The sequence below is a fragment of the Marmota flaviventris genome, chromosome 3, assembly GCF_047511675.1.
Source record: "Marmota flaviventris isolate mMarFla1 chromosome 3, mMarFla1.hap1, whole genome shotgun sequence".
Classification (NCBI taxonomy): Eukaryota; Metazoa; Chordata; class Mammalia; order Rodentia; family Sciuridae; genus Marmota; species Marmota flaviventris.
Genome location: NC_092500.1, coordinates 60,334,443 through 60,406,531, shown reverse-complemented (window position 1 = coordinate 60,406,531; position 72,089 = coordinate 60,334,443). Strand labels below are relative to the sequence as shown.

General features: G+C 37.3%; 3 protein-coding genes and 2 pseudogenes across 3 annotated transcripts; all 5 read left to right on the top strand.

Annotated features, from left to right (window-relative positions):
• The first annotated feature begins 15,956 nt into the window (after nt 1-15,956).
• On the top strand, nt 15,957-16,895 carry LOC139704998 (olfactory receptor 6C2-like). Its single transcript, XM_071609166.1, has one exon. It carries the CDS (start codon nt 15,957-15,959, stop codon nt 16,893-16,895), a length of 939 nt encoding a protein of 312 aa, XP_071465267.1.
• Nucleotides 16,896-34,090: 17,195 nt separating this feature from the next.
• On the top strand, nt 34,091-35,029 carry LOC139704997 (olfactory receptor 6C2-like). Its single transcript, XM_071609165.1, has one exon. The coding sequence runs from the start codon at nt 34,091-34,093 to the stop codon at nt 35,027-35,029; it is 939 nt and encodes a 312-aa protein (XP_071465266.1).
• Nucleotides 35,030-47,323: 12,294 nt separating this feature from the next.
• Nucleotides 47,324-48,260, top strand: LOC139704996 (olfactory receptor 6C2-like; annotated as a pseudogene).
• Nucleotides 48,261-59,211: 10,951 nt separating this feature from the next.
• On the top strand, nt 59,212-60,150 carry LOC114087471 (olfactory receptor 6C2-like). Its single transcript, XM_027928971.2, has one exon. It carries the CDS (start codon nt 59,212-59,214, stop codon nt 60,148-60,150), a length of 939 nt encoding a protein of 312 aa, XP_027784772.2.
• Nucleotides 60,151-64,081: 3,931 nt separating this feature from the next.
• LOC114086296 (transmembrane protein 203-like) lies at nt 64,082-64,597 on the top strand (annotated as a pseudogene).
• Nucleotides 64,598-72,089: the final 7,492 nt, after the last annotated feature.

The following is a 72,089-nucleotide window of genomic DNA, read 5'->3' as shown; positions in this document are numbered from 1 at the left end:
TCAATTTTTCTCCATTGAGAATGATGCTAGCCTGAGGCTTAGCATAGATAGCTTTTACTATGTCGAGGTAAGTTCCTGTTATCCCTAGTTTTTCTAATGTTTTGAGCATAAAGGGATGCTGTACTTTGTCGAATGCTTTTTCTGCGTCTATTGAGATGATCATATGGTTCTTATTTTTAAGTCTATTGATGTGGTGAATAACATTTATTGATTTCTGTATATTGAACCATCCTTGCATCCCAGGGATGAATCCTACTTGATCATGGTGCACAATTTTTTTGATGTGCCTTTGTATCCGATTCGCCAGAATTTTATTGAGGATTTTTGCATCTAGGTTCATCAGAGGTATTGGTCTGTAGTTTTCTTTCTTTGAGGTGTCTTTGTCTGGTTTCGGAATCAGGGTGATGTTGGCCTCATAGAATGAATTTGGCAGAGCTCCTTCTTTTTCTATTTCCTGAAATAACTTGAAAAGTATTGGTATTAATTCTTCCTTAAAGGTTTTGTAAAACTCCGCTGTATACCCATCCGGTCCTGGGCTTTTCTTGGTAGGAAGTCTTTTGATTGCTTCTTCTATTTCATCTATTGTTATTGGTCTGTTTAAGTTGTGAGTATCCTCCTGACTCAGTCTGGGCAAATCATATGACTTAAGGAATTTATCGATGTCTTCACTATCTTCTATTTTATTGGAATATAGGTTTTCAAAATAATTTCTAATTGTCTTCTGTATTTCTGTAGCGTCTGTTGTGATATTGCCTTTTTCATCCCGTATGTTAGTAATTTGAGTTCTCTCTCTTCTTCTCTTCGTTAGCATGGCTAAGGGTCTGTCGATCTTATTTATTTTTTCAAAGAACCAATTTTTAGTTTTGTTCATTTTTTCAATAGTTTCTTTTGTTTCAATTTCGTTGATTTCCGCTCTGATTTTAATTATTTCTTGCCTTCTGCTACATTTGCTGTTGTTTTGCTCTTCCTTTTCTAAGGCTTTGAGATGAAGTGTGAGCTCATTTATTTGTTGGTTTTTCCTTTTTTTGAGGAATGACCTCCAAGCGATGAATTTCCCTCTTAAAACTGCTTTGATTGTGTCCCATAGATTCCGATATGTTGTGTCTGTATTTTCATTTATCTCTAAGAATTTTTTGATTTCCTCCTTTATGTCTTCTGTAACCCATTGATCATTCAGTAACATATTGTTCATTTTCCATGTGAAGTAGGATTTTTCCTTCCTTCTTTTATCATTGATTTCCAGTTTGATTCCATTATGATCAGATAAAATGCATGGTATTTTCTCCACCCCTGTATATTTACTGAGGGTTGCCCTATGGCATAATATATGGTCTATTTTTGAGAAGGATCCATGTGCTGCTGAGAAAAAAGTATATCCACTTGATGATGGTTGATATATTCTATATATGTCAGTTAAGTCTAGGTTGTTGATTGTGATATTGAGTTCTATAGTTTCTTTATTCAGCTTTTGTTTGGAGGATCTGTCCAATTGTGAGAGAGGTGTGTTGAAGTCACCCATAATTATTGTGTTGTAGTCTATTTGATTCTTGAACTTGAGGAGAATTTGTTTTATTAACGTCACAGCACCATTATTTGGTGCATAAATATTGATAATTGTTATGTCTTGTTGGTGAATGGTTCCTTTTAACAGTATATAATGTCCTTCCTTATCCCTTTTGATTAATTTAGTCTTGAAGTCAATTTTATTCGATATGAGGATGGCCACCCCCGCTTGCTTACGAGGACCGTGTGCGTGGTATATTTTTTCCCAACCTTTCACCTTCAGCCTTTGTATGTCTTTTCCAATCAGATGTGTCTCCTGGAGGCAGCATATTGTTGGATTTGTTTTTTTAATCCATGTTACCAGCCTATGTCGCTTTATTGGAGAGTTTAAGCCATTAACGTTTAGAGTTACTATTGATATATGGCTTGTACTTCCAGCCATGTTTGATTATTTATCTTCTTCTTTTTTTTTTTTAATTTAGTTTGTTTCTCCATGGTTAGCTTTTGCCCCGCCCTCTGTCTTTATAGAGGCACTTCCCACTGATGGTTTTGGTTAGTGTTTTTCATTTCTTCCTCGTGTAGTGTTTTGCTCAAGATGCTTTGCAATGCTGGTTTTCTGGCTGCAAATTCTTTTAGCTTTTTTTTATCATGAAAGATTTTTATTTCGTTGTCGTACCTGAAGCTTAATTTTGCTGGATACAGAATTCTTGGTTGGCATCCATTGTCTTTCAGTGTTTGAAATACGTTGTTCCAGGATCTTCTCGCTTTCAGCGTCTGTGATGAAAAATCCGTTGTTAACCTTATTGGTTTACCCCTGAATGTAATCTGCCTCCTTTCTCTTGTAGCTTTTAATATTTTCTCTTTGTTCTGTATATTGGATATCTTCATAACAATGTGTCTTGGCGTTGGTCTACTGTGATTTTGTGTGCTCAGTGTCCTGTATGCATCTACAATTTGTATATCCGTTTCCTTTTTTATTTCTGGAAAGTTTTCTGTAATTATTTCATTCAGCAGGCTACTCATTCCCTTGGTTTGAATCTCTGTACCTTCTTCTATCCCGATGACTCATAGGTTTGGTTTTTTTATGTTATCCCATATCTCTAGGATGTTTTTCTAGTGGTTTTTAACCAGCCTTTCTGAGTTGGCTAGGCTCTTTTCAAGATGATATATTTTGTCTTCATTATCTGATGTTCTGGCTTCTACTTGCTCCATTCTGTTGGTGATACTCTCAATTGAGTTTTTCCTTTGGTTTATCGTTTCCTTCATTTCTAGAATTATTGTTTGGTTTTTTTTTATAATCTCTATCTCCTGATAAAGATGCTTAACTTCTTCTTTTATCTGTTTATGTAATTCATTTTCAAAGTGTTCTTTCACTGTTTGGATTTGCTGTCTCATATCTTCTTTAAGGTTCCATTCCATTTGTCTAAGGTATTCCTTGAGTTCTTTATATGACCATTTTTCTGCTGACTCTAGGTCCTCCTGAATATTTAGGCTGTCCTTCATTGTTTGTACTCCTTTTCTTCCTTGCTTTTTTATGCTGCTCATGTTACTTCTTGTTCTGTTTGACTGCTGAGTTTCTGTTTACTCTCATAGATTTATTTGATGCTTGGGAGGAAAGATATTAGAAGGGAAGGGAAGAAGTCACTAAAGAGAGTGAGAGTAGGCAGGTAGAATTCAAGGAAGGGGGAATAAGAAAATTGAAAAGAAATGAAAAGACAAAAGGAACAAAAATAACAAAGATTAGATAATAAAGAAAGAAAGAAAAGATGAGAAAAAAATTTAACAAAAATAATAATGATAATAAAAAATGAAAATTAAAATTTAAAATAATAATAATAATAATAAAATAAAAAAATTTTAAAAAAAGAAACATTGAAAAAAAGTAAAAGAACATCAACAAATAAAAATTGAAAATGAAAGAAAAAGAAGGAAAAAAAATGATAATAATAATAATAATAATAATAATAAATGCAATCCTAGAGTTCTATTAACTTCTCTTCCAGTAGGTGGAGCTGTGCCCACTGGGCCAAGCTTCTCCTCTCAGTAGGTGGGAACCATTCACTGTGCAGCAGCTCTTTCTCCTAGACTGGGCTGGTCTCCAATCCTGAGTGTCTAGGGCCCTGTCTTGTGTTTCCTCAAGCCAGGCCGTGCTCACCTGTGGCGCTCACCACAATACTGTCTACACACCAGGTCTGCTGCTCCTGGGAGCGCTGTTTTCATGAACACCTGGGCTCACTCTCCCTGTTTGCCTCCCTCAGACCCTAAGTTTGTAGAGCTTGGGGCTGAGATCCCCCAGCGAATTTGCTTGCCCTCCTGTAGCCATGCCCCCGGTAGCTGGTGCAAGAGGGCTCAGTTGTCAGCACTGGTGGGAGTGGTAGCCGGGAGTTCCGCGCCGCGAGTCCCGCGCCACTCCTGATTCCCTCGGTCTGGTTATTGCGTTCACAGGAGAGCTGGGAGTGGCCCTTAAGCTTTCCCCGCTGTGTGGAGAGAGATGACTAGGGGATTACACACCTGTCGCGCTGGTTTCAATGCAGTTATCTCCTCCGCCCGTGACGCCATTTCTCTGCCATGGTGGTTTCCCATGCAAATGGTGACCGTTCGCTCCCTTTGCCGGGTGACCAATGCAACGGGTGGGTCCTGACTGTCTCTCCCAATCCCTGTTTCAGTCCTGTGGCCACTGCCTATGAAGGCTCGGTTGGCTTTTACCTCTGTAAGTTCCTAAGGGCCGACCAATTATTTCAGTGGGATCGTTAGTGCTGAGTCACACGAAGCAGGCGAACCGGAGCTTAATTGCCTCCGATTCGGGCTCTGTGTGTGTGCTCTAAGGGGCCCAGCCTGCACACCCCAGATCCACGTCAGCTCAGCATTGCCTAGTGATCCTGAGCAAACAGCATTTAGACAGTTTACGGCTCCCTATGCCCGCGCAGTTGAAGATGTCAGAGACTTGATCTCTCTGCGCCTGCCACCATGTTAGATCTCCTCAGTAATATTCATGTTGCCCTTACAGCTTCCTTGCATAAGCAAGTTCTTGGGATTATACAAACTGCTGCTTCTGTTTCCAGTCCAGATTTCTAGGAATGAAACCCTGCCGCAGTCGCCGCCGTCTCTGGGCCGCGCTCACGGGCGCTGCACTCGTGAGCGACCGTAGCAGAGCCGCCCTGGCCTCCGCAGCTCTTCAGCCCAGTGCCGGGCCCCTGGGGCCCAAGCGGCTGCCGCTGTGGCTCTCCGTCCCCCTCCTCCGGAGCACGGGTCCCCTGGCAGGGGGGTGCAGAACGACCCCAGAGCAGGCTCTGCCCGAAGGTGCAGCGGTGAACAGGCCACCGAGGAGCTCGAGGCTGGAGTCCAGCCTTCGGAGGACAGGGCTTGGCACGCAGCCCAGCTTCAACCTCTAGGTGCGGCTGCCGGACAATGTATACGGAGCCATCAAGACAGCAAGCAGAAAGCAAATGGCGGCTCCCGCGGAGTGGATTTTTGGTACAGAAACCACAGCCCCGCCAACAATCCCAATCCACAAACTGTCCCTGTATAAAAAATATTCAAAAAAAAAAAAAGAAAGAAAAAAAGGTGGGGCGCACTGAGCTTTCTTTGCCTCGGGTACTTACAATCCACTGCTGATTACACACTCAGCTTCTCTGCCCGGAGCGAAGCGAAAGAGGAAGCAGGCAAAACACTGCTTATTAAGGAGAAGTGGTGAAGAATCTGGGATGATGAAGAAGGCCAGAGCATAAATTATGTAATTGCAAACTGTGGGGTTAGTTGAGTGTTATGAGCAGAGGAGTGTTAAGAAATGCCTTATGAGCCTGTTGCAGTGGCACACACCTGTAATCCCAGCAGCTCAGGAGGCAGAGACAGGACTGCGAGTTCAAAGCCAGCCTCAGCAAAAGACAAGCACTAAGCAATTCAATGACACCCTGTCTCTAATAAAATACAAAATAGGGCTGGTGATGTGGCTCAGTGGTTGAGTGCCCCTGAGTTCAATCCTCAGTAACCAATGCCTCCCCCCCACACACAAAAAAAAAAAAGAAAAGAAAAAAGAAACTCCCTGTGGCCATCAGCATTGTGAGGCACTGACCTTGTTCCTCAGTCCCAGACACTGTGCTTCCATTAAAGTGTAATTTCATTTCTCTCCTTTATCATTTAGGTTTCAGTTATACCCATTGCAATATCAATCCTTTTGTAAGAGGAAAATGAAAGGAAAGAGTATACATTTAGTCCACTTCATTCAAATTAGAAAAAAAAACTCTCTAGATTTTGTCACCTTACATACCCAATTTCTAGAGGTTAGGGTTAAAAGAGGCTCCTAGAGGAAGGTTGGAGGCCTATCTGTTGGTGCCTCTCCTTGACAGAATGTATTGTTTATTTTCTTAGATGACATATTTTTAAGTTAATAGCAAGAGATTTTCTCTCTCTTTGATAGTTTCTGGTGATGGTTTTATTTATATCCATTCATTATAAACATTAATGGGGTTCAGTGTCATATTTCAACTACATGCAAACACTGTACACGGATCTATTCCTTTATCCTATTATGGTTTTATTTTCATCCTTTTGTTTATATTGATTAGATACTAGAAAGCACAAATTTTGTGGTCTGCTCTATTCCATTAACTTCTTCAAATATACTGCTTTTGTTGCTAACATAAGCCACCCCAGATATCTATTCTGTGAAGTGAAAATAATATAAGGTATGGATTTAGTTTTATATCTAGAATATTCCAAATTATAAGCCAAAGAAAATAGCAGGAATAAACTACCATACAAAAAAAAAAAACTCAGCAAATTGATTCAGAGTAACAACTTAAATTTTAACAGGTACTGGTAGGACCTTGATTTCAATGGAAGGACATTTGTTTTTTTTTTTTTTTTAATCTGAGCATGTCTATGTAGTTTAATGATATCTAACACGTTGTGGGATGTTGTTTACTGTTTTAAGTACAAATGCAATATAAACCAGTATATTGATATACTTTATATGTGCTAACATGAGCATGGTGCTTCTCAAGCATTTAAGGTAAAAGCTGGATAATACTGATTATGAATACAAATTGTCAGACTCACAAAAATTATTGGAGCATGTATAGTATTTCTGAATAAAAGGTCTTATATGGATAGCCTCTGCAATTTTGAATGTCTAGTATTTAATTTGATTTTCAATTTATTCCAGATTCATTGATGTACCTTTTAACTGATACAGAATATACTTAAACAGTCACACCTACATTATTAAGTTCCTCCACATCCAAATTTCTTCCAAAACCTGTGTAGTAAAGTAGAAGCAATGCCACACAGTGATTTAAAACACAGGCTTTAGTTCAAGTCTCAGACTCTCAACAATCTATCAGAATTACCTAGGGGTATTTTCTTGAAATTAATGAAGCTTATCTTTCTCAACTCTAAAATATGGACATTAACAGTGTCTGTTTTATAGGGTACTGGGAAGAATAGATATTAAATTGATTTCTTTAATATAACTAGGACTATAAAATGTTGGCCATTCTACTTGAAATGCTTCTGCAACAAGACACATATATTCTACTCCTCCTGTGTCTAATTCCATGCTTAGATCGCCAAATCAGTGAAATTCTTGCCTATATTCCAGATAAAGACATCAGAATAGTCAGCAATGAATCGTCTGAATTTGGTTAACATTAGCCAAATGAACACAGAATATCTGTGGGAGAGAGGAAATGTATGAATATGCTGGGAGAGAGTGGTAAGCACACCATGTAAGTCAATGCTTAAAATCACAAGGCAGGACATCACTATCTTCATAAAAATGTTCAAGGTCTACTAGTTAATATATACGTTCATTTTAACTCATTTCTGTAACTGGAGAGAGTCAGGAGTATACTTTACTGGAGAGAGTCAGGAGTCTACTTTCAGTCTACTGCATGTTGATATCCAATTCTCCCAGCACCTTTTAGGGAAAAACTCTCTTAATTTGTCAAAAATCAGTTGGCTTAGAAGTATATATTTCTGTTTTCTTCTAGGCTATTTTGCTCCACTGGTCAATGTACCTGTTTCTATGCCAACACTATGCCATTTTGATTACTACAGTTTTACACTGTGTGTTCAACTTAGGTAACAGGATGACTCCTGCTTCATTATTTTTTGAAAGGTTATTTGTGGTTGATTGATTTGGCTATTTGGGGTTTTCTTTGGTTCCATAAAAATTTCAGAATTATGCTTTCAGTTTTGGTGAAAAAGCCATTAGCATTTTGATAGAGATTTCATTAAACATGTAGATGGTGTGGGATATTATAGACATGCTAACAATATTGATTCTTCTAACCCAAAAACATAGGATATCTTTCCATTTTTGTATGTGTGTCCTCTTCAATTTCTTTCATCTAAATTTTATAGTTTTTATTATATAGAGAGATCTTGCACCTCTTTGCTTAAATTTATTCATAAGCATCGATTTTTTAACTATTATAAATGAAATTTCTTTCTCGATTTCTGTTTCAAATAATTTCCTATTGGTGTATTCAAATGCTATTTATTCTGTATGTTCATTTTGTGTGCAACTTGAATGAATTTGTTAGTTCTAGTTAGTTTTTGTTGGAGTTTGGAGGTCTTTCTTTATGTATAAGGTCATGTCTTCTTCAAAAGTGACAGTCTGACATCATCAGGGTGTGTGCCCCACTGCAATACACCAGAGGCAGAACCCAGTCCATGTAGTACTCCCCCCAGCCTAGGCTGCACCATTTGAGACCCAATCCAACTGTGTTCTTCCCCCAGTGCAGTGAATGAGTTGCTCTTCTGAGCTGCTGCTATGCCCCCCACCCACTGTGCTTCCCACGGAGACTGAAAGGTACAGGTTGCACAGAGTATGATGCATTACCTAGGTACATTAGAGTGACCCCAACCCACACACAGGCCCTAGAGACTGGCAGGGGCATGACACATACCACAGGCAACCTTACCAAGCTGCCAAGTGAGCTGCATTACACCTGTCTGGTGCAAGTAGAAGAGCCCCACCCTTGGGCAACCTGTGGATACTGACAGGTGACCTCCTGCTGCTATGTTTGCATACAATAGATGATTAATAGAAAAGTAAGAAATAGTTGATAGAAGGATGACAGACCAATGATAGATACATAATAGATAGAACCAAATAATATTTTCCCCTAAGATGGCATCAAATTAAAAAGCTTCTGCACAGCAAAGAATTAGGAATGTGAAGAGAGAACCTACAGAATCAAAGAAAATCTTTGCTCACTACTCTGTGACAGAGAATTAATGTCTAGAATAAATAAAAAACTAAAAAATACTTAACACCAAAAAATCAAATAACCCAATTAATAAATGAGCAAATGAATTAAACTCTTCTCAGATAAAAAATAGAAATGGTCAACAAATAGATGAAAAAATGTTCAACATCATTAGCAATTAGGGAATGTAAATCAAAACTACACTGAAGCCGCCTCTTCTCTCAGCTTTCCTCCAAGGCTTCGGTCTGGCTCTCCCATGTTCTGAGCCCAAAGCCTAGCCGCTAGTAACCAAACCATGTGAGAGATGAGTGCTGGATTTGGACAATTTACTGAATAAACTGCAGTTTCCCTTGTTTTCAATACTTGGTATTATAACTGATATGGCTGAGGTACCAGGTTTATAATTCTACTTGACTAATTCTAGCAAGGATCCAACATGGTGGCGGGCACGGAGAGATCAAGTCTCTGACCTCTTCAGCTGCGCGGGCATAGGGAGTCGTAAACTGTCTAAATGCTGTTTGCTCAGAATCACTAGGCAATGCTGAGCTGACGTGGATCTGGGGTGAACAATCTGGGCCCCTCAAAACACACACCGATCCCGGATGGGCTGCATTCAAGCTCCGGTTCGCCTCCTTCTCGTGACTCAGCACTAACGATCCCACTGAAATAACTGGTCGGCCCTTCTGAACTTACAGAGGTAAAAGCCAACCGAGCCTTCATGGAACCTTAATGGAAAAAGACAACCGAGCCTTAATGGAACTACTATATAACCCAACTGTACCAGATCCTGATATTTATTCTGAAGAATTAAAGTCATCATTCTATAGTGATCCATGCATACCATGGATATAGAAGCAAAATTCACAATAGCCAAACTAGGGAACCAGTCTAGATATTCATCAATAGAAGGATGGATAAAGAAATTATGATACTGGGCTGGGGATGTGGCTCAAGTGGTAGCGCATTCGACTGGATGCGTGTGGCCCGGGTTCGATCCTCAGCATCACATACAAAGTGTCCGACGAAAACTAAAAAATAAATATTAAAAAACTCTCTCTCTCTCTCTCTCTCTCTCTCTCTCTCTTTTAAAAAAAAGAAATTATGATACTGATGTCCATATGCACACACACACACACACAGAGTTTTATCCCATCACTAAGAAAAATAAAATTATGTCGCTTGCAGGAAAATGATAGAATTTGAGGTCATTATGTTAAGTGAAATAAGCCAAACTCAGAAGATCAAAGATTACATGTTTGCCCTCATATTTGGAAGCTAAAGAGATAAAAGGAAAAGAAGCAGGGGAAAGGATTTCAAAAAAATTAAAAGGAGATCATTAGAAGAAAGGGAGGAGGAACAATTTGGGAAGGAACAAGGAAGTGCTGGGGAGTGATATTTGCCACATTACATTGTTCTATTGTGTGTAGGCAGGAGTGTGTAACAACACCATGTATGTAACAACATGGAGGGACATAACAGTATGTCCAACTGTAATGCACCAGTGAAAAAATGTGGAAGGAATGAAAAAAGAATCCCCCTAAAAAAGATGAACATCCTGATATATTTACAATATGTATGACCCTAGAGAACACTACTCTAAATTAAATAACTCAGACACTACAAAAACATCATTATTTAATCTCTTGTATGAGAAATGTATAATAGATAAAAAGCAGAAGAGAAGCAGAGAATAGAACAGTGACTGTGGGTGGGAGAAGAAGGGAGATGTTGGTCATGGGTACAAAGTTTGCTAAGCAAGACAAGTAGGTTCTGGAGATCTAAGGCACAAAAATATGACTATACTTAGCAATGCCATGGCATACATTTTTAATGTGTTAAGAGAGTGAATTTTAAGTGTCGTCACCGTGGAAAGACAAAAAAAACTATGAGGCAAGAGGAAGAAAACATAGGCGGCAGCAATGGCAACTCTGCCGCCTAAAAGAAAGTAAATTTTAATATAAGACAGAAATTGAACAACAGTTTTTCAGAAGGAAATACATGAAATAGCACTATCCAAAAAGTTAGATGATAGCCTATAACAAATAATAATGCATTGCATTATCCACATTTTTTAAAATTTGGAGTGACCATATTCACAAGAACAATGTAAATTAGACCAAAGAATTTTAGTAGAGAAAACAAATTTGGGGATGATAAAAAGCGCTATTCTTTAAGAAACCATAATTGCTCTAAGTATTTGTGTATAGAATAATGCTTCAAAATACAGAAAGCATAAACTGATTAAACTACAAGGAGAAAAAGACAAATACACTATTATGGTTAGAAACATTGAAACACTTGTGTCAATGATTAATTGAACTAATACAGAAATTCAGTAAGTATATAGGAGATTTAAGCAAAACCCTCTATGACTATGGCCTTACTGACTTTATTTACACAACACTCCACCCAAAGAAGAGCAGAAATGTTCTAAAGTTCACAGAAAATATTTACTAACATGGACAGTATTCAGGGCAGGTCTAGATGCATTTCAAAGGATTCAAATTATACAAAACTTAATATCTGGGTCAAAGAGAATTAAGATAGAAATCATTCACAAGAGAAACTTAACTGAAAATACAATTAAAACAGAATTCACAGGCAAATTGATGGTTCTATAGCAGTAATAGCAATTAAAATGTGGAAAGTCTATCATCAGCCATATCTTAGCCATGAAGCTACATCGGCTCTCAGGGAGGCTGGGTAGTATTTTATCTGGGAACTTTGTCACCCTCAATAAAACTAGCATTAAGTAACTATGGATAAAAAGAAGCAAAACAAGGAGAGAAATGACCAGTGTTAGCTACAGCTCATCAGCTATTTCTCAAAACTTTGCTCAAAAGACAGTAGAATAAATTGTACATAACTTTCCTCTGTTCATATATGAATATATGACCAGCGGAACTCCACATCATGTACAACCACAAGAACAGGAAGTTATGCTCCACGTATGTACGATATGTCAAAATACTTTCTAATGTCAGGAATATCTAAAAAGAACATATTTTAAAAAACTTTAATCAATAAAGACATATGTCCTTTATCTACAGCCTATCCCCTTTGTCAGGGATGACAGACACTGTCTCACAGTGCCTCTACTGAATGTGAGATAACTCAGTGGAATAGTGCTGAGAGGGACAGCCAAGACACATGCTGCAGTGAACACCTCCATCATATGACAAAAGAATCAACAGGAACAGCAGGAGCTGGAGTCCAGAAATGATGGCAGAAAGAGTCAAAGAAAAAGCCTTAGTCACTTCCATAAAGTAGTGAGAAGTCAAAGTAAAAAATATAGAGAGAGAATATATCCTAGGACCAAGGACTTTTCATTCAGTGCTTAGATGCAAAACTCTGTTGCTTTAAACATCACAGGTAGGTCCACCGCTTTTCTGAAAAGATACAAGTAGGAAGGGGGCTTTGACAATGCAGGCCAGGCACACTAGGAAAAAAATCACATCTGAAATGCCCTGAGCCTCTTAATTATTGGAGGAAGGAACTCATGTTGTGTTCCACAGAAGCAGATATTGGAGTGTAAGATAAACTTTTGTTCAAAACCTGCACCACCCCTGGAAGCACACTAACTCGCACTCCTCTGATCCTCAGTGTTCCGATCTACAAAACAGGACTTCTTAAATTTTCTTTGAGTATAGTATTTTTATTTTACACAGGATTTAGGTCACAAATACATAATGTATAATACGTATGAAGTACCAGGCAGGATCTAATCCTGGGGAAATAAGGAGATTCAACAAAGTAATCAAAAGAGAATTCAAACATTAAACTCTCCAGGTCTCTGAGGACACTCTCCCTATTGCTACATAAATTTTTACATTGTTCATTAGACTGCCAACAATTTGTGAATAACTTCTCAAACTGAGTCACCAGGGACTGAGTTGTTTGCTCTGTTGTTCCCTGTGCACTGGTAGCAATATAAAACAAAGGCTGCTATTACAGAAATTTCAGGGAAGCCTGCCTCCCTGGCCAAGACCACATGAGCTCTCCAATGGACTAGAATTTTCTTTTTTGCTCTACAGCACTATTTTTTTTCCTTCAACTAACAGAATCAATGGGTAATCAGGTATGAGATGCCATTTTAGATGTGTAGAATAAACAGAGGATAGAGACTGGTTTCATATAACAAGAGTGATGAAAATCTAGACAGGAACTGTCAATTGCCACACCTGCCTGAGTGTGAATGGGTGTGTGCATGCGTGTGTCCGCCCATACATGTGCTCATGTGGACGCTGAGTGTGGGGACTGTGATAGGTGAAAATGAGTGGTAACAGAATACACACAAAGCTCCTCAACAGCTAATTTTCCTACACTGTGGTTATGTCAAAGCCCTCTAATGAAGGCGGGTCCAAAAAGTAAGTATATAATTAGTATATAATTTTTGTGACATATTTTCCATATGCTGACAATCAGTTTTAAAATCTTATTTCGGTTCATTAAAGGGGGTTGATAATTAATTCTATTAACGTGTTATTCTGAAGAAAAATAGAATTTTCTTCTGATGGCCAGTTTCTCCTTTATCCTGGCCATGAGTATCAGTTGAGGAGACTGTTTTCACTCTCTAGAAACAGAAGACTACAGAAAAGACACCTCTACTCAGAAATATCTACTAGTGACAAATAATATCCATACTAGATATGATCTTAGAAGAAACATCCCCTTTTTATCTCAGGTATTTAAGTCCTTTTGCCACGGATTTGGCAGATGCAGAATTCAAACTCTTCTTGAACCTAAACTGTCCAAACTGTGATAAGTCTTGGTCCCAAATGAAGACTAAAAGAGGTTTGTTTCAAACATAATATACAAGTGTCTAAAATATATTTTAAAATTAACTAGACAGTTCATTAAAAAATAAAAACAAAATCACCAAATAGACTAAGAAAACATGGGAGAGAACAGAGGGAGGGAAACAGGGATAATTCAGTGTGAATAAATAAACCTGGTCTATCACCTTGTATTTCCCAGGGGTCCTAATGGTACAATACCATCTCTCAGGTGAATTATTTCTCCCATGCAGTTTTCCTTGTTCTAAATTCATATCTGTTTACACTGAGCCATGTGTTCTGCTTTTGGTGACACCTTGGTCTGCCAAATTTTGTACAGAACCTGTTGGATGTGGATTTATATAGGAAAATATGAATAGATACTAGTAAAACTGAGAATAATTGTCAAGGAAGAAGCATGAAATAGATACTATTTCAAATCCAAAATTATATTTCTGCTGTTACCTTGTGTTACCATGTCAATGAAAATGTGTTAATATGAAATATTATCTTCTACTGGTGACCTCAAATCTTCTTTAGGGAGCAACTTTTTCGTAGGTGAATCTATAGATAAGTATCTGACATAATGCTCTATACATAATAATAAGTAATTATTGAATATTTATTTGAATGAAAGAATGTTGATTGTTTTCTTGGACAGTAACAAATAAGAGAAACATACAGTGTCTTTGATTCTCAAATGGACCACAAATGTTGGTGCAAATGAAGCAATTGTATAAACAATTAAAAACTTAGTTTCTTCCTCTTTTATACAAAAATTTGTAGGGTTTTTTTCAATAAATTGTGAGCTATATCTAAAATTGAACATTTAACAATCCGCCTACTAAGACATATTTTATAATGTCTAATTTTATAACATTATATAATTTTTAAATTATTAAATATGTATACACAGCTGGTAATGAATTTATAAGATATTCTTTTACAAGTTGCATATCTGAAAATACCTGCTTAAAATATGGAACTGCAATGAGGGTTTAAGTTTGGATACAAAGTGAAGCAGAATTCCCTGAGCCCATATCTAATGTGGTTCCTGAAAACATATCAATTTGAATACAAGGAGGTTTGAAACTTCTGGGAAGTGCTGAAATGGACAGAGATAAAGGCCAAAGAGAAAGGTAGGGAACTTCATTATTTGTTTACAAAGATGAGTTTGTAAGAGTCCATCTGTTCCTAGATGTTGCCTGAGCTAGTTACATTACCAAAAACCCAGAGAACATAAACAAGATTAGGAAGACAGTTGGTAAATTAGCAGGGAGAATGATTGGAATGAAACAGCAGGAATCATTCAAAAAAGAAGTCAGAGACAATCTCAGGTGACTGAGTGGCACTAAGAAGACTGGATGGACCAGGCTGCCAAGAAAGTAATACCAAAGATATCTCCTTCTGGGCTCTGTCCTTGACCAACACCACAGCAGGACTCAATCAGGTTCATGCTCAGATTCCAGAAAATGGTTCTTTATGCCACTTCAAAGGTTCAAAAAAACACAATGCCTAAGAGTCTCAAAACTGGCTAGAAATTCTTTTCACTATAGAAGAGAGATAGTAGAGTAGAGGAAAGGGATCAAGAAAGAGGGAAGGAAAGGGGGAAGAAGGGTGAAATGAATCTGACACACTTTCTTATGTACATCTATGAATATGCCCCAACCAATCGCACCTTCATGTATATCCAGAAGGCATAAATATAAATATTATAAATAAATAGAAGAGAAAGGGGAAGTAGTGAGGACTGAATCAGAGAAAATGGCATTCCATGCTTATATAATTATATTAAAATGAAGCCCAATATAATGTTTCAGTAATACTGTGTATACTAAAATGAACTCATAAAAAGAAATAATTTTCATTCATAAAGTGTAAGAACCAAAAAGCTAAGGTGCACCTTTATGTTCTAAATTTTTCAACTTATTCAGAGACAATTGAACAAAAAGAAAAAAAAATTCTAAAATGAATGTGCTGCTGTTAAAATTCATTACAACAACTTTAAATGATCAACATTAAATTCTAATTAACAGATCCTCCTTGATTTGCAAAATAGAACATTACAGTATGTCAGCGGAAGGCAAAGAAAGGTGAAGATGGGAGAAGAGAAGTCTAAAATTGTCATAGTTCTTCCAGAATAAGAACACATAGAGTATCACCTGCAGGCAATATTGTTAATATACTGCATTCTGCACATATGATTTATGTTTTGTTTGGTTTTTATTTGACATTATTACTGATGCAGTACAAGCATAAGATCTATATTCAAAATTTTCTGTAGAAACTTTCTTGTAAGAAGTCAATGCTATGAGTGTGTTCAATACGATAATTGATTATCAGGTAAAGAAATATTAAGTGCACTGAGCTGTCTGGCTGGGATGTCACCAGTCAGGCTCCAATGCTGGCTTCTTTTGACACCTCTCTTCAGGTCCACTCGCTTGTGACTTGGCACAAGGCAGGGATGAGAAATCATACAGCAATAACAACATTCATCCTGCTGGGATTGACGGATGATCCAAAACTACAAGTTCTAATTTTCATATTTTTGTTTCTCACTTACATGTTGAGTGTAGCAGGGAACCTCACCATTATCACACTCACACTTTTGGATTCTCATCTTAAAACTCCCATGTATTTTTTCCTCCGAAATTTCTCTTTCCTGGAAGTCTCATTCACCACTGTTTGTATTCCCAGATTCCTGTACACCATGACAACTGGTGACAACACTGTTACTTACAATGCTTGTTTCACCCAGTTATTTTTTATTGTCCTCTTGGGAGCAACAGAATTTTATCTCCTGGCTGCCATGTCCTATGACCGCTATGTGGCCATCTGTAAGCCCCTGCACTACACAACCATCATGAGCAACAGAGTCTGTGCTATACTTGTCCTCTGCTGTTGGTTTGCTGGCCTACTGATCATCCTCCCACCCTTTGGCTTAGGCCTCCAGTTGGAATTCTGTGACTCAAATGAGATTGATCACTTTGGCTGTGATGCGTCTCCCCTTCTACAGATAACCTGCTCAGACACAGTGTTTTTAGAGAAAATAATCTTAAGTTTTGCCATACTGACACTAATTATTACCTTGGTGTGTGTCACTCTCTCCTACACATACATCATCAAGACCATTCTAAAATTTCCTTCTGCCCAACAAAGGAAAAAGGCCTTTTCCACCTGCTCCTCCCACATGATTGTGGTTTCCATCACCTATGGCAGCTGCATCTTCATCTATGTCAAGCCTTCAGCAAAGGAAGGAGTGGCCATTAACAAGGTGGTGTCCATCCTCACTACTTCAGTTGCCCCTTTGCTTAACCCTTTCATCTATACACTTCGAAACAAACAAGTAAAAGCAGCTTTCAAAGACACAGTAAAACGGATTGTATTTCTCTCAAAGAACTGAGAGCCTATTGATGTTTGCTGAGGCTTACTTACATTTAAATCTGAATAATTGTGAGCACTGTTCATGAAAATGACAAACATGGCTTCTTCCAATTTGGTAGACTGTGGGAAGCCATTCTTGCACGTGATTGGGCACCTCCCGGATTGGGTGTGAGGCGCTCTGGCTAAACTGTGTCAGAGCGTTACCCACCCTCTCCTGGTGTGAGAGCCTGTCCGTGTGGGGGTGTGACTGACCACTGACCCTGAGGCCAATCACTGACCCTGACCTTGGAATGCTGCCCCCCTCGACCTTCATTGGATGGAATTTTCCCCTGAATTTCTTGTTCCCCAATAAAAGGCCACTCCCTGGTGTGCTCTCCCTCTCTCTCCTGCTAGCCCTGAATAAGCCTTGCTGCCCTACCGGGTGGTTTGAGGTGTGAGTCAGAGAGGTGAGAGCCATCTCATACCTTGTCATAGAAAAAGGTAATTGAGTCTGTGTGTTTATTTTGATCTCACTAGTTAACTTTTATGCCAAGAACCTCTTTAATGAAACCCGTGTGCTGGTCGCATGGTGGAATTTGGCACCTAATGAGGGGGCATTCTAGATTAGCTAGATTGAGTGGGAGCGCACTATAAAGATAAAGGAATTGGTGACTATTTTGGGTCACAAAAGTACCTGGAGATATTGAAGGAATGAGACATTAAATTAATTAAAATGGGAAATTCAACTTCTACGGATAAGGAGATGTATCTGACTATTTTAGACACCATATTTAATCAGAAAGGAAAACAGATAAAGAAAACTCAGTTATTACAATTCTTAAAGATTGTAGGTGAGTTTTGCCCTTGGTTTTGTGAACAAGAATCCCCAAATTTACTTACTTGGGAGAAACTAGGGAGGAAATTACAAAAAGTTTGTCTTTCTAATGAATTACCTGGAGGCATAGAAAATATTCAGAAAACTTGGACGCTCTGGAAATTTGTCTTTTTGAATATATGGGCCAGAGTTCATGGCCCCCTGAAGATCTATTGAAAGGCATTCAGAGAGCTATTAGGTCTATTCAAATGGAAAATCCGCCTGAGGCTAAGTTAATTCCCTTTCCCTTGAGCCGTTTAAAAACAAAGGCTCTAGGGGCTAAACCGAAAGTTAGGAATCTGACTTTGAACTTGCTTGATCAGGCTAGCCCACAGGGAGATTATAGAGAAGAAGGTCATAGAAGAGAAACCTCCGCAGTCCTAGAAAATCCTCCGGAGGAAAATCTGGAAGAGATTCTTAGAGAGGCACAGAGTTCTTCTCCACCACGTGGCTTAGAAGCCCAATTTCAAAATGGTGACAGCGGAGATTCTACCCATGAGTCGCAGTCTGAGGGAGAAGAATCAGACGTTGAAATTCAGGACTTACAGAGAAATTTTAACAGGCTGCGTTTAACACCGCCTGCCCAGGCTATTAGAATTTGGCCATTACCTGCTAAAAGGACAAAATTTAACAGGTACTCTGAATTAACAATGACCTTTCTTACCCCGTTCCAGCGAGGTATTAAGAAGGCACAGGAAGCCAGGGAAGACATTAGCGGTTTTCAACTATTCCCAATTTTTGAACAGATTAATGAGCAAGGCCAGAGAGTTAGAGTTCATGCTGTAATCCCATTTAAAACCATTAAGGAATTGAAAAGTTCATGCGAGACATATGGTCTGAGTAAGCCTTTTGTATAGAACCTAATCGATAATATCTCCTCGCAGCCTCTCCCACCTAGTGATTGGATTTCTTTAGCCAGATCTTGTTTGAGTGGAGGGGATTTCTTACTTTGGCGTTCTTATTGGACTGATTTTTGTACTGAACAGGCAGAAAAAAATAGAAGACAGAATTTACAGACCCCAGTAGAAATGTTTTTAGGAACGGGTGAATTTGCTGATTTGGAAAGACAGTTAAATTATGAATTTGTAGTATATGATCAAATAACTAATTGTGCTAAACGTGCCTGGAAGCAAATAGTCTCCAAAGACCAGTCTAATTTAGTTCTTACCAGAGTCAGGCAGGGTGTGAATGAGCCGTACTCAGATTTTGTAGCCCGATTGTATCAGACAGCAAATAGGTCTATCTGGGACCCTGGGGCATGCGACTTTATTGTTAAGCAATTGGCATTTGAAAATGCGAATAAATATTGTCAGGACATTCTTAGACCGCACCGTAAAAAAGGGACCGTTTCTGAGTTTATCCGCTTGTGTTCTGAGATAGACTCTACCCATTTGCAGACAGTAACCCTAGCCACGGCACTAAAAGAAACTCTAAAGCCGCAGGAATTAGTATGAAAGCCCCGCGGGAGATGCTATCTTTGCGGGAGAAATAATCATTATGCGCGTGAATGTCGCATGCATAATTTTAAGTTCAGGGCTCCATCTACTGTTTATAATAGATATTGCAGGACTCAAACCCACGTGGCGGATCAAGATGGCGCAGATGAGCCCGCCTTCTTGTCATCATTTCCGCCTGGCCAGAACACAAACTTCCAGTAGGCACTCCCCCGGCCGAGAATAAGGAAGTAGATGATGGTCACGCAATTTGATGTCATCACGACGACCATGGGGGCCGCCATCTTTATTTTACCTGAGCGGAACAAACAGTCTCTGCACAAACCCCTAATGATTTTCAAAAGCTATTAGGAGATATTAATTGGCTGAGGCCATCCTTAAAACTAACTACTTCTGAGTTAAGTCCTTTATTTCAGATATTACAAGGAAATCTTTCTCCAACCTCTCCACATCAGCTGACCTTAGAGGCTAAAACAGCTTTAAAAAGGGTTGAAAATGCAATTAAAAATGCACAGCTTACTAGAGTTGATCCTAAAGAAATAGTGTATTTATTAATATTTCCAACTGAGCATACCCCAACAGGAGCCATATGGCAAAGATTAGGAGTTATTGAGTGGATTTATTTATCCCACTCCCCTCAAAAAAACATTAATTCCTTTTCATGACTCTATAGCTCAATTAGTAATTAAAGGTAGAACTAGGATTTTACAATTAATTGGATCTGAGCCTGATATCATAATTATTCCATTTTCTGTTCAACAGACTACTTGGCTTTTTCAAACTTCTAGCTTATGGCAGATATCTTTTGCTGGTTTTCCTGGCCAGATAGATAGCCATTACCCTCGTGATAAGATTATCCAATTTGCATCATTAACGTCACTTATTTTTCCAAAGATTGTACGTGCACATCCTATAGATGAAGCTTTATCAGTGTTCCCTGATGGTTCAAGCTCAGGTAAAGCAGGTTTTTATAGTCGTGTTCACACAGAGGTAAAGCAAACTTCATATACTTCTGCCCAAAGAGCAGAGCTTCAAGCTCTGATTTGTGCCTTAAATTACTTTTTCAAATGAGCCTATTAATATTTATTCCAACAGCTTATATGCAGTCGGAGTTACCAAAAATATTGAAACTTCAGTTATTGGGTATACTTCATCACAAGAGTTATTTGAATTATTTCATAATTTACATAAGGCAGTGCTAATGCGAAAATACCCATGTTTCATAGGACACATACGAGCTCATACTAATCTTCCAGGACCTTTGTTTCAGGTAATGACAATATTGATAAATTAGTAGCTTTTTATCAACAGATGTCTTCATATGACTGTGCACAACCTTCCCATTCCTTGCATCATCAAAATGCTTCTAGCTTATGTAAAAAATGTAATATTACCAGAGAACAAGCTAGTCAAATTGTAAGCCAATGCCCTAAGTGTGTTATTCACACATCATCTCCACCATCAGGGGTAAATCCCTGTGGATTAAAACCAAATCAAATATGGCAAATGGATGTAACTCATATTCCTCAATTTGGTAAGCAATGTTATGTGCATGTCATAGTGGACACATATTCCAGATTTATTTTTGCCACAGCACGTACTCAGGAAAATACTCAACATGTAATTTCTCATTGCCTAGCAGCTTTTTCTGTGTTAGGGTGCCCTATGCAGATTAAAACAGATAATGCACCAGCTTATGTAAGCTCTTCAACAATTTTGCCAAGAGTTTCAAATTAATCATAAAACAGAAATTCCTTATAACCCCCAAGGTCAAGCCATTGTGGAACGAGCTCATTTATCTATTAAGCTTCAATTACAAAAATTAAAAGGGGGGAATAGGGTTATGACTCCCCAAAATAGCCTCAATCATGCTTTGTTAGTTTTAAATTTTTTAAACTGTGACGCAGAAGGTCACACTGCCACTGAGAGGCAAATGTCTCCCTCAGTAACAGGCCCTTTAGGCAGAGTTTTGTGGAAAGATTTACAGACTGGTCAATGGAAAGGCCCAGACCCAGTGATTATGTGGGGCAGAGGTCATGCTTGTATTTTTTCCAGAAGGTGTTTTTGTCCTATCTGGGTGCCTGAACGTGCAATTAGACATGGAAGAGATAGAACCGAGATTCAAGTGACTGAAGATTGACCCGGAGGAGCCCCCATCCAAAAGGAAGAGATATCGGAAAAAGATGAAGAAAAACCAGATTGACCCAGCTGAAAAGCTGATTTCATGGGAAGACGTGAAGAAGCTAACAACACAGGCTTCCCGAATACTTCGACTCCTAGGAAAAAACAGGACCCCAGTCTTGATGGTAGCAACAATAATTGCCCTGCTGAGCTGTCAGGTAAAGGGGAATCAGATAGACACTTACTGGACATATTTCCCAGATCCGCCCCTGGTACACCCAGCTGTGTGGACTGGAGAATCTATTCCAGTATTTACTAATGACTAATTCATGATGAGAGGATTTACAGATACTCATATTACTCCCAATCATGTGACTAGGTTTAATTATTCTGGCTACAGTGCCCAATTACCTTTGTGTTGGTCCCACGATAAACATGCTGGCTGTCCGAAAGTATCATTCGAGGAAAAGACAGCAATTGGTAGACCTAAACTGACAAATAATTCTATTTATGGAGACTTAAAACCTTATAGTAGATCAGTAATTAAGATGGGACTTTCCCATAACAAGGCAGTCATTTCTGCAAAACCTCCACGGATACCCCACTGTCCAAATAGTTCTACAATTGAGATTGGCACCTTTCCTAGATGGATGGATTGTGTAAATAATTTTCCTGTACAACATAAGGTGTCTAAAGAAAGTGGGTATATTTTAGACTGGTCTCCAAAAATTGATAAGAGACAGTTACGAAAAAATTCTGCTATAACACCTGCAGGATTTGTTAGTAATATTTTGACTTACAGTGAGGGTGGTATTCAAAAGGATGTTTGGCGCCTAATTGCTGCCTCAGAATTCTTACATTTTACAGACAAGCCTTTACCAAAATTTGTTGGCAAGAACTGTAAGGAGGGATCTTGCTATGGCTTACGAGCCTGTGTCCAATCTCCTTATGTTTTAATTATTGGAACTGTAAAAGTTACATGGATAGATGACAGATATATTGTTACATGTAACAAATGTAACCTAACCAATTTTATTACTAGGTATAATGTAGGAAAAGGAGTGCTGATATTTCATCAGCCCTCTTTTGTTTTATTACCTGCTAATATTTCAGAGCCATGGTATGCTGATACTGGTTTACAAGTCTTGCAGCAAATTCATGCCCAGCCAGCAAGACCTAAACGTGCTATTAGAATTATAATTATTGGTGTTTTGGCTTTGGTCTCTTTTATTGCCTCCACTGTCTCTGCATCTCTGACATTATCTCAAAATATTCAGCATGCAAAATTTCTTAATAATTTAGCTCAAAATACTTCCAAGGCTCTATGTAATCAAGTAAATATTGATGAAAGGATTGAGACTAAATTAAACGCCTTAGAGGTGACTGTTATAGACATAGGTAATGAACTTTCAGCCTTAAAATTTAAAGAAAGGCTTAAATGCCATGCAAATTATAAATATGTGTGTGTTACAGCTGCCAAGTACAATGCTTCTCTCTGGGATTGGGAGAAGGTTAAAAATCATTTCTTAGGTATTTGGCAAAATAGTAATAATAGCTTGGATATTCTGGAACTTCATCACCATATCCAAGACATTCAAAATAATAGAGCTGATTTTTCGGATCCTTCTCCTTTGGCTAACCAAATATTGAAGGAGTTAAATGGATTTAACCCTGGAAATATTCTTAAACACTCTGCCTGGTACATTATTGGATTGTTCTCTTTGCTGTTAATTCTCTTTTGTGTTGTAATTATAGGATGGCGAGTCTTCAGAACAAGAATGCAGAAACTCGAAAGAGTGAACCACCACCTCATTTTTAAGAGAAAAAATGAGGGATATGTGGGAAGCCATTCTCCCACGATTTGGGCACCTCCCTGATTGGGTGTGAGGTGCTCTGGCTAAACGGTGTCAGAGCTATACCCACCCTCTCCTGGTGCGAGAGCCATCCGTGTGGGGGTGTGACTGACCACTGACCCTGAGGCCAATCACTGACCCTGACCTTGGAGTGCTTCCCCCCTCGACCTTCATTGGATGGAATTTTCCCCTGAATTTCTTGTTCCCCAATAAAAGGCCACTCCCTGGTGTGCTCTCCCTCTCTCTCCTGCTAGCCCTGAGTAAGCCTTGCTGCCCTACCAAGTGGTTTGAGGTGTGAGCCAGAGAGGTGAGAGCCATCTAGTACCTGGTCATAGAAAAAGGTAACTGAGTCTGTGTGTTTATTTTGATCTCATTAGTTAACTTTTATGCCAAGAACCTCTTTAATGAAACCAGTGCACTGGTCACAAGGTGAAAGTAGACTCATCAAGCTAATGTTCTCCCAGGAACATTTTTCTCTCATAATAAAAAAACAAAAATCAAACAATTTATTTTGCCTTCTTTTAAGTTTTCTTTATTCAGAATGGTTTCTTCAATAATTGCATGAACCAGAGATTAGTCAAAGACCCAATGTCATAAAAAGGAAATGCAAAGCAGAAGTTGCATCTCTGGCCATATGCCCTTCTTATAATGTGGAATGGAAATATCCAGAGACCACTTCTCACTTCTATGAGACATAAACTCACAGAGAACAAGCTCTGAATTTAGAAGCATTATGACTAAATTTTGGTTCGGTAAGTTCTGTAACTATTCAGACTTTTAGCACCTCTTGATTCAAGAATGTTAGAGTTTAGGAATATCAATCAATTTATCAAAACAAGTTCATTATTTGGAAAGGATATTCTAAGATGTCAAAGATAAAATTAGAGTATGAAAAACATGAATGGATCTATAGAAGGTGGACAGAGAAGGAAAAATAAATATTAGTCATGCATATAATTAGAACTCTATTGACTGATAAACACTCTTTTGTTGTTTTGTGCTTCATAATTATAAAAATAAACTTTTGTGCTTTTATAGTACATATGTAACAATTGCTTTTGTTTATCAAACATCAAATTATTCAACTACACTTTATATTTAGATCAGACATATAAATTGTTCATATTATGGCCATAGTATGGGAATAATCTTCCTTTATACTTCAAAATTATTGAAACAAAATCAGACTATTGCCAAAGGGCATTCTTCTTTTTGCCTTTCTAAGACACCAACAAACACAACTGTGTGTCCTCTAGTTTCTCTTCTGATCATTAATTTAAGCATATATGTGTGTGTTTGTGTGTGTGTGTGTGTGTGTGTGTGTGTGTGTGTGTATATATATATATATATATATATATATATATATATATATAGAGAGAGAGAGAGAGAGAGAGAGAGAGAGAGAGAGTTAATAACTTCACCCACATTGTGAGTTTTTAGCAAGCAGAATTTATGTGCAGAATAATGGGCCCCTCCTGGAGCTGGCCTTCTCAGACACAAGCCTCTTGGAAAGGATAATTATGCTTGTGGCTGTGGTGACTCCAGTGATTACTTTGGTTCTGGTGACAGTTTCTTACACATACATCATCAGGACCACTCTGAGAATCCTCTCTGCCCAGCAAAGGACAAAGGCCTTTTCCACTTGCTCTTCCCACATGATTGTCATCTACCTGTCTTATGGCAGCTGCATGTTTATGTACATTAATCCCTCTATAAAAGAAGGAGGTGCTTTCAACAAAGGAATAGCTGTGCTCATTACTTCAGTCACCCCCATGTTGAATCCCTTCATTTATACACTAAGAAGTCAACAAGTAAAGCAAATCTTCAAAGACACTGTCAGAAAGATTGTGAAGTTTTCAGAAAAAAAAAAAGAACACCCTTCAATGAAAAATGTATTTGCACTTCATAAATATGTATTGAGAGTTTACTAAATTTCAAGGGTTGAACTGGCTCTTGAAGATAAAAATACAGAAATCATATGTTCTAATGTTCAAGGAATCTACAAATTTAGAATAGAGGTAAGATATATAGTCTCAACCTTTTTGGATAAATTAACAAAAACTAAATGAAATTACATATTAGTGGTACTAGAGACAGTTGAATGATCCAGCAAAGAAAAGAAAGACTTAGCTCTTCTTTACAAAATTGACTTCAAATTTAAGAAGCAAAACACTACTTGTTAAGGAGAAGTGGTGAAGAATCTGGGGTGATGAAGAAGGCCAGATCATAAAGTATGTAATTGCAAACTGTGGGGTTAGTTGAGTGTCCTGAGTCAGAGGAGTGTTAAGAAATGCCTTATAAGCCTGGTGCAGTGGTGCATACCTGTAATCCCAGTGGCTCAGGAGGCAGAGACAGGACTGCGAGTTCAAAGCCAGCCTCAGAAAAAGCCAGGCGCTAAGCAATACAATGAGAGCCTGTCTCTAATAAAATATAAAATAGGGCTGGGGATGTGGCTCAGTGGTTGAGTGCCCCTGAGTTCAATCCCCAGTAACCACCATATCCCCCCCCAAAAAAAAGGAAAAGAAAAAAGAAACTCCCTGTGGCCATCAGCATTGTGAGGCACTGACCTTGTTCCTCAGTCCCAGACACTGTGCTTCCATTAAAGTGTAATTTCATTTCTCTCCTTTATCATTTAGGTTTCAGTTATACCCATTGCAATATCAATCCTTTTGTAAGAGGAAAATGAAAGGAAAGAGTATACATTTAGTCCACTTCATTCAAATTAGAAAAAAACTCTCTAGATTTTGTCACCTTACATACCCACTTTCTAGAGGTTAGGGTTAAAAGAGGCTCCTAGAGGAAGGTTGGAGGCCTCTCTGTTGGTGCCTCTCCTTGACAGAATGTATTGTTTATTTTCTTAGATGACATATTTTTAAGTTAATAGCAAGAGATTTTCTCTCTCTTTGATAGTTTCTGGTGATGGTTTTATTTATATCCATTCATTATAAACATTAATGGGGTTCAGTGTCATATTTCAACTACATGCAAACACTGTACACGGATCTATTCCTTTATCCTATTATGGTTTTATTTTCATCCTTTTGTTTATATTTATTAGATACTAGAAAGCACAAATTTTGTGGTCTGCTCTATTCCATTAACTTCTTCAAATATACTGCTTTTGTTGCTAACATAAGCCACCCAGGATATCCATTCTGTGAAGTGAAAATAATATAAGGTATGGATTTAGTTTTATATCTAGATATTCCAATTTATGAGCCTTAGAAAATAGCAGGAATAAACTACCATACAAAAAAAACTCATCAAATGGATTCAGGGTAACAACTTAAATTTTAACAGGTACTGGTAGGACCTTGATTTCAATGGAAGGACATTTGTTTTTTAATCTGAGCATGTTTATGTAGTTTAATGATATCCTAACATGTTGTGGGATGTTGTTTACTGTTTTGAGTACAAATGCAACATAACCCAGTATATTCATATACTTTATATATGCTAACATGAGCACAGTACTTCTCAAGCACTTAAGGTAAAAGCTGGATTGTACTGATCATGAATACAAATTGTCAGACCCACAGAAAGTATTGGAGCAGGTATAGTATTTCTGAATAAAGGGCTTGTATGGAAAGCCTCTGCAATTTTGAATGTCTAGTATTTAATTTGATTTTCAATTTATTCCAGATTCATTGAGGTACCATTTAACTGATACAGAATGTCCTTAAACAATCACACCTACATTATTAAGTTCCTCCACATCCAAATTTCTCTCAAAATCTGTATGGTAAAATAGAAGCAATGCCACACAGTGATTTAAAACATAGGCTTTAGTTCAAGTCTCAGACTCTCAATGATCTATCAGAATTACCTAGGGTTATTTTCTTGAACTTAATGAAGCTTATCTTTCTCAACTCTAAAATATGGATATTAACAGTGTCTGTTTTATAGGGTACTGGGAAGAATAGATATTAAATTGATTTCTTTAATATAATAGGACTATAAAATGTTGGCCATTCCACTTGAAATCCTTCTGCAACAAGAGGTATATATTCTACTCCTCCTGTATCTAATTCCATGCTTAGATCAGAGATCAGTGAAATTCTTGCCTATGTTCCAGATAAAGACATCAGAATACTCAGCAATGAATCGTCTGAATTTGGTTAACATTAGCCGAATGTACACAGAATATCTGTGGGAGAGAGGAAATGTATGAATATGCTGGGAGATAGTGGTAAGCACACCATGTAAGTCAAAGCTTAAAACCACAAGGCAGGACATCACTATCTTCATAAAAATGTTTAAGATCTAATAGTTAATATATACGTTCACTTTAACTCATTTCTGTAACTGGAGAGAGTCAGGAGTCTACTTTCAGTATTCTGCATGTTGATATGCAATTCTCCCAGCACCTTTTTGGGAAAAACTCTCTTATTTTGTCAAAAATCAGTTGGCTTAGATGTATATATTTCTGTTTTCTTCTAGGCTATTTTGCTCCACTGGTCTATGTCCCTGATTCTATGCCAAAACTATGCCATTTTGATTACTACAGTTTTACAATGTGTTTTCAACTTAGGTAGTAACAGGATGACTCCTGCTTCATATTTTTTGAATGGTTATTTGTGGTTGATTGATTTGGCTATTTGGGGTTTTCTGTGGTTCCATACAAATTTCAGAATTATGCTTTCAGGTTTGGTGAAAAAGCCATTGGCATTTTGATAGAGATTTCATTAAACATGTAGATGGTTTGGGATGTTATAGACATGCTAACAATATTGATTCTTCTAACCCAAAAACATAGGATATCTTTCCATTTTTGTATGTGTATCCTCTTCAATTTCTTTCATCTAAATTTTATAGTTTTTATTATATAGAGAGATCTTGCACCTCTTTGCTTAAATTTATTCATAAGCATCGATTTTTTAACTATTATAAATGAAATTTCTTTCTCGATTTCGGATTCAAGTCATTTCCTATTGGTGTATTCAAATGCTATTTATTCTGTATGTTCATTTTGTGTGCAACTTGAATGAATTCGTTAGTTCTAGTTAGTTTTTGTTGGAGTTTGGAGGTCTTTCTTTATATATAAGGTCATGTCATCTTCAAAAGTGACAGTGTGACATCATCAGGGTGTGTGCCCCACTGCAATACACCAGAGGCAAAAGCAGTTCATGTAGTACTCCCCCCAACCCAGGATGCTCCATTTGAGACCCAATCCAACTGTGTTCTTCCCCCAGTGCAGTGAATGAGTTGCTCTGTGGAGCTGCTGCTATACCCCACCCCCCCCCAAACTGTGCTTCCCATGGTGATTGAAAGGTACAGGTTGCACAGAGTATGATGCATTACCTAGGTACATTAGAGTGACCCCAACCCACACACAGGCCCTAGAGACTGGCAGGGGCATGACACATACCACAGGCAACCTTTCCAAGCTGCCAAGTGACTGCATTTCACCTGTCTGGTGCAAATACAATAGCCCCACCCTTGAGCAACCTGTGGATACTGACAGGTGACCTCCTGCTGCTATGTTTGCATACAATAGATGATTAATAGAAAAGTGAGAAATAGTTGATAGAATGATGACAGATCAATGATAGATACATAATAGATACAACCAAATAATATTTCCCCTAAGATGGAATCAAATTAAAAACCTTCTGCACAGCAAAGAATTAGGAAGGTGAAGAAAGAACCTACAGAATCATAGAAAATCTTTGCTCACTACTCTGTGACAGAGGATTAATATCTAGAATAAATAAAAAACTAAAAAATACTTAACACCAAAAAATCAAATAACCCAATTAATAAATGAGCAAATGGATTAAACTCTTCTCAAGATAAAAAATAGAAATGGTCAACAAATAGATGAAAAATGTTCAACATCATTAGCAATTAGGAAATGTAAATCAAAACTACACTGAAAGCTGGGCACAGAGGCTCACACCTGTAATCCCAGAAGCTCAGTTTAGAAAGCTAAAGCAGAAGGATTGTGAGTTCAAAGCCAGCCTCAGCAAGGGTGAGGTTCTAAGCAACTCAATGAGATCATGTCTCTAAATAAAATACAAAACAGTGCTGGTGATGTGGCTCAGTGGTTGAGTGTCCCTGAGTTCAATCCCTGGTACCAAAAAATAAATAAATAAATAAAACCTTCACTGAGGTTTTATCTCACACCATTCAGAATAGCAAGCATCAAGCATACAAATAATAATAAACTCTGGAGAAGATGAGGAGAAAAAAGAACACCTTTACACTGTTGGTGGGATTTGAAATTAGTACAACTACTATGGAAATCTGTATACAGTTTCCTAAAAAACCTAGGAATGGAACTAAGAAGCAGGGGAAGGGATTTCACAAAAATCTATTATCAGCCATAATCTTAGCCATGAAGCTACATCAGCTGTCAGGGAAACTGGGTAGTATTTTACCTGGGCACTTTGTCACTGTCAATAAAACTAGCATTCAGTAAATATAAATAAAAAGAAGTTGAATGAGGAGGGAATGACCAGTGTTAGCTAAAGCTCATCAGCTATTCCTCAAAACTTTGCTCAAAATACAGTAGAATGAATTGTGCATAACTTTTCTCTGTTCATATATGAATAAACGACCAGTGTAATTCCTCATCATGTACAACCACAAGAAGGGGAAGTTATACTCCACATATGTATGATATGTCAAAATACTTTCTAATGTCAGGAATATCTAAAAGAACATATTAAAAAAAACTTTACTCAATAAAGACACATGTCCTTTATCTACAACCTATCGCCTTTGTCAGGGATGACAGACAGACACTGTCTGACAGTGCCTCTAGTGGGTGTGGAACAGTGCTGAGAGGGACAGGCAAGACACCTGCTGCAGTACACACCTCCATCATGTGAAAAAAGAATCAACAGGAACAGCAGGAGCTGGAGTCCAGAAATCATGGAAGAAACATCAAAGAAAAAGCCTTAGTCACTTCCATAAACTAGTGAGAAGTCAAAGTAAAAAAATAGAGAGAGAGAACATATCCTAGGAACAAGGACTTTTCATTCAGTGCTTAGATGTAAAACTCTCTGTTGCTTTAAACATCACAGGTAGGTCCACTGCTTATCTGAAAAGATACAAGTAGGAAGGGGGGTTGACAATGTGGGCCAGGCAGACTGGGAGAAAATCACATCTGAAATGCCAGTGAGCCTCCTAATTATTGGGGGAAGGAACTCATGTTGTGTTCCACAGAAGCAGATATTGGAGTGTAAGATAAACTTCTGTTCAAAACCTGCACCACCCCTGTAAGCACACTGACTCGCAGTCCTCTGATCCTCAGTGTTCCTATCTGTAAAACAGGACTTCTTAAATTTTCTTTAAGTATAGTATTTTGTTTTACATGGGATTTAGGTCACAAATACATAACATATAATACATATGAAGTACTAGGCAGGATTTAGTCCTGGGGGAGATACAGAGATTCAACAAAGTAATCAAAAGAGAATTCAAACATATTAAACTCTCCAGGTCTCTGAGGACACTGTCCCTATTGCTACATAAATTTTTACATTGTTCATTAGACTGCCACCAATTTGTGAATAATTTCTCAAACTGAGTCACCAAGGACTGAGTTGTTTGCTCTGTTGTTCCCTGTGCACTGGTAGCAATATAAAGCAAAGGCTGCTATTACAGAAATTTCAGGGAAGCCTGCCTCCCTGACCAAGACCACATGAGCTCTCCAACAGACTAGAATTTCCCTTTTCACTCTACACCACTATTTTTTTTTCTTGAACTAGCAGAGTCAAAGGGTAATCTGGTATAAGATGCCATTTTAGATGTGTGGATAGCAGGAGTGATGAAAATCTAGACAGGAACTGTCAATTGCCACACTTGCCTGAGGGTGAGTGTGTGTGCATATGTGTGTCCACCCATACATGTGCTCATGTGGAAGCTGAGGGTGGGGACTGGGACAGGTGAAAATGAGTGGTCACAGAATACACATAAAGCTCCTCGACAGCTAATGCTCCTACACTGTCATTCTGTCAAAGCCCTCTAATGAAGACAGGTCCAAAAAGTAAGTATATAATTAGTATGTAATTTTTGTGACATATTTTCCATATTCTGAAAATTAGGCAGAGGGTGTACAATCAGTTTTAAAATCTTATATTTGGTTCATTGAAGGGGGTTGACAATTAATTCTATAAAAGTGTCATTCTGAAGAAAAATGAAATTAGAATTTTCCTCTGTTGGCCAGTTTCTCCTTTATCCTGGCCATGAGTATCAGTTGAGGAGACTGTTTTAACTCTCTAGAAACATAGAAGACTACAGAAAAGACACCTCTGCTCAGAAGTGTCTGCTAGTGTCATGGATATCAAACAATATCCATATTAGATATGTTCTTAGAAGAAACATCCCCTTTTTATCCATCAGGTATTTAAGTCCTTTTACCACAGATTTGGCAGATGCAGAATTCAAACTCTTCTTGAACCTAAACTGTCCAATCTGTGAGAAGTCTTGGTCGCAAATGAAGACTAAATGAGGTTTGTTTCAAACATAATATACAAGTGTCTGCAATATATTTTAAAAATGCACTAGACAGCTCATGAAAAAAAATAAAAACCGAATCTCCAAAGTAACTAAGAATACATGGGAGAGAAGAGAGGGAGGGAGGGGAACAGGGGTAATTCAGTGTGAATAAATAAACCTGGTCTATCACCTTGTATTTGCCAGGGGTCCTGATGGTACAATATGATCTCTCAGGTGAATTATTTCTCCCATGCAGTTTTCCTGTTCTAAAATCATCTACATGTACCCTAAGCCATACGTTCTGCTTTTGGTGACACCTTGAACTGCCAAATTTTGTACAGAGCCTGTTGGATCTAAACTGATATAGGAAAATATGAATAGATACTAGTATAACTAAGAATAAATGTCAAGGGAGAAGCATAATATAGTTACTATTTCAAATGCAAAATTACATTTCTGCTGTTACCTTGTGATACCATGTCAATGAAAATGTGTTAATATGCAATAGTATTTTCTACTGGTGACCTCAAATCTTCTTTAGGGAGCAATTTTTTCATAGGTGAACCTATAGGTGAGTATCTGATATAATGCTCTACACATCATAAGTAATTATTGAATATTTATTTGAATGAAAGAATGTTGAGTGTTTTCTTGGACAGTAATAAATAAGAGAAAAGAAACTTGTCTTTGATTCTCAAATGGACCACAAACGTTGGATGCAAATGAGGCAGTTGTTTAAAAAATTAAAAACTTAGTTTCTTCCTCTTTTATACAAAAGTTTGTAGGATTTTTTTTCTACAAATTATGAGCTATATCTAAAACTGAACATTTAACAATCCCCCTTCTAACAGACATACTTTATAATATCATATTTTAGAATAACATTTTATAATTTTTAAGTTATAAAATATGCATACACACTGCTGATAATGAATTTATAATATTTTCTTTTACAAGTTGTATATCTGAAAACAGCTGCTTAAAATATGGAACTGCAATGAGGGTTTAAGTTTGGATACAAAGTGAAGCAGAATTCCCTGAGCCCATATTTAATGTGGTTCCTGAAAATACATCAATTTGAATACAAGGAGGCTTGAAACTTCTGGGAAGTGCTGAAATGGACAGAAATAAAGGCCAAAGAGAAAGGTAGGGAACTTTATTATTTGTTTACAAAGATGAGTTTGTAAGAGTCCATTTGTTCCTAGATGTTGCCTGAGCTAGTTACATTACCAAAAACCCAGAGAACATAAACAAGATTAGGAAGACAGTTGGTAAATTAGCAGGGAGAATGATTGGAATGAAACAGCAGGAATCATTCAAAAAAGAGGTCACAGACAGACTCAGGTAACTGAGTGGCACTAAGAAGACTGGGTGGACCAGGCTGCAAAGAAAGCAACACCACAGATCTCTCCTCCTGGGCTCTGTCCTTGACCAACACCACAGCAGGACTCAATCAGGTTCATGCTCAGGTTCCAGAAAATGGTTCTTTATACCACTTCAAAGGTTCAAGAAACACAATGCCTAAGAGTCTCAAAACTGTCTACAAATCCTTTTCACTATAGAAGAGAGAACAGTGGAGTAGAGGAAAGGGATCAAGGAAGAGGGAGGGGAAGGGGGAAGAAGGGTGGAATGAATCTGACACACTTTCCTATGTACATCTATGAATATGCCCCAACCAATTGCATCTTCATGTATGTCCAGAAGGCATAAATATAAAAATTACAAATAAATAGAAGGGAAAGAGGAAGTAGTGAGGACTGAATCAGAGAAAATTACATTCCATGCTTGATAAATTATATTAAAATGAATGCCAATACAATGTTTCAATAATACTGTGTATCCTAAAATGAACTCATAAAAAGAAATACTTTTCATTCAAAAAATATAAGAACAAAAAAGTTAAGATGCACCTTTGTGATCTAACTTATCACCCTTTTTAGAGATAATTTAAGCACAAAGAAAAAATTAACACTAACATGAATGTGCTGCTGTTAAAATTCATTGCAACAACTTTAAATGATCAACATAAAATCCTAATTAACAGATCGTCCTTGATTTGCAAAATAGAACATTACAGGATGGCAGGGGAAGGCAAAGAAAGATAAAGATGGGAGAAGAGAAGTCTAAAATTGTCGTAGTTCTTCCAAAATAAGAACACATAGAGTATCACCTGCAGGCAATATTGTTAATAAACTGCATTCTGCACATACGATTTATGTTTTGTTTGGTTTTTATTTGACATTTTTACTAATGTGGTTTGTCATCAGAGAATTACAAGCATAAGATCTATATTCAAAATTTCCTATAGAAACTTTCTTGTAATATGTCAATGGTATGGGTGTGTTCAATATGATAATTGATTATCAGGTAAAGGAATATTAAGTGCACTGAGCTGTCTGGCTGGGATGTCTCCAGTCAGGCTCCAATGCTGGCTTCTTTTGACACCTCTCTTCAGGTCCACTCGCTTGTGACTTGGCACAAGGCAGGGATGAGAAATCATACAGCAATAACAACATTCATCCTGCTGGGATTGACGGATGATCCAAAACTACAAGTTCTAATTTTCATATTTTTGTTTCTCACTTACATGTTGAGTGTGGCTGGGAACCTCACCATTATCACACTCACACTTTTGGATTCTCATCTTAAAACTCCCATGTATTTTTTCCTCCAAAATTTCTCTTTCCTGGAAGTCTCATTCACCACTGTTTGTATTCCCAGATTCCTGTACACTATGACAACTGGTGACAACACTGTTACTTACAATGCTTGTGCCACCCAGGTATTTTTTGTTGTCCTCTTTGGAGCAACAGAATTTTTTCTCCTGGCTGCCATGTCCTATGACCGCTATGTGGCCATCTGTAAGCCCCTGCACTACACAACCATCATGAGCAACAGAGTCTGTGCTATACTTGTCCTCGGCTGTTGGTTTGCTGGCCTGCTGATCATCCTCCCACCCCTTGGCTTAGGCCTCCAGTTGGAATTCTGTGACTCAAATGAGATTGATCACTTTGGCTGTGATGCGTCTCCCCTTCTACAGATAACCTGCTCAGACACAGTGTTCTTAGAGAAAATAATCTTAAGTTTTGCCATACTGACACTAATTATTACCTTGGTGTGTGTCTTTCTCTCCTACACATACATCGTCAAGACCATTCTAAAATTTCCTTCTGTCCAACAAAGGAAAAAGGCCTTTTCCACCTGCTCCTCCCACATGATTGTGGTTTCCATCACCTATGGCAGCTGCATCTTCATCTATGTCAAGCCTTCAGCAAAGGAAGGAGTGGCCATTAACAAGGTGGAGTCCATCCTCACTACTTCAGTTGCCCCTTTGCTTAACCCTTTCATCTATACACTTCGAAACAAACAAGTAAAAGCAGCTTTCAAAGACACAGTAAAACGGATTGTATTTCTCACAAAGAATTGAGAGCCTATTGATGTTTGCTGAGGTACTTACATTTAAATCTGAATACCTGTGAGCACTGTTCATGAAAATGACAAACATGGCTTCTTCTTATTTGGTAGACGCATCAAGCTAATGTTCTCCCTGGAACATTTTTCTCTTATAATCCAAAAACCAAAATCAAACAATTTATTTTGCCTTCTTTTAAGTTTCCTTTATTCAGAATGGTTTCTTCAATAATCGCAGGGCCCAGAGATTAGTCAAAGACACAATGTCATAAAAAGGAAATACAAAACAGAAGTTGCATCTCTGGCCATATGCCCTTCTTGTGATGTGAAATGGAAATATCCAGATACCACTTCTCATTTGTGTGAGACATAAACTCACAGAGAACAAGTCCTGGATTTAGAAGCATTATGACTATATTTTGGTTGGGTAAGTTCTCCAACTTCAGATTTACAGCATATCTTCATTCAAGAATGTTAGAGTTTAAGAAGATTGATCAACTTATCACAACAACTTCATTATTTGGAAATGATATTCTAAGATGTCAAAGATAAAATCAGAGTTTGGAAAACTGGGTCTAGAGCAGAGTGCAGAGAAGGAAAACAAGGACTAGTCATTCTTATAATTTGAATTCAATTAACTGATAAACAGTCTTTGTTGTTTTGTGCTTTATAATTATGAAAATAAACTTTTGTGCTTTTATAGTACATATGGAACTATTGTCTATGTTTATCAAACATCAAATTATTCAACTACGCTTTATATTTTGGTCAGACATATAAATTGTTTATATTATGGCCATAGTATGGGTATAATCTTCCTTTATACTTCAAAATTATTGAGAAAAAAATCAGAGTACTGCCAAAGGGCATTCTTCTTTTTGCCTTTCTAAGACACCAACAAAACACAACCATGTGTTATCTAGTTTCTCTTCTGATCATTAATTTAAGCATATATCTATGTGATATATATATATATATATATATATATATATATATATATATATATATATATATATATATCCTGAGTGAATAACTTCATTTACATTGCGTTTTTAGCAAGCAGAATTTATGTACAGAATAATGGGCCCCTCCTAGAGCTGGCCTTCTCAGACACAAGCCTTTTAGGATGATCATGCTCATGGCTGTGGTGACTCTAGTGATTACTTTGGTTCTGGTGACATTTTCTTACACATACATCATCAAGACCATTCTGAGGATCCTCTCTGCCCAGCAAAGGACAAAGGCCTTTTCCACTTGCTCTTCCCACATGATTGTCATCTCCCTGTCTTATGGCAGCTGCATGTTCATGTGTATTAATCCCTGTATAAAAGAAGAAGGTGTTTTCCTTTCAACAAAGGAATAGCTGTGCTCATTACTTCAGTCACCCCTGTGTTAAATCCCTTCATTTATACACTAAGAAGTCAACAAGTAAAGCAAGTCTTCAAAGACACTGTCAGAAAGATTGTGAAGTTTTAAGAAAAAAAAAGAACACCCTTCAATGAAAAATGTATTTGCACTTCATAAATATGAATGAAGGAAAAAGGCCTTTTCCACCAGCTCCTCCCACATGATTGTGGTTTAGTCTACTAAATTTCAAGGGTTGAACTGGCTCTTGAAGATAAAAATACAGAAATCATATGTTCTAATGTTAAAGGAATCTACAAACCTAGAGTAGAGATAAGATATATAGACTATACATTTTTGGATAAATTTACAAATAAGAAATGAAATGACATAGTAAGTGTTACTAGAAACAGGTGAATGATCCAGCAAAGAACAGAAAGACTTAACTCTTCTCTACAGCAATGACTTCAAATTTAAGAAGCAAAACACTGCTTATTAAGGAGAAGTGGTGAAGAATCTGGGATGATGAAGAAGGCCAGAGCTACAGTGTGTAATTGCAAACTGTGGGGTTAGTTGAGTGTCATGAGTCAGAGGAGTGGTAAGAAATGCCTTGTGAGTCCGGTGCAGTGGCACACGCCTGTAATCGCAGCAGCTCAGGAGGCTGAGGATTATGAGTTCAAAGCCAGCCTCAGCAATAGCCAGGCGCTAAGCAACTCAATGAGACCCTGTTTCTAAATAAAATACAAAATAAGACTGGGGATGTGGCTTAATGGCTGAGTGATGCTGACTTCAATCCTGGGTACCACTCCAAACAAAAAAAAAAAAGAAAAAGAAAAAAAAAAACACCCTGTGGCCATCAGCATTATTTCAAGGGGAGAAGCACTGACCTTGTTCCTCAGTCCCAGAATCTGTGCTTCCATTAAAGTGTAATTTCATTTCTCTCCTGTATCATTTAGGCTTCAGTTGTAGCCATTGCAACCTCCATCCCTTTGTAAAAGGAAAATGAAAGGAAAGAGTATACATTTAGTCCACATTATTCAAATTAGAAAAAAAAATCTCTAGATTTTGTCACCTTATATACCCACTTTCTAGAGGTTAGGGTTAAAAAAGACTCCTAGAGGAAGGTTGGAAGACTCTTTGTTTGTGCCTATCCTTGACAGAATCTATTGCTTATTTTCTTAGATGACATATTTTTAAGTTAAAAGCAAGAGATTTCCTCTCTCTTTGATAGTTTCTGGTGATGTTTTTATTTATATGTATTAATTGTAAACATTAATGGGGTTCAGTGTCATATTTCAAATAAATGCATACACTGTACATGGATCAAATCCTTTATCCTATTATGATTTTATTTTCATCCTTTTGTTTATATTAATTTGATATTATAAAACACAAATTTTGTGTACCATTCAATTGATTTTCCTCAAATATACTGCTTTTGTTGCTAACATAAACCACCATGGATGTCTATTCTATGAAGTGAAAATAATATAAGGTATGGATTTAGTTTTATATCTAGAATATTCCAAATTATGAGTCTTGGGAAATTGCTAGGAATAAATTATCCTACTAAAGAAAACTCGGCAAATAGATTCAAGGTAACAACTAAATTTTAACAGGTGTTAGTAGGGTCTTGATTTCAATGGAAGGACATTTGTTTTTTAATCTGAGCATGTCTATATAGTTTAATGATATCCTAACATGTTGTGGGATGCTGTTTATTGTTTTGAGTACAAATGCAACATAACCCAGTATATTGATATACTTTATATGTACATGAACATGCTGCTTCTCAAGCATTTAAGGTAAAAGCTGGATTCTACTGATCATGAATACAAATTGTCAGACCCACAGAAAGTATTGCAGCATGTATAGTATTTCTGAATAAAAGGCCTTGTATGAAAAGCCTCTTCTTTTTTGAATATCTAGTAATTAATTTGATTTTCAATTTATCCCAGATTTATTGAGGTACCATTTAACTGATACAGAATGTCCTTAAACAGTCACACCTACATTATTAAGTTCCTCCACATCAAAATTTCTTCCAAAACCTGTGTGGTAAAGTAGAAGCAATGCCACACAGTGGTTTAAAACACAGGCTTTTAGTTCAAATCTCAGAATCTTGAAAATCTATCAGAATTACCTAGGGTTATTTACTTGATGTTTATAAAGCTTATCTTTCTCAACACTAATATATGGATATTAACAGCATCTATTTTATACAGTACTGGGATGAATAGATATTAAATTGGTTGCTTTACTATAACTAGGACTGTAAAACATGGGCCATTCTACTTGAAATCCTTCTACCACGTGACACATATATTCAACTCCTCCTGTGTCTAATTCCACCAGATCAGTGAAGGTCTTGCCTATGTTCCAGATAAAGACATCAGAATAGTCAGCAATGAATCATCAGAATTTGGTTAACATTAGCCTCATGTACAGTGAATATCTGTGGGATAGAGGAAATGTGTAAATATGCTGGGAGAGAGTGGTAAGCACACCATGTAAGTCAAACCTTAAAATCACAAGGCAGGACATCACTATCTTCATAAAAAATGTTTAAGGTCTAATAGTTAATATATTCGTTCATTTTAACTCATTTCTGTAACTGGAGAGAGTCAGGAGTCTACTTTCAGTCTTCTGCATGTTGATATCCAAATCTCCCAGCACCATTTAGAGAAAAAACTGTCTTATTTTGTCAAAAATCAGTTGGCTTAGATGTGTATATTTCTGTTTTCTTCTAGGCTATTTTGCTTCACTGGTCTATGTCCCTGATTCTATGCCAACACTATGCCATTTTTATTACTACAGTTTTACTCTGTGTTTTCAACTTAGGTAACAGGATGACTCCTGCTTCATTATTTTTTGAATGGTTATTTGTGGTTGATTGATTTGGCTATTTGGGATTTTCTGTGGTTCCATACAAATTTCAGAATTATGCTTTCAGGTTTGTTGAAGAAGCCGTTGGCATTTTGATAGAGATTTCATTAAACATGTAGATGGTTTGGGCTATTATAGACCTGCTAACAATATTGATTCTTCTAACCAAAAAAAAACATAGGATATCTTTCCATTTTTGTATGTGTATCCTCTTCAATTTCTTTCACCAAAATTTTATAGTTTTTATTATACAGAGAGATCTTGCACCTCTTTGCTTAAATTTATTCATAAGCATCGATTTTTTAACTATTATAAATAAAATTTCTTTCTCAATTTCTGTTTAAAATAATTTACTATTGGTGATTCAAATGCTATTTATTCTGTATGTTCATTTTGTGTGCAACTTGAATAAATTTGTTAGTTCTAGTTAGTTTTGGGGGCAGTTTGGAGGTCTTTCTTTATATATAAGGTCATGTCATCTTCAAACAGTGACAGTCTGACATCATCAGGGAGTGTTCCCCATTGCACTACACCAGAGGCAGAACCCAGTCCATGTAGTACTCTCCCAACCCAGACTGCTTCATTTTGAGACCCAATCCAACTGTGTTCTTCCCCCAGTGCAGTGAATGAGTTGCTCTTCTGAAGTGCTGCTATGCCGCCCCCCAACTGTGCTTCCCATGGAGACTAAAAGGTACAGGCTGCACAGACTGTGGTGCATTATCTAGGCACATTAGAGTGACCCCAACCCACACATAGGCCCTAGAGACTGGCAGGGACATGACACATACCACAGGCAACCTTACCAAACTGCCAAGTGACTGCATTTCACCTTTGTGTTGCAAGTACAATAGCCCCACCCTTGGGCAACCTGTGGATACTGACAGGTGACCTCCTGCTGCTATGTTTGCATACAATAGACAATTAATAGAAAAGTGAGAAATAGTTGATAGAAAGATGACAGATCAATAATAGATACATAATAGATAGAAACAAATAATATTTTCCCCTAAGATGGCATCAAATTAAAAAGCTTCTGCACAGCAAAAGAAAGAATTAGGGATGTGAAGAGAGAACCTACAGAATCAAAGAAAATCTTTGCTAACTACTCTGTGACAGAGGATTAATATCTAGAATATATAAAGAACTCAAAAATCTTAATGCCAAAAATTTAAATAACCCAATTAATAAATGAACAAATGAATTAAACCCTTCTCAAGATAAAAAATAGAAATAGAGGAAAATATGTTCAACATCATTAGCAATTAAGAAATGTAAATCAAAACTACACTGAAGGCCGTCCGGGCACAGAGCTTCACATCTGTAATCACAGAAGCCTGGCTTGGAAAGCTAAAGCAGGAGGATAGTGAGTTCAAAGCCAGCCTCAGCAAGGGTGAGGTTCTAAGCAACTCAGTGAGATCCTGTCTCTAAATAAAATACAAAATAGTACTGGGGATGTGGCTCAGGGTTTGAGTGTCTCTGAGTTCAGTCCCTGGTACCAAAATAAATAAATAAATAAATAAATAACCATGCACTGAGATTTTATCTCACACCATTCAGAATGGCAAGCATCAAGCATACAAATAATAATAAATTCTGGAGAAGATGAGGAGAAAAAAGAACACTTTTACACTGTTGGTGGGATTTGAAATTAGTACAACTACTATGGAAATCTGTATACAGTTTCCTCAAAAAACTAGGAATGGAGCTACTATGTGACCCTACTGTACCAGACCCTGATATTTATTCTGAAGAATTAAAGTCATCATTCTATAGTGATCCATGCATACCATGGTTATAGCAGCAAAATTCACAATAGCCAAACTAGGGAACCAGTCTAGATATTCATCAATAGAAGGGTGGATAAAGAAATTATGATACTGATGTGCATATGTGCACACACACACACACACACACACACACAGTTTTATCCCATCATAAAGAAAAATGAAATTATGTCGCTATCAGGAAAATGGATAGAATTTGAGGCCATTATGCTAAGTGAAATAAGCCAAACTCATAAGATCAAAGATCATATGTTTTCCCTCATATTTGGAAGCTAGAGAGGTAAAAGGAAAAGGATCAGGGGAAGGGATTTCACAAAAATAAAAAGGAGATCATTAGAGAAAATTGAGGAGGGAAAAATTGGGAAGGAACAGGGAAGTGCCGGGGAGTGATATTTGCCAAATTACATTGTTCTATTGTGTGCAGGCAGGAGTCTGTAACAACACGATGTATGTAACAACATGGAGGGACATAACAGTATGTTCAACTGTAAAGCACCAGTGAAAAAATGTGGAAGGAATGAAAAAAAATTCTCCTAAAAAAGATGAACATGCTGGCATTTTGACAATATGTATGAACCCAGAGAATACTACTCTAAATTAAATAACTCAACACTAAAAAGGGTCATTATTTAATCTCTTGCATAAGAAATGTAAAATGGGTAAAAAGCAGAAGAGAAGCAGAAAATAGAACAGTGGCTGTGGGTGGGAGAAGCAGGGAAATGTTTGGTCAGTGGGTACAAAGTTTGCTAAGCAAGACAAGTAAGTTCTGGAGAGCTATGGCACAACAATATGACTATACTTAGCAATGCCATGGCATATATTTTTAATGTGTTAAGAGAGTGAATTTCAAGTGTTGTCACCATGGAAAGACAGAAAAACTATGAGGCAAGAGGAAGAAAAAATAGGCAGCAGCAATGGAAACCCTGCTGCCTAAAAGAAAGTAAATTTTAATATAAGACAGAAATTGAACAACAGATTTTCAGAATGAAATAGCACTATACAAAAAGTTTGATGATAGCCTATAACAAATAATAATACATTGCATTATCCACATTTTTTAAAATTTGGAGTGACCATATTCACAGTGAACAATGTAAATTAGACCAAAGAATTTTAGTAGAGATAACAAGTTTGGGGATGATAAAAAGCTCTATTCTTTAAGAAACCATAATTCCTCTAAGTGTTTGTGCATAGAATAATGCTTCAAAATATAGAAAGCATAAACTGATTAAACTACAAGGAGAAAAAGACAAATACACTATTATAGTTAGAAACATTGAAACACTTGTGTCGATGATTAATTGAACTAATACAGAAATTCAGTAAATATATAGGAGACTTAAGCAAAACCCTCTATAACTATGGCATTCCTGACTTTATTTACACAACACTCCACCCAAAGAAGAGCAGAAATGTTCTAAAGTTCACAGAAAATATTTACTAAGATAGACAGTATTCAGGGCAGATCTAGATGAATTTCAAAGGATTCAAACTATACAAAACATAATATCGGGTCAAAAGAATTAAGATAGAAATCATTCACAAGAGAAACTTAAATGAAAATACATCTAAAGCAGAATTCACAGGGAAATTGATGATTCTATAGCAATAATAGCAATTAATATGTGGAAAGTCTATCATCAGCCATAATCTTAGCCATGAAGCTACATCAGCTGTCAGGGAGGCTGGAAAATATTTTATCTGGGCACTTTGTCACCCTCAATAAAACCAGCATTCAGGAACTATGGATAAAAAGAAGAAGCAGAACAAGGAGAGAAATGACCAGTGTTAGCTAAAGCTCATCAGCTATTCCTCAAAACTTCACTCAAAAAACAGTAGAATGAATTTTGCATAACTTTCCTCTGTTCATATATGAATATACGATCAGTGTAACTCCACATCATGTACAACCACAAAAACAGGAAATTATACTCCACGTATGTACGATATGTCAAAATACTTTCTAATGTCAGGAATATCTAAAAAGAATATATTAAAAAAAAAACTTTACTCAATAAAGACACATGTCCTTTATCTACAACCTATCCCCTTTATCAGGGATGACAGACAGACACTGTCTGACAGTGCCTCTAGTGGGTGTGGAACAGTGCTGAGAGGGACAGGCAAGACACCTGCTGCAGTGAAAAACTCCATCATGTGACAAAAGAATCAACAGGAACAGCAGGAGCTGGAGTCCAGAAATCATGGCAGAAACAGTCAAAGAAAAAGCCCTTAGTCACTTCCACAAAGTAGTGAGAAGTCAAAGTAAAATATATATATAGAGAGAGAGAGAGAGAGAATGTATCCTAGGACCAAGGACTTTTCATTCAGTGCTTAGATGTAAAACTCTCTGTTGCTTTAAACATCACAGGTAGGTCCACTGCTTATCTGAAAAGATACAAGTAGGAAATGGGGGGTTGACAATGTGGGCCAGACAAACTGGGAGAAAATCACATCTGAAATGTCAGTGAGCCTCCTAATTATTGGGGGAAAGAGCTCATGTTGTGTTCGACAGAAGCAGATACTGGAGTATAAAATAAACTTTTGTTCAAAACCTGCACCACCCCTGGAATCACACTGACTCGCAGTCCTCTGATCCTTAGTTTTCCTATCTGAAAACAGGACTTCTTAAATTTTCTTTGAGTAGAAGATTTTTATTTTACATGACATTTAGGTCAAAAAATACATAACATATAATACAAATGAAGTACTAGGCAGGATTTAGTCCTGGGGGAAATACAGAGATTCAACAAAGTAATCGAAAGAGAATTCAAACATTAAACTCTCCAGGTCTCTGAGGACACTGTCCCTATTGCTACATAAATTTTTACATTATCCATTAGACTGCCACCAATTTGTGAATAACTTCTCAAACTGAGTCACCAAGGACTGAATTGTTTGCTCTGTTGTTCCCTGTGCACTGGTACCAGTATAAAGCAAAGGCTGCTATTACAGAATTTTCAGGGAAGCCTGCCTCCCTGACCAAGACCACATGAGCTCTCCAACAGACTAGAATTTTCGTTTTTGCTCTACATCACTATTTTTTTTCCTTGACCTAACAGAATCAATGGGTAATCTGGTATAAGGTGCCATTTTAGATGTGTGGAATAAAGAGAGGATAGAGACTGGTCTCATGATAGCAGGAGTGATGAAAATCTAGACAGGAACTGTCAATTGCCACACTTGCCTGAGGGTGAGTGTGTGTGCATATGTGTGTCCACCCATACATGTGCTCATGTGGAAGCTGAGGGTGGGGACTGGGACAGGTGAAAATGAGTGGTCACAGAATACACATAAAGCTCCTCGACAGCTAATGCTCCTACACTGTCATTCTGTCAAAGCCCTCTAATGAAGACAGGTCCAAAAAGTAAGTATATAATTAGTATGTAATTTTTGTGACATTTTCCATATTCTGAAAATCAAGCAGAGATTGAACAATCAGTTTTAAAATCTTATATTTGGTTCATTGAAGGGGATTGACAACTAATTCTATAAAAGTGTCATTCTGAAGAAAAATGAAATTAGAATTTTCCTTTGATGGCCAGTTTCTCCTTTATCCTGGCCATGAGTATCAGTTAAGAAGACTGTTTTAACTCTCTAGAAACATAGAAGACTACAGAAAAGACACCTCTACTCAGAAGTATCTTCTAGTGTCATGGATATCAAACAATATCCATATTAGATATGTTCTTAGAAGAAACATGCCCTTTTTATCCATCAGGTATTTAAGTCCTTTTGCCACGTATTTGGCAGATGCAGAATTCAAACTCTTCTTGGACCTAAACTGTCCAATCTGTGAGAAGTCTTGGTCCCAAATGAAGACTAAATGAGGTTCGTTTCAAACATAATAAACAAGTATCTAAAATATATTTTAAAATGCACTAGGCTGTTCATTTAAAAAAATAAAATCGAATCACCAAAGTGACTAAGAATACATGGGAGACAACAGAGGGAGGGGAACTGGGGTAATTCAGTGTGAATAAATAAACCTGGTCTATCACCTTGTATTTGCAGGGGCCCTGATGGTACAATACCATCTCTCAGATGAATTATTTCTCCCATGCAGTTTTCCTTGTTCTAAAATCATATCTGTGTACCCTGAGCCATGTGTCCTTCTTATGGTGACACCTTGGACTGCCAAATTTTGTACAGAGACTGGTGGATCTGAATTGATATAGGAAATTATGAATAGGTACTAGTATAACTAAGAATAATTGTAAAGGAAGAAGCATGAAATAGGTTACTGTTTCAAACACAAAATTACATTTCTGCTGTTACCTTGTGTTACCATGTCAATGAAAATGTGTTAATATGAAACAGTATCTTCTACTGGTGACCTCAAATCTTCTTTAGGGAGGAACTTTTTCATAGGTGAACCTATAGGTGAGTATCTGATATAAGGCTCTATACATCATAAGTAATTATTGAATGTTTATTTGAATGAAAGAATGTTGATTGTTTTCTTGGACAGTAATAAATAAGAGAAAAGAACCTTGTCTTTGATTCCCAAGAAACCATAAATACTGGGTGCAAATGGTGCAGTTGTTTAAACAATTAAAAACTTAGTTTCTTCCTCTTTTATTCAAAAGTTTGTAGGATTTTTTTCTATAAATTATGAGCTATATCTAAAATTGAACATTTAACAATCCCCCTTCTAACAGACATACTTTATAATGTCATATTTTAGAATAACATTTTATAATTTTTAAGCTATTAAATGCATATAAACCGCTGATAATGAATTTATAATATTCTCTTTTACAAGTTGCAAATCTGAAAACAGCTCCTTAAAATATGGAACTGCAATGAGGGTTAAGTTTGGATACAAAGTGAAGCAGAATTCCCTGAGCCCATATCTAATGTGGTTCCTGAAACTACATCAATTAGTATACAAGGAGGCTTGAAACTTCTGGGAAGTGCTGAAATAAAGTGAAAGAGATAAAGACCAGAGAGAAAGGTAGGGAACTTTATTATTTATTTACAAAAATGAGTTTGTAAGAGTCCATCTGTTCCTAGATGTTGCCTGAGCTAGTTACATTACCAAAAACCCAGAGAACATAAACAAGATTAGGAAGACAGTTGGTAAATTAGCAGGGAGAATGATTGGAATAAAACAGCAGGAATCATTCAAAAAAGAGGTCACAGACAGACTCAGGTAACTGAGTGGCACTAAGAAGACTGGGTGGACCAGGCTGCAAAGAAAGCAACACCACAGATCTCTCCTCCTGGGCTCTGTCCTTGACCAACACCACAGCAGGACTCAATCAGGTTCATGCTCAGGTTCCAGAAAATGGTTCTTTATACCACTTAAAAGGTTCAGGAAACACAATGCCTAAGAGTCTCAAAACTGGCTAGAAATTCTTTTCACTATAGAAGAGAGAACAGTGGAGTAGAGGAAAGGGATCAAGGAAGAGGGAGGGGAAAGTGGAAGAAGGGTAGAATGAATGTACACACTTTTCTATACGTCTATGAATATGCCCAAACCAATTGTAGCTTCATGTATATCCAGAAGACATAAATATAAAAATCATAAATAAATAGAAGGGAAAGGGGAAGTAGTGAGGACTGATATCAGAGCAAATTACATTCCATGATTGTATAATTATATTAAAATGAAGCCCAATACAATGTATCACTAATACTGTGTATCCTAAAATGAACTCATAAAAAGAAATACTTTTCATTCACAAAACATAAGAACAAAAAAAGTTAAGGTGCACCTTTGTGCTCTTAATTTTTCACCCTTTTTAGAGATAATTTAAGCACAAAGAAAAATTAACACAAAGATGAATGTGCTGCTGTTAAAATTCATTGCAACAACTTTAAATGATCAACATAAAATCCTAATTGACAGATCCTCCATGATTTTGAACATAAAACATTACAGGATGGCAGGAGAAGGCAAAGAAAGATGAAGATGGGAGAAGAGATGTCCAAAATTGTCATAGTTCTTACAGAAGAAGAACACATAGAGTATCACCGGCAGACAACATTGTTAATAACCTGCATTCTGCACATACGATTTATGTTTTGCTTGGTTTTTATTTGACACTTTTACAATGCAGTTTGTCATCAGAGAATTACAAGCATAAGACCTATATTTAAAATTTTCTGTAGAAAACTTCTTGTAAGATGTCAATGGATGGGTGTGTTCAATATGATAACTGATTATCAGGTAAAGGAATATTAAGTGCACTGAGCTGTCTGGCTGGGATGTCTCCAGTCAGGCTCCAATGCTGGCTTCTTTTGACACCTCTCTTCAGGTCCACTCGCTTGTGACTTGGCACAAGGCAGGGATGAGAAATCATACAGCAATAACAACATTCATCCTGCTGGGATTGACGGATGATCCAAAACTACAAGTTCTAATTTTCATATTTTTGTTTCTCACTTACATGTTGAGTGTGGCTGGGAACCTCACCATTATCACACTCACACTTTTGGATTCTCATCTTAAAACTCCCATGTATTTTTTCCTCCGAAATTTCTTTTCCTGGAAGTCTCATTCACCACTGTTTGTATTCCCAGATTCCTGTACACTATGACAACTGGTGACAACACTGTTACTTACAATGCTTGTGCCACCCAGGTATTTTTTGTTGTCCTCTTTGGAGCAACAGAATTTTTTCTCCTGGCTGCCATGTCCTATGACCGCTATGTGGCCATCTGTAAGCCCCTGCACTACACAACCATCATGAGCAACAGAGTCTGTGCTATACTTGTCCTCGGCTGTTGGTTTGCTGGCCTGCTGATCATCCTCCCACCCATTGGCTTAGGCCTCCAGTTGGAATTCTGTGAATCAAACGAAATTGATCATTTTAGCTGTGATGTGTCTCCCCTTCTACAGATAACCTGCTCAGACACAGTGTTTATAGAGAAAATAGTCTTGACTTCTGCCATACTGACACTAATTATTACCTTGGTGTGTGTCACTCTCTCCTACACATACATCATCAAGACCATTCTAAAATTTCCTTCTGCCCAACAAAGGAAAAAGGCCTTTTCCACCTGCTCCTCCCACATGATTGTGGTTTCCATCACCTATGGCAGCTGCATCTTCATCTACATCAAGCCTTCAGCAAAGGAAGGAGTGGCCATTAACAAGGTGGTGACCATCCTCACTACTTCAGTTGCCCCTTGCTTAACCCTTTCATCTATACACTTCGAAACAAACAAGTAAAAGCAGCTTTCAGAGACACAGTAAAACGGATTGTATTTCTCACAAAGAACTGAGAGCCTATTGATGATTGCTGAGGCTTACTTACATTTAAATCTGAATAACTGTGAGCACTGTTCATGAAAATGACAAACATGGCTTCTTCCAATTTGGTAGACTCATCAAGCTAATGTTCTCCCTGGAACATTTTTCTCTTATAATCCAAAAACCTAAACCAAACAATTTATTTTGCCTTCTTTTAAATTTCCTTTATTCAGAATGGTTTCTTCAATAATCGCAGGCCCCAGAGATTAGTCAAAGACTCAATGCCATTAAAAGGAAATGTAAAGCAGAAGTTGCATCTCTGGCCATATGCCCTTCTTGTGATGTGGAATGGAAATATCCAGAGACGGCTTCTCACTTGTGTGAGACATAAACTCACAGAGAACAAGCCCTGAATTTAGAAGCATTATGACTAAATTTTGGTTGGGTAAGTTCTGTAACTATTAAGATTTACAGCATCTCTTGATTCAAGAATGTTAGAGTTTTAAGAAGATTGATCAAGTTACCAAAACAAGTTCATTATTTGGAAAGGATATATTAAGATGTCAAAAGATAAAATCAGAGTTTGGAAAACAGGGGTGGGTCTAAAGAAGAGTGCAGAGAAGGAAAAAAAGTAGTAGTCATTCACATAATTGGAATTCTATTAACTGATAAACCATCTTTTTGTTGTTTTGTGCTTTATAATTATGAAAAATAAACTTTTGTGCTTTTATAGTACATATGTAATTTTGTCTATGTTTATTAAACATCAAATTATTCAACTAAGCTTTATATTTTGAGAACACCTATAAATTGTTCATATAATGGCCATAGTATGCGTGTTCAATCTGTGTTCAATCTGGGTATCACCCCAAACAAAAAACAAAAAGAAAGAAAAGAAAAAAGAAATACCCTGTGGCCATCAGCATTGTTTCAAGGGGAGAGGCACTGACCTTGTTCCTCAGTCCCAGAGACTGTGCTTCCATTAAAGTATAATTTCATTCCTCTCCTTTATCATTTAGGTTTTAGTTGTAGCCATTGCAACCTCCATCCCTTTGTAAGAGGAAAATGAAAGGCAAGAGTATACATTTAGTCCACTTCATTCAAATTAGAAAAAAACTCTCTAGATTTTGTCACCTTACATACCCACTTTCTAGAGGTTAGGGTTAAAAAAGACTCCTAGAGGAAGGTTGGAAGCCTCTCTGTTTGTGCCTCTCCTTGACAGAATCTATTGCTTATTTTCTTAGATGACATATTTTTAAGTTAAAAGCAAGAGATTTTCTCTCTCTTTGATATTTTCTGGTGATGTTTTTATTTATATGCATTCATTGTAAACATTAATGGGGTTCTGTGTCATATTTCAAATAAATGCATACACTGTACACGGATCAAATCCTTTATCCTATTATTATTTTATTTTCATCCTTTTGTTTATATTAATTCGATATTAGAAAACACAAATTTTGTGTACCATTCAATTGATTTTCCTCAAATATACTGCTTTTGTTGCTAACATAAACCACCGTAGATATCTATTCTATGAAGTGAAAACAATATAAGGTATGTATTTTGTTTTATATCTAGAATATTCCAAATTATGAGTCTTGGGAAATAACTAGGAATAAATTATGCTACTAAACAATACTCGGCAAATGGATTCAAGGTAACAACTTAATTTTAACAGGTGTTGGTAGGGCCTTGATTTCAATGGAAGAACATTTGTTTTTTAATCTGAGAATGTTTATGTGGTTTAATGATATCCTAACATGTTGTGGGATATTGTTTACTGTTTTGAGTACAAATGCAACATAACCCAGTATATTGATATACTTTATATGTACATGAGCATGGTGCTTCTCAAGCATTTAAGGTAAAAGCTGGATTCTACTGATCATGAATACAAATTGTCAGACCCACAGAAAGTATTGCAGCATGTATAGTATTTCTGAATAAAAGGTCTTGTATGGAAAGCCTCTTCTATTTTGAATGTCTAGTAATTAATTTAATTTTCAATTTATCCCAGATTCGTTGATGTACCATTTAACTGATACAGAATATCCTTAAACAGTCACACCTACATTATTAAGTTCCTCCACACCCAAATTTCTTCCAAAACCTGTGTGGTAAGGTAGAAGCAATGCCACACAGTGATTTAAAACACAGGCTTTTAGTTCAAATCTCAGACTCTGGACAATCCATCAGAATTACCTAGGGTTATTTACTTGATGTTTATAAAGCTTACCTTTCTCAACACTAATATATGGATATTAACAGCATCTATTTTATACAATACTGGGAAGAATAGATATTAAATTGATTGCTTTACTATAACTAGGACTGTAAAACATGATGAGCCATTCTACTTAAAATCCTTCTACCACGAGACACATATATTCAACTCCTCCTGTGTCTAATTCCACCAGATCAGTGAAGGTCTTGCCTATGTTCCAGATAAAGACATCAGAATAGTCAGCAATGAATCGTCAGAATTTGGTTAACATTAGCCTCATGTACACTGAATATCTATGGGAGAGAGGAAATGTGTAAATATGCTGGGAGAGAGTGGTAAGCACACCATGTAAGTCAATGATTAAAATCACAAGGCAGGACATCACTATCTTCATAAAAATGTTTAAAGTCTAATAATTAAGACATGCATTCATTTTAACTTGATTTCTGGAACTGGAGAGTCAGGAGTCAAAGATCATTTGGCTTATGTTTCTGTGTATGTTTCTGTTTTCTTCTAGGCTATTTTGCTTCACTGGTCTATGTCCCTGTTTCTGTGCCAACACTATGCCATTTTGATTACTAAGTTTTACACTGTGTTTTGAACTTAGGTAACAGGATGACTCCTGCTTCATTATTTTTTGAATGGCTTTGGGGGTTTATTGATTTGGCTATTTGGAGTTTTCTGTGGTTCCACACAAATTTCAGAATTGTGCTTTCAGTTTGGGTGAAGAAGTCGTTGGCATTTTGATAGAGATTTCATTAAACATGTAGATGGTTTGGGCTATTACAGACATTCTAACAATATTGATCTTCTAACCCAAAAACATAGGATATTGCTCCATTTTTGTATGTGTGTCCTCTTCAATTTCTTTCATCTAAATTTTATAGTTTTTATTATATAGAGAGATCTTGCACTTCTTTGCTTAAATTTATTCATAAGCATCGATTTTTTAACTATTATAAATGAAATTTCTTTCTCGATTTCTGTTTCAAGTAATTTCCTATTGGTGTATTTAAATGCTATTTATTCTGTATGTTCATTTTGTGTGCAACTTGAATAAATTTGTTAGTTCTAGTTAGTTTTTGTTGGAGTTTGGAGGTCTTTCTTTATATATAAGGTCATGTCATCTTCAAAAGTGACAGTCTGACATCATCAGGGTGTGTGCCCCACTGCACTACACCAGAGGCAGGACCCAGTCCATGTAGTACTCCCCCCAACCCAGGCTGCTCCATTTGAGACCCAATCCAACTGTGTTCTTCCCCCAGTGCAGTGAATGAGTTGCTCTGCTGAGCTGCTGCTATACCCCCACCCCCGAACTGTGCTTCCCATGGAGACTAAAAGGTAAAGGCTGCACGGACTGTGATGCATTACCTAGGCACATTAGATGACCCCAACCCACACACAGGCCCTAGAGACTGACAGGGGCATGACACATACCATGGGCAACCTTCCCAAGCTGCCAAGAGAGCTGCATTTCACCTGTCTGGTGCAAGTAGAACAGCCCCAACCTTAGGCAATCTATGGATACTGACAGGTGACCTCCTGTTGCTATGTTTGCATATAATCAATGATTATTAGAAAAGTGAAAAATAGTTGATAGAAAGAAGACAGATCAATGATAGATACATAATAGAACCAAATAATATTTTCCACTAAGATGGCACAGCAAAGGAAAGAATTAGGAATGTGAAGAGAGAACCTACAGAATCAAAGAAAATCTTTGCTCACTACTCTGTGACAGAGGATTAATATCTATAATATATGAAGAACTCAAAAAACTTAACACCAAAAAATCAAATAATCCAATTAATAAATGAGCAAATGAATTAAACTCTTCTCAAGATAAAAAATACAAAGTTCAACAAATAGATGAAAAAAAATGTTCAACATCATTATCGATTAGGAAATGTAAATCAAAACTACACTGAAGGATGGGTAAAGAGGCTCACACCTGTAATCCCAGCATCGTGGCTTGAAAAACTAAAGCAGGAGGATTGTGAGTTCAAAGCCAGCCTCAGCAAGGGTGAGGTACTAAGCAATTTAGTGAGATCCTGTCTCTAAATAAAATACAAAATAGTGCTGGGGATGTGGCTCAGTGATTGAGTGGCCCTGAGTTCAATCACTGGTACAAAAAAAAAAACTACACTGAGATTTTATCTCACACCATTCATAGCAAGCAGCATCAAGCATACATATAATAATAAATTCTGGAGAAAATGAGGAGAAAAAGGAACACATTTACATTGTTGGTGGGATTTTAAATTAGTACAACCATGGAAATCTGTATAGAGTTTCCTCAAAGGCTAGGTATGAAACCACTATATGACCAAAGTGTATCAGTCCCTGATATTTATCCTGAAAAATTAAAGTCATCATTCTATAGTGATTCATGCATACCATGGTTATAGCAGCAAATTCACAATAGCCAAACTAGGGAACCAGTCTAGATGTTCATTAATGGATGGATGGATAAAAAAATACAATACTGATGTGCTTATGCACACACACACACACACACACACACACACACACACAGGGGGAGAGAGAGAGAGAGAGAGAGAGAGAGTTTTATTCCATCATAAAGAAAAATGATATTATGTCTATTGCAGGAAAATGGATAGAATTGAGGCCATTATGTTAAGTGAAATAAGCCAAACTCAGAAGATCAAAGATTACATGTTTGCCCTCATATTTGGAAGCTAGAGAGGGGTAATGGAAAAGAAGGGAGGACAGGGATTTCACGAAAATTAAAGGAGATCATTAGAAGAAAGGGAGGAGGGAAAATTTGGGAAGGAAACAGGGAAGTGCCGGGGAGTGATATTTGCCACATTATATTGTTCTATTGTGTGTAGGCAGGAGTCTGTAACAACACCATGTATGTAACAACATTGAGGGACATAACAGTATGTCCAACTATCTATAATGCACCAGTTAAAAAATGTGGAAGGAGTGAAAAAAGAATCCCCATAAAAAAAATGAACATCCTGGCATTTTGACAATATGTATGAACCTAGAGGACACTATTTTAAGTTAATAAGTCAGACACTAAAAAAGATCATTGTTTAATCTCTTGTATGAGGAATGTAAAATAGATAAAAAACAGAAGAGAAACATAGAATAGAACAGTGGCTGCGGGGTGGGAGAAGCAGGGAGATGTTTGGTCAGTGGGTACAAAGTTTGCTAAGCAAGACAACTAAGTTCTGGAGATCTAAGGCACAACAATATGACTATACTTAGCAATACCATGGCATACATTTTAAATGTGTTAAGAGAGTGAATTTCAAGTGTCGTCACCATGGAAAGACAGAAAAACTATGAGGCGAGAGGAAGAAAAATAGGCAGCAGCAATGGCAACTCTGCTGCCTAAAAGAAAGTAAATTTTAATATAAGACAGAAATTGAACAACAGATTTTCAGAAGGAATTAGATGAAATATCACTATCCAGAAAGTTAGATGATAGCGTATAACAAATAATAATGCATTGCATTATCCAAATTTTTTAATTCACAATGGACATATTCACAATGAACAATGTAAATTAGATCAAAGAATTTTAGTAGAGATAACAAGTTTGAGGGTGATAAAAACTCTATTTTTAAGAAACCATAACTGCTCTAAGTATTTGTACATAGAATAATGCTTCAAAATATAGGAAGCATAAACTGATTAAACTACAAGGAGAAAAAGACAAATACACTATTATAGTTAGAAACATTGAAACACTTGTGTCGATGATTAATTGAACTAATACAGAAATTCAGTAAGTATATAGGAGACTTAAGCAAAACCTCTATAACTATGGCCTTACTGACTTTATTTACAGAACACTCCACCCAAAGAAGAGCAGAAATGTTCTAAAGTTCACAGAAAATATTTACTTAGACGGCATTCAGGGCAGATATAGATGAATTTCAAAGGATTCAAATTATGCAAAACATAATATCTGGTCAAAGAGAATTAAGATAGAAATCATTCATAAGATTTCTGAGAAACATAACTGAAAATACAACTAAAGCAGAATTCACAGGGAAATTGATGGTTCTATAGCAATAACAGCAATTAAAATATGGATAGTCTATCAGCAGCCATAATCTTAGCCATGCAGCTACATCAGCTCTCAGGGAGGCTGTGTAGTATTTTACCTGGGCACTTTGTCACCATCAATAAAACTAGCATTCAGTAACTATGGATAAAAAGAAGCAGAACAAGGAGGGAAATGACCAGTGTTAGCTACAGCTCATCAGCTGTTCCTCAAAACTTCACTCAAAACACAGTAGAATGAATTGGGCATAACTTTCCTCTGTTCATATATAAATAAACGACCAGTGTAACTCCACATCATGTACAACCACAAGAACAGAAAGTCAAACTCCATGTATGTACAATATGTCAAAATACTTTCTACTCTCATGAATATCTAAAAAGAGCTTATTTAAAAAAATCTTTACTCAATAAAGAGACATCTCCTTTATCTCCAACCTATCCCCTTTGCCAGGTATGACAGACAGAGAGACAGGAGTGATGTGTGAGAAAACTCAGAAGAGCAGTGCTGAGTGGATGGGAGGTGGTGCAGTGAGAAGAGGGACAGCCAAGACACCTGCTGCAGTGCACACCTCCATCATGTGACAAAAGAATCAACAGGAACAGCAGGAGCTGGAGTCCAGAAATGATGGCAGAAACAGTCAAAGAAAAAGCCTTAGTCACTTCCACAAAGTAGTGAGAAGTCACAGTAAATACAAAAAAATATAGAACATATCCTGGGACCAAGGACTTTTCATTCAGTGCTTAGGATGCAAAACTCTCTGTTGCTTTAAATATTAGAGGTAGGTTCACCGCTTATCAGAAAAGCTGTAAGTTAGAAGGGGTGTGATGACAATGTGGGCCAGGCACATTAGGAGAACATCACGTCTGAAATGCCAGTGAACCTCCTAATTATTGGGGGAAGGAGCTCATGTTGTGTTCCATGGAAGCAGATATTGGAGTGTAAGATAAACTTCTGTTCAAAACCTGCACCACCCCTGGAAGCATACTGACTCGCAGTCTTCTGATCCTCAGTTTTTTTTACCTGGAAAAAAGGACTTCTTAAATTTTCTTTAACTATAGTATTTTTATTTTACACGAGATATAGGTTACAAATACATAACATATAATACATATGAAGTAGCAGGCAGGATCTAATCCAGGGGAAATACAGAGATTCAACAAACTAATCAAAACTGAATTCAAACATACTAAACTCTCCAGGTCTCTGAGGACACTGTCCCTATTGCTACATAAATTTTTACATTGTTCATTAGACTGCCACCAATTTGTGAATAACCTCTCAATCTGAGTCACCAAGGACTGAATTGTTTGCTCTGTTGTTCCTTGTGCACGGGTAGCAATATAAAGCAAAGGCTGCTATTACAGAAATTTCAGGGAAGCCTGCCTCCCTGACCAAGACCACATGAGCTCTCCAACAGACTAGAATTTTCTTTTCTGCTCTACATCACTATTTTTTTTCCTTGAACTAACAGAATCAATGGGTAATCTGGTATAAGATGCCATTTTAGATGTGTGGAATAAAGAGAGGATAGAGACTGGTCTCATGATAGCAGGAGTGATGAAAATCTAGACAGGAACTGTCAATTGACACACCTGCCTGAGTGTGAGTGTGTGTGTGCATGTGTGTGTCCACCCATACATGTGCTCATGTGGAGGCTGAGGGTGGGGACTGGGACAGGTGAAAATGAGTGGGCACAGAATACACACAAAGCTCCTCGACAGCTAATGCTCCTACACTGTGGTTCTGTCAAAGCCCTCTAATGAAGGCAGGTCCAAAAAGTAAGTATATAATTAGTATGGAATTTTTGTGACATATATTCCATATTCTGAAAATCAGGCAGAGGGTGAACAATCGGTTTTAAAGTCTTATATTCAGTTCATTGAAGGGGGTTGACAATTAATTCTATAAAAGTGTTATTCTAAAGAAAAATGAAATTAGAATTTTCCTCTGTTGGCCAGTTTCTCCTTTATCCTGGCCATGAGTATCAGTAGAGGAGACCGTTTTCACTCTCTAGAAACATAGAAGACTACAGAAAAGACACCTCTACTCAGAAATATCTGCTAGTGTCATAGATAATATCCATATTAGATATGATCTTAGAAGAAACATCCCCTTTTTATCCTTCAGGTATTGAAGTCCTTTTGCCATAGTTTTGGCAGATGCAGCATTCAAACTCTTCATGAACCTAAACTGTCCAATCTGTGAGAAATACTGGTCCCAAATGAAGACTAAATGAGGTTTGTTTCAAACATAAGATAGAAGTGTCTACAATATATTTTAAAATTCACTAGGCAGTTCATTTAAAAAAATCAGCAAAGTGACTAAGAATACATGGGAGAGAACAGAGGGAGGGGAACAAGGGTAATTCAGTGTGAATAAATAAATTCATTATCAGCAGTGTATATGGCATATCACTGTGTATTTGCCAGGGGCCCTGATGGTACAATATTATCTCTCAGGTGAATTATTTCTTCCATGCTCTTTTCCTTGTTCTAAAATCAGATCTGTGAACCCTGAGCCATATGTCCTGCTTTTGGTGACACCTTGGATTGCCAAATTTTGTACAAAGAAAAGAGCCTGTTGGATGTGAATTGATATAGGAAAATATGAATAGGTACTAGTATAACTAAGAACAATTGTAAATGAAGAAGCATAAAATAGTCAACTGTTTTGAATCCAAAATTACATTTCTGCTGTTACCTTATGTTACCATGTCAATGAAAATATGCTAATGTGAAATATTATTTTCTACTGGTGGTCTCAAATCTTCTTTAGGCAGCAAATTTATAATAGGTGGACCTCAAGTCTCTGATATAATCCTCTGTACATAATAAGTGATTATTGAATATTCATTTGAATGAATGAATGTTGATTGTTTTCATGAACAGTAATAAATAAGAAATGTACAGTGTCTTTGATTCTCAAATGGACCACAAATATTGGGTGCAAGTGGGGCAGTTATCTAAACATTAAAAAATTAGTTTTTAGCCCCTTTATACAAAAGTTTATAGGTTTTTTAATAAATTGTGAGCTATATCTAAAATTGATCATTTAACAATCCTCCTACTAAGACATATTTTATAATGTCATATTTTATAACATATTTTATATTTTTTAAGTTATTAAATACATATACACTGCTGATAATGAATTTATAAAATTTTCAAGTTGTATATCTGAAAACAGCTGCTTAAAATATGGAACTGCAATGAGGGTTTAAGTTTGGATACAAAGTGAAGCAGAATTCCCTGAGCCCATATCTAATGTGGTTCCTGAAAATACATCAATTTGAATACAAGGAGGCTTAAAACTTCTGAGAAGAGCTGAAATGGACAGAGATAAAGGCCAAAGAGAAAGGTAGGGAACTTCATTATTTGTTTACAAAGATGAGTTTGTAAGAGTCCATCTGTTCCTAGATGTTGCCTGAGCTAGTTACATTACCAAAAACCCAGAGAACATAAACAAGATTAGGAAGACAGTTGGTAAATTAGCAGGGAGAATGATTGGAATGAAACAGCAGGAATCATTCAAAAAAGAGGTCACAGACAGACTCAGGTAACTGAGTGGCACTAAGAAGACTGGGTGGACCAGGCTGCCAAGAAAGCAACACCACAGATCTCTCCTCCTGGGCTCTGTCATTGACCAACACCACAGCAGGACGCAATCAGGTTCATGCTCAGGTTCCAGAAAATGGTTCTTTATACAACTTTGAAGGTTCAGGAAACACAATGTCTAAGAGTCTCAAAACTGGCTAGAAATTCCTTTCACTATAGAAGAGAAATCAGTGGAGCAGAGGAAAGGGATTTAGAAAGAGGGAAGGGAAGGGGAAAGAAGGGTGGAATGAATCTGACACACTTTCCTATGTTCATCTTTGAATATGCTCCAATCAATTGCACCTTCATGTATATCCAAAGGGCATAAACATAAAAATCATAAATAAATAGAAGAAAGAGCAAAAGAACACCAGAAAGGAAAGGGGAAGTAGTGAGGACTGAATCAGAGCAAATTACATTCCATGCTTGTATAATTATATTAAAATGAACCCCAATACAATGTTTCACAATACTGTGTATCTAAAATGAACTCATAAAAAGAAATACTTTTCATTCACAAAACAAAAAAGCTAAGGTGCACCTTTGTGATCTAACTTATCACCCTTTTTAGAGATAATTTAGCACAAAGAAAAATTAACACTAAGATGAATGTGTTGCTGTTAAAACTCATTGCAACAAATTTAAATGATGAACATAAAATCCTAATTAACAGATCCTCCATGATTTTGAACATAGAACATTACACTATGGCAGGAGAAGGCAAAGAAAGATGAAGATGGGAGAAGAGAAGTCCAAAATTGTCATAGTTCTTCCAGATTAAGAACACATAGAGTGTCACCTCCAGGCAATATTGTTAATAAACTGCATTCTGCACATATGATTTATGTTTTGTTTGGTTCTTATTTGACATTTTTACTAATGTGGTTTGTCATCAGAGAATTACAAGCATAAGATCTATATTCAAAATTTTCTGTAAAAAACCTTCTTGTAAGATGTCAGTGGTATGGGTATTTTCAATGAGGTAATTGATTATCAGGTAAAGAAATATTAAGTGCACTGAGCTGTCTGGCTGGGATGTCACCAGTCAGGCTCCAATGCTGGCTTCTTTTGACACCTCTCTTCAGGTACACTTGCTTGTGACTTGGCACAAGGCAGGGATGAGAAATCATACAGCAATAACAACATTCATCCTGCTGGGATTGACGGATGATCCAAAACTACAAGTTCTAATTTTCATATTTTTGTTTCTCACTTACATGTTGAGTGTGGCTGGGAACCTCACCATTATCACACTCACACTTTTGGATTCTCACCTTAAAACTCCCATGTATTTTTTCCTCCAAAATTTCTCTTTCCTGGAAGTCTCATTCACCACTGTTTGTATTCCCAGATTCCTGTACACCATGACAACTGGTGACAACACTGTTACTTACAATGCTTGTGCCACCCAATTATTTTTTGTTGTCCTCTTGGGAGCAACAGAATTTTATCTCCTGGCTGCCATGTCCTACGACCGCTATGTGGCCATCTGTAAGCCCCTGCACTACACAACCATCATGAGCAACAGAGTCTGTGCTATACTTGTCCTCGGCTGTTGGTTTGCTGGCCTACTGATCATCCTCCCACCCCTTGGCTTAGGCCTCCAGTTGGAATTCTGTGACTCAAATGAGATTGATCACTTTGGCTGTGATGCGTCTCCCCTTCTACAGATAACCTGCTCAGACACAGTGTTTTTAGAGAAAATAGTCTTGACTTCTGCCATACTGACGCTAAGTATTACCTTGGTGTGTGTCACTCTCTCCTACACATACATCATCAAGACCATTCTAAAATTTCCTTCTGCCCAACAAAGGAAAAAGGCCTTTTCCACCTGCTCCTCCCACATGATTGTGGTTTCCATCACCTATGGCAGCTGCATCTTCATCTATGTCAAGCCTTCAGCAAAGGAAGGAGTGGCCATTAACAAGGTGGTGTCCATCCTCACTACTTCAGTTGCCCCTTTGCTTAACCCTTTCATCTATACACTTCGAAACAAACAAGTAAAAGCAGCTTTCAAAGACACAGTAAAACGGACTGTATTTCTCACAAAGAATTGAGAGCCTATTGATTTTTTTTTGAGGCTTACTTAAATTTAAATCTAAATAACTGTGAGCACTGTTCATGAAAGTGACAAACATGGCTTCTTATTATTTGGTAGACGCATCAAGCTAATGTTCTCCCTGGAACATTTTTCTCTTATAATCCAAAAACCAAAAAAATCAAACAATTTATTTTGTCTTCTTTTAAGTTTCCTTTATTCAGAATGGTTTCTTCAATAATTGCATGCCCCAGAGATTAGTCAAAGACCCAATGTCATAAAAAGGAAATGCAAAGCAGAAGTTGCATCTCTGGCCATATGCCCTTCTTATTATGTAGAATGGAAATATCCAGAGACGGCTTCTCACTTGTGTGAGACATAAACTCACAGAGAACAAGCTCTGAATTTAGAAACATTATGACTAAATTTTGGTTAGGTAAGTTCTCCAACTGTTCAAATTGACAGCATCTCTTGATTCAACAATGTTAGAGTTTAAGAAGCTTGATCAAGTTATCAAAACAATTTCATTATTTGGAAAGGATATTCTAAGATGTCAAAGATAAAATGAGAGTTTGGAAAACATGGATGGGTCTAGAGAAGAGTGTGAAGAAGAAAAACAAGTACTAGTCATGCACATATTGGAATTCGGATAACTGATAAAAAGTCTTTTGTTGTTTTGTGCTTTATAATTATGAAAATAAACTTTTGTGCTTTTATAGTACATATGTAACTATTATCTATGTTTATCAAACATCAAACTGCTCAACTACACTTTATATTTTGATCAGACTTATAAATTGTTCATATAATGGCCATAGTATGGGTATAATCTTCATTTATACTTCAAAAATATTGAGAAAAAAATCAGAGTATTGCCAAAGGGCATTCTTCTTTTTGCCTTTCTAAGACACCAACAAAACACAACCATGTGTCCTCTAGTTTCTCTCATTAATTTAATCATATATCTTTGTGATATATATATTTTCTGAATTAATAACTTCACCCATATTGTGAGTCCTTATCAAGCAGAATTTATGTGTAGTAATATTGTTTTCCTTGATTGATGAACAGAAAATTAACATTATAAAGTTTATCTTTAAAATCTGCCCAATTTGCCACTCAGGAACCAAGTGCCTATGGATAGGACCAACACTTGACATAAAGTAGGTTCAGACAAGCTTATCACCTACTTCTATTCTGGACAGTGCAGCATTCTTCTCTTGTACCCACTCATAAATGGAGGGCATTGGTCAAGTCTCTGTAATCTCAACATGGAGTGCATCAAATAACTGAGGACCAGAATTAACTTTGCCAACTCTGATTAATGAAAATATTCAGAACTTTGTGGAGTTTAATTTTACATGTAGGGTAGAGGGATTTTATACCAAGTGGCAAAATTTAAACATATATGTACGCAATGTGTATATGTGTGTCACCCTGTTTGCCCTCAGCTTTTCCTGATCTATGCCCAATTTTAGTCACTCAGCATTATTATTTTTTTCTATGAAAAATTCTTATTTACTTCTCATACACCTATCATTGCTATCACAGTTCTAATCTAAATATTCAGTCTCAACAAAAATATTTTTATTCTACATTTTTTGTCACTATAATCCTACTGGTTTTCAATGTTTGTGTTATGTATGTATTAATCTTGTTTCTATTATTCTTTGAGGGCAAATGCCTCTGACAGAGGAAGAATTAAAAACTCTTAATAATAGATGCCAGTTCATCACCTACATATCGTTGTCAGATTTTAATACATAACCTAAAATCTTTCTGATGTCATACATAGTTCAATAATATAAATTAAAGATGTGCTTTTTAAAATATATATATTTGTTTTACTTGTAGGTAGACACAGTATCCCTCATTTATTTTTATGTGGTGCTGAGAATTGAACCCAGTGCCTCACACATACTAGGCAAGCACTCTACTACTGAGCCACAATTGCAGCCTGAAATATCTTCTTAATTAGATATGATCTAGTTTGGTGTCACTTAGACCTTACGCTAAAACTGCTATTTGCATGATCAAGGAAATGAGAGTGTGGTCATGGAAATGTGCTACAATGCAAGATTTAAGGGCAAGGAAGAAAAGACAGTACTATAGTTATTATTTATATCATTACATTTTACTTAAGGCAAGCAAGGAAAATATTCCTACCACTTTCCTCTAAGAACTGCCATTTTAATTTCATTTATTCATTCAACAATTATTTATTGAATAACTGCTTGTGGTAAGCATTGTTTTATTCACTGAGAATATTACACTAAACAAATAGGGAAAGGTCCCTGGTAACTTGGAATTTATATGTCACTCTCAGAAAGAAAAAAAGTGAGTGCTCATAAGGCAAACAGGACTGCTTACATTCACCCCTGACTTTGGTATCTAGAACATTTCTTCAAGTATGAGCCTCCTGAACCATCTTTTTAAGTGCAATTATATAGATAAGGTATGTTAGAAGTACAGAGAAGCAACTGAAAGAGCTGGAACAATTTGGGTAACAAAATAAATAAAATATTATCAAATTATAATACAAAATATCCAATATTCAAGAGTCCACAGTGGTACAAATAAATATTTAAATAAATTAATAAATGATGGAGAAGAGACATCCTGTGCAGAAGTAGTCCAAACAATTTATGTAGGTAAATATAAAGCAGGGGAACATAGCTCCCCACTCCTTAGGCAAGGTACATAGGACTTCCTTCCCAAGAGTATAGTATAGAAACAGTGTGGGGAGGAGGGAATCTTTACAGTGGAGAAGTGTGACAAACAGTCTGAGCCAGGAGATCCAGGCCAACATCAACAGTCATACGTTATGTTGATCAGTAACCTCAATGTAACAGGCCAAAAATTGTGCTTCACCTCTATGGTCATCCCAAACACAGCAGACAGATTCCAATACTGGAGCATCGTGCAAAATACCTGACCAGTACCCCCTCAAAAATACCAAGGTCATCAAAAATAAGGGAAGTCTGAGAATCTGGCACAGCCAAGAGGAGCCTAAAAATACATGACAATTCAATGTAATGTGCTATCCCAGGGATTCTAGAATAGAAAAAGGTATTAGGTAAAAGTTTAAAAGTCTGAATAAACTATGGGCTTTATTTAATAATAATGTACCAGTATTGGTTAATGAATTATAAGAAGTGCATTATACCAATGTAAGATGTTAATAATAGCGGATATTGGGCATAGGATATGTGGACACCCTCTGTATTATTTTCTCACTCTTCCATAATATAAAAGTGTTCCTTAATAAAAAAAAAAAGTCTACTAAAAAAATAAATACAATCCTCAAGTTAAATGACTACTTTCTCCATGATGAGAAAGATCTATGGCTACCTAAATGATAGATTTGAGAAAAAAAAACTTTAAAATGTCTTTTGCAGGCTAATCAATGTAAGGTTGGCATTCAACCCGTTGCTCCATCTCTGCTGCTCTTCTCTCCAGCCTGCTGACCACCTGCCTGTGATGATCCCATTGCAACTTCCTCACAAGTCTCTGTGGGATGGCTTCTCTTAAATATCCATTTAATCTTTGTTCATTAAAGAACAAAGTGTCTTTGTTAGTACCAACACCCCCAGGGGACATATTCTTTGTTAGCACAATTGATCCCAAAGTGGCTTCTCTGAAAAGATTGGAAAATTGCTATTTTGGATATTAAAAACCCTACACAGACCAGCAGGACAAGGCCTTTGGCCACCCTAAGCCCTGGGTGAGGCTGGGGATCAGGGGTGCTCCCGGGCCTGGTCCAGGAGGGGTGGGCGGGGTCGGGCAGGCGGGGCCGCCAGGTGCCTCTTGCTGGAGACAACCCCAGCAAGAGGCACCGGGCAGGCGGGGCCGCCAGGTGCCTCTTGCTGGAGACAACCCCAGCAAGACAACCAGAGCGGGCGCAAGGCCTCTAGGCGCGCGCAGGGCTCAGCCCACACTCTGCCAGCACAATGCTCTTCTGACTAAAGAGGCTGGTTCAGTGGCTGGGCCTCGCCGCCTTCCAGATCGTCCTGCACCTGCTGCCCCTATTGGTGTTCCCCACGCTTCTAGCACTGCGAATGGACGGCCTGGCCACAGGCCTCTCCTGGTGGAACGTGTTCGTGCCCTTCTTCAACCCTGCCGGGTTCAGCACCTGCTTTACCACTATCTTAACCCTGCGCCTCTTCCAAGACTGGGAAAAGCACCTGGCAGTGCTGCGTCTCTTCTGGGTTCTTATGGTCCTTAGCCTCAAGTGCGTCTTTGAAATGCTGCTGTGCCAGAAGCTGGTGGAGCAGACAAGAGACCTCTGGTTCGTCCTGACCGCACCTCTGGTCTTCATTCTGCTGCAGCTGCTGGTGATCTTCAGGGATTGGGAAAAGAGAGCTGCACAACTGAACTGCGGGGCCTCCAAGCTGAGTCCCTACATGCATCACTCAGAGAAGAGATCCTGGTCTAAACACAACACAGCGCCTGCTTGGCCCGGCTGAGTGACCAGTTTACTCTGTGATGTCTAACATTGCTTCTTCTGCAGTTATTTTGGGTTTGGGGGTTTTTTGGGGTTTGTTGTTGTTGTTGTTGTTTGTTTGCTTGTTTAAAGAGAGAGCATCCTCCGTCTTTGGAATGTATTTCCTGTTATTCATGCTTTGAGTACCTAATCCTGAATTGAGATCCTAAGAAGGGACCCAGCCCAGACAGTCCTGAACTATTCGGACAGTAGGAAACTGCACGTAATTAAAATGTCCGGAAGGGCTCTGAGTATTCAGCATGGATCCTGAGGGTATACTTTATGAAGGTGGCAAAATGAATTAGGATTTTATCCAGCCAGCAGCACTGATCAAAGAGCTCACAGCTCCCCTGAGCCTTGAGAGAGAATGGCCCTTTATTCATTCCAGCTCAGGCAGAGACAGAAGAATGCTGACAATGAGCATGATTAGGACCCTATCTGGTTCTGCCACCTGAGAAAAGAATCCCACTAGCAAATAGTAGCTTGGCTTCCTGTTCCAGCAGATTGCAATTTCAGGACTTTCCCACCATCTTGTGGCCAGCACCATTAGTGCATCTGAGACAGATTTAGGCCTTTCAAAGGAACCAAAGACAGAAATAGGTGTTCTGATATTCCTGACATAAAGACCAATTTACCGGGGCTTGTGAGCAGCCCAGGTTTGTTGGCCTGAGGTCTTTGGTTTGATGCCAGTTAGGTGCCAAGTGAGAACATTCGCTGAGATGATAATAAGATAATGCTTTCCTGAAATGAAAAACGAACAAACAAACAAACCTACACAAAGTTCAGTGTCTCTCACTCAGGTAATCATTTCTCCTGGCAACAGAGAAAGCCCTAGAACTCTACTGTTCAATACATTTTGTTCACACCTTAATAGATATTTGAAAGTATATTCATCATTATGCTGTGTAGCATAGAAATACAAAACTAAATAAATAAATCTGCCCCAGAACAATAGAACAATATATAAGATATACAACCATGAAAGGTTAACAATACAAGAAACTTCACAAAACAGCATACATTGAAATGCCACCTGAGTGGCAAACATGAGTGTCTCCAATACAGAAGAGATTTTTCCTATGGTCAAGTAAAATAATAAGAGCACTTACATTGTTTACTATATGCCAGGCATCACACTAAGAAATATGTATGGCAATAATAGAGTCAACTAATAATCTATAATTATTATGATCATTACTTGTTATTAACTAAAAACAATATACCATTCTTATCATTCTTGTGTTACAGATAAAGAATATGGAGCACAGAGCCAAAGACACACAACTAATCATAGGCGGAATTGCTGAGATCTGAACCCACATGATCTGGATCCAGATTCCATACACATCACCAGAACGCAATACTGCTTCCTATTGTGACAGACCCTGTGAAGATAACAGAACTCTACTTAGACCTAGAAGATATTTAGAAAGATGGAAGGATAAGAAGTGAACAGCATATCTTGCAAGAGAACATGATCAAAAAATGGATTGGACTGTGCTTCAAGCCCTTTGAGTAAGCTTTCCTGTGTGGGCAAAATTTTATCTTAGGCAGATATAAAAATTAGAATTAATTAATGATATTTACTATCTGGTTAATAAATGAGAGGAAAATTAAGTCTAAGTCACTCATAGAATTTAAGTCTACATGACTGGAAATACACTGCCCTTGGCATTAAGAGGTAATTAACATAGTAAATCAGTATTATTCTTCTTTTTTAATTGGTACCTTATAGTTTCACCTAATTTAGGGGTTTATTTTTACATATTCATAACATAATTTGCTCCATTTCAATCCCCATAACTAACCCCTTTCCTACCTTCTGACCTTCACCTGATCCCTTTCCTCTACTCTATTGGTCTTCTTTCTATTAATTTAATTTTTAATTGGTATATTATATGTAAAAGTGGGATTTATTCTGATACATCCACACATGCACATGGCATAATTTAGCCAGTTTTATTCCATGACTCGTCCCCTTTCCCATCCCTCATCCCCTCCCTTGAACCCATTCCTCTATTTCATTGTTCTCCCTTCTATTTTTACAAGGTCCTCTTTTTAAAAAATAATTCATTATTTCTCTCTAGCTCCCTAACATTAGAAAAAACATTAAACCTTTGACTTTCTAAGTCTGGCTTATTTCACTTAGTTCCCAGCAAATGACATAATTTCTTTCTTCCTTATGACTAAAATGCCACATTGTGTATATATATAACCTTTTCTTTATCTATTTGCCTTTTGTGGGACACCTAGGCTGATTCCTTAACTTAGCTATTTTATTGTGAATTGTACTTCTTGGTCATTTTCCCAAAATTCATCTTTCTACCTTCATTTAAATCCTTATTCCTTAAATCCATCATTACTATTATTTCCAGAATAATCTTACAAAAAGAAATACAAGTTCTTCTCATGCCTCAAAAATTCTTCAGTAGCTGCCTATTGAGAACAAATTAAAGTCCAATCTCCTTAAAACAGCATTTCAGAACTTTATTGACCTAGTATAAATTCCTTCCCACTGTCCTTTCTAACACTTTCCCATACCATAGCTTCAGTTTGGCCACAGGAAATTACCCACTAGCCTCTGCAACACAGTCTACTCAGCCTGGAAGAACCATCCTCCTTCACCTACCAAATATGTGATTCATCCTTAAAAGACTCAAACAATTCAAAAAGAACTTCCAAAAACTCCCACCCTCACATGGGCTCTGTGAGCATATGCTTTACTTTCCCTCCTGTTACTACTGAGGGATTGTGATAAGTAAATCATCCCGGGGTGGGAGTATTAACAAAAGGACAGTGGTGGCCACTACCCCGAACTAGCGTGTTATAGATTTTTCAGAATTTCCCAGTAAACAGGAAATAATTTAAAGTGTTTTTCCCCTGATTACTGAGTCAAACTTGTCTAGGGATAACTATCCACCAAGGCCTCTTAAATAGCTTTCAGGCAGTCATATAACTCAGTCAGAAAAAAAGTAAAATTCATTCCTTTTTGACTGTCCCTATATGAGCTCATGGATTTTTTTCCCTCACCCCTCACATTCCTGTTTATTTTTTAAACATCTTAATGATCTTTTTTCCCACATATATACATAAATCTACGTGCACATAACTGAATAGATTGGAGACCAAACCTTCACTATGCAACAGACCACACGACTACTCAGAAAAACACTGCTCCCACAGTCAGCCCCCTCTCCTCCTGAATCATCAGCTTTTAACTTACACATTGTTCTCATGCCCTTACATGCACATAATTTATTCCATTCTAAAATCCCCTTCCCTATCTCCATCAGTGACTTCATCTTCCATTTCTCTTTGGATTTTTCAATAAATACTTCTTAGATTCCTTCTTAGTCATCTCTTCCCACTCACACATAAACCTATTCCCATCAGGCTTTTGCTCTCACCAATCACCAAAATAGCTTTCTCAAGGTCACCAGTGACCACCCTATTGCTTTTTGTAATGATCAAAGTTCACTCATCATCTTATTTGATTGATCTATCTGCAGTACTACACTCGGTTAATCACTCCTCCTGCTGGGGAACATTTTCTTGCTTACTCTTTCAGAATACAACATTCTCTTCCTTTGGTTTGCTTGTTTCTGGATCAAATCACCAGTTAATGGACATTAGGGTTGTTTTTTATATTTGCTATTATTGTTAAAATTGTAATGAACATCATATATAATTGTTTTATAGACATATGTTTCATCTATCTGGGATATTGCTATGCTATGTGACAAATTTATGTCTAACACTACAAAACATTGCCAAGCCACAAACATACATTGGAGAAAAGTAGCATCTTCAATAAATGGTGCTAGGAAAACTGGAAATCCATATGTAGGAGAATTAAATAGAACTGCTATCTCTTATCTTGACAACTCAAAGTGGATCAAGAGCCTAGGCATGACAACAAAGACCCTGTGCCTACTAGAAGAAAAAGTAGGCCCAACTCTCCATCATGTCAACTTAAGAACTAACTTTCTCAACAAGATTCCTATGCTGAAGAAATTAAAATCAAGGATCAAGAAATGGGATGGTATCAAACTAAAACCTTCTTCACAACAAAGGAAACAATAATGTGAAGACAGCCTACAGAATGGGATAGAATCTTTGCCACTTGCACCTCAGATAGAGCATTAATCTCCAGGATATAAAAAGCCTGAAAAAACATCGGAAAATAAATAGCTCAGTCAATTAATGGGCAAAGGAACTGAACAGACACTTTATACAGGAAGAAATATAAATGATCAACAAATATATGAAAAAAAGTTCAACTGATCTCTAGGAGTTAGAGAAATTCAAATTAAAACTACACTGAGATTCCATCTCACTCCAGTCAGAATGGCAATTATCAAGAATACAAGTAACAATAAAATTTGGTGAGGATGTGGGGAAAAAGCTACACTCACACATTGTTGGTGGGACTCCAAACTGGTGTAACCATTCTGGAAAGCAGTATGGAGATTCCTCAGAAATCTTGTAATGGAACCACTATTTGACCCAGTTATATCATATACACAAAGGTATTAAAATCAGCATTCTACAGTGACTCAGCCACATTAAAGTTTAGAGCACCTCAATTCACAATAGCTAAGTTATGAAATCAACAGATGAATGGATAAAGAAAATGTGATATGTATACACAATGGAGTATTACTTAGCCAAAAAGAAGAATGACATTATGAGATTTGCCAGTAAATGGATGGAACTGGAGACTATCATGCTGAGTGAAAAAAGCCAATCTCAAAACACCAAAAGCCGATTATTCTCTCTCATATGTGAATACTAATAAACAATGTGGAGGTGTTAATAATAGAAGTGCACTGGGTTAGACAAAGGGGAATGAAGGGAAGAGCTGTGGAAATAGGAAAGACAGTAGAATGACTAGGATATAACTTTCCTATGTTCATATATAAATACTCCACCAATGAAATTCTACTTCATGTATAACCACAAGAATTGGATCCTAATTAGAGTAAGTTATTATCCATGCATGTATAATATGTCAAAATACACTCTATTATCTTGTATACCTAAAAAGAACAAATAAATTCTTTTAAAAAAAATAAGACATTGTCAACCTAGTTTTCAAAGTAATTAAAACATTTTGCCTCCCCAAGATTAATGCAGAAAAATTGCTATTGCTCCACATCCTCACCAACACTTGAAATTGTTCCTCTGGAAGAAGATGGTGGAAGGGAGCTTGGCAGCAATTTCTGATCTCCTAGAAACACAGAAAGAAATCATGAAGGAAAAGCAGAATTGAGAGGTGCGTGAAAAAATGAATGCTCTAAGATTCACTACTACAAAGTCTGAAACCTGGAGTGACTGGGAGATTGGTTCCCAGGGGTGAAAATAAGTGCAGAGTTTCCTAACCCTGAACCCAAACCAGGGTGAGAGAAGGGACAAGGGGCAACAGAGAAAGAGAGCCAAAAAGCTCAAGCTCACTCACTTAAAAACATTTAGAAAGGCAGACAAAATTTAAAGCATGATGGAAACTGCAATGTCCTTGAAGGATATAAAAGAGTTTAAAACCAAATAGTGAAAAGACAGCTGGGGGGGGCAGGGCAGCAATAGGGTATTCACAGCCATTTTATGGAGCCCTCAACCAACTAGTCACCCCCTTAAATCAACACAGTATCTTTCCACACCCAAATAGATGCAAATCAAACCACACAGAAGTCCACTGCAGCAGGATCACTTAAGGATTTGACTAAAAGAAATTTCTAATTGGATCACTAGTAGCATAACTAAAAGTTGCTAAAAACCCCTCCCCCTCACTGGTGAACAAGGGGAATGGAATGGAACAGACCTGGGCCTGGGAAGAGCACCTAACTCACTACTCCACTCAGCCTCCTTGTGGGCGGGGCAGAGGTGATAAGCTCCCTGGGACCTCCATGGGGTCCAGGCAGAGATCAGCATGAAGACAGATTTGATCCTGAACAGACTAAAGGAGATCCATTGTGACCACACCAGCCCCAACAACTGACACTGGGCAAGGCACCATGGGAAGCCTAGAGACTGTCCCTATGATCATAAGGCCACATGACAGGGAAGCTGCCTGAATATCCAGGAACATAGAAAATTGGTTCCCAGATGGTGGCAGCCACTGATAGAAAGCCAATAAAGAAAACATTGCATAAATACCCAGGAAAATTAAACAGAAGGTGCCTACAACCATATCCAGAGGGAGGTCAATTAACATGGAAAATTGCCTGATCCAAGACAGCAAGGAGTGACTGTTCCCAGCATTACCCAGCTCAAAGCCTGGCCCATGGCCTCAACTGGCTCCTGAAAGGGCATTGTTTGGAAACTGTCTGGACCTTGCCTCACTCATAATCCACATACAGAATCAGCATCCACTATTCACAACCTGGGACAATGGAAAGTAGAACTCACATGAACTGAATTCCTTTACTACTATGCCCCAGAGAGTGATGTTGGCTAGCGTAATGCTTCTGCACCACAGAACACCCACTGGAAACTCCACAAACAGAACTGTGCTTATAGACATCCACCTGGCATTTACCACCATGAAAAGGATCCTATAGAGGGAAATAGGTACATGGTGACTCACAGCAATCACAGAGACAATCCACAGCCAGCATCCTAAATTCCTGCACACAGTACAAATGACCAAAACATGAACACTGCACCTTCTGAGCAGTCAGTTGCAGGCCCCTGAGCTGACCAACCAGAACCAGATGGTGGGAAGCCTACAGCAACTAGGGAAGTGGCTCCTGAGACCCAGCAACTCTGGAGCGATCCACAGTCAAAGAATGATGGACATCTACTTAATGACCAAACCCCGATGCAATCCAAACCAGTATACAAAAATAATTTTCTTCTCCTTGGCAAGTTTTGCTAAATAATTCTAATGACAACTTTGATCATATTATCACTCTTTAACTTGATTGATAGTTGTTGCCCTAATAGCCAACATCGTATCTTCAATTCATTTGAATTTATATCTTTTAATAGTTTAAAACAGTCATTGAAATCAATCTTTCTATCATTGTTTCCCTAGCTCTATTTTATACTTTCTCCTCTTACTCCCCATTTGTCCTCTTACATTATCTGATACAATTTCAAATACTCACCATCCATTTCTGTCTTTATATCTTGTGTGTATTAATCTTTTCTATCTTTCCTTTCTTTCTCCTCACTTTCCCTCTTTTTATCAAATCTTTCTTCTTACCCCCTTTTAGCCAAATCTTTCTTCTTACCCCCTTTTAGCCATCATTTAATATTATAGAAATTTTACTATTTTAATAATTAATTTTTCAACCTAGTCCAGAATTTTACTACAAGTTTATACCAGATTTTAGGAATTATGAAGAACAGATTCAATAAGATTGTTGTTGTTGTTGTTGTTTTTCCATAAGGTTGAATGGTGTGAGGCTTAGTTCTGAATTAATTGTAATAAATAGGGTTCAGTGATTTCTATCAAACTGGTGTAAAACTGTGAT

Excerpts from the sequence above, each read along its gene's own strand:
- LOC139704998 (XM_071609166.1), top strand. The coding sequence starts at position 15,957 with ATGAGAAATCATACAGCAATAACAACATTCATCCTGCTGGGATTGACG.
- LOC139704997 (XM_071609165.1), top strand. The coding sequence starts at position 34,091 with ATGAGAAATCATACAGCAATAACAACATTCATCCTGCTGGGATTGACG.
- LOC114087471 (XM_027928971.2), top strand. The coding sequence starts at position 59,212 with ATGAGAAATCATACAGCAATAACAACATTCATCCTGCTGGGATTGACG.